This window comes from Cotesia glomerata, linkage group LG6 (genome assembly GCF_020080835.1).
Source record: "Cotesia glomerata isolate CgM1 linkage group LG6, MPM_Cglom_v2.3, whole genome shotgun sequence".
Lineage (NCBI taxonomy): Eukaryota > Metazoa > Arthropoda > Insecta > Hymenoptera > Braconidae > Cotesia > Cotesia glomerata.
This window is the reverse complement of record NC_058163.1, coordinates 6,739,063-6,806,655: the sequence shown is the minus strand read 5'-3', so window position 1 is coordinate 6,806,655 and position 67,593 is coordinate 6,739,063. Positions and strand designations below refer to the sequence as shown.

At 31.0% G+C, this 67,593-nt stretch overlaps 10 protein-coding genes and 2 long non-coding RNA genes across 12 annotated transcripts; 10 read left to right on the top strand and 2 right to left on the bottom strand.

Annotated features, from left to right (window-relative positions):
- Positions 1-8,782: 8,782 nt before the first annotated feature.
- Positions 8,783-9,988, bottom strand: LOC123267069. The gene is made up of 5 exons (XR_006509957.1): positions 9,715-9,988; positions 9,296-9,634; positions 9,147-9,215; positions 9,011-9,091; positions 8,783-8,931 (listed from the first exon to the last, which is right to left on the bottom strand). It is a non-coding gene; the product is annotated as an uncharacterized LOC123267069 (long non-coding RNA).
- A 438-nt stretch (positions 9,989-10,426) lies between these two features.
- Positions 10,427-15,068, top strand: LOC123266758. Its single transcript, XM_044731157.1, has 3 exons — positions 10,427-10,443; positions 10,887-11,751; positions 14,337-15,068. The coding sequence occupies exons 2-3, from the start codon at positions 10,934-10,936 to the stop codon at positions 14,359-14,361; spliced, it is 843 nt and encodes a 280-aa protein (XP_044587092.1). The 5' UTR covers positions 10,427-10,443; positions 10,887-10,933; the 3' UTR covers positions 14,362-15,068.
- Positions 15,069-18,465: 3,397 nt separating this feature from the next.
- Positions 18,466-20,155, top strand: LOC123267311 (CCR4-NOT transcription complex subunit 6-like). The gene is made up of 5 exons (XM_044731876.1): positions 18,466-18,553; positions 18,711-19,086; positions 19,172-19,557; positions 19,634-19,951; positions 20,036-20,155. The coding sequence occupies exons 1-5, from the start codon at positions 18,466-18,468 to the stop codon at positions 20,074-20,076; spliced, it is 1,209 nt and encodes a 402-aa protein (XP_044587811.1). The 3' UTR covers positions 20,077-20,155.
- Positions 20,156-24,342: 4,187 nt separating this feature from the next.
- Positions 24,343-25,304, top strand: LOC123267310 (CCR4-NOT transcription complex subunit 6-like). The gene is made up of 3 exons (XM_044731875.1): positions 24,343-24,430; positions 24,588-24,963; positions 25,049-25,304. The coding sequence occupies exons 1-3, from the start codon at positions 24,343-24,345 to the stop codon at positions 25,302-25,304; spliced, it is 720 nt and encodes a 239-aa protein (XP_044587810.1).
- Positions 25,305-25,520: 216 nt separating this feature from the next.
- On the top strand, positions 25,521-26,034 carry LOC123267679 (CCR4-NOT transcription complex subunit 6-like). The gene is made up of 2 exons (XM_044732439.1): positions 25,521-25,828; positions 25,915-26,034. Exons 1-2 carry the CDS (start codon positions 25,591-25,593, stop codon positions 25,953-25,955), a joined length of 279 nt encoding a protein of 92 aa, XP_044588374.1. The 5' UTR covers positions 25,521-25,590; the 3' UTR covers positions 25,956-26,034.
- A 4,386-nt stretch (positions 26,035-30,420) lies between these two features.
- On the top strand, positions 30,421-31,192 carry LOC123267308 (CCR4-NOT transcription complex subunit 6-like). The gene is made up of 2 exons (XM_044731874.1): positions 30,421-30,851; positions 30,937-31,192. Exons 1-2 carry the CDS (start codon positions 30,457-30,459, stop codon positions 31,190-31,192), a joined length of 651 nt encoding a protein of 216 aa, XP_044587809.1. The 5' UTR covers positions 30,421-30,456.
- A 9-nt stretch (positions 31,193-31,201) lies between these two features.
- On the top strand, positions 31,202-31,921 carry LOC123267612 (CCR4-NOT transcription complex subunit 6-like). The gene is made up of 3 exons (XM_044732333.1): positions 31,202-31,321; positions 31,398-31,715; positions 31,802-31,921. The coding sequence occupies exons 1-3, from the start codon at positions 31,216-31,218 to the stop codon at positions 31,840-31,842; spliced, it is 465 nt and encodes a 154-aa protein (XP_044588268.1). The 5' UTR covers positions 31,202-31,215; the 3' UTR covers positions 31,843-31,921.
- A 4,191-nt stretch (positions 31,922-36,112) lies between these two features.
- LOC123267307 (CCR4-NOT transcription complex subunit 6-like) lies at positions 36,113-37,477 on the top strand. The gene is made up of 4 exons (XM_044731873.1): positions 36,113-36,200; positions 36,358-36,733; positions 36,819-37,204; positions 37,281-37,477. The coding sequence occupies exons 1-4, from the start codon at positions 36,113-36,115 to the stop codon at positions 37,475-37,477; spliced, it is 1,047 nt and encodes a 348-aa protein (XP_044587808.1).
- A 4,829-nt stretch (positions 37,478-42,306) lies between these two features.
- On the top strand, positions 42,307-42,848 carry LOC123267305 (CCR4-NOT transcription complex subunit 6-like). Its single transcript, XM_044731871.1, has 2 exons — positions 42,307-42,570; positions 42,687-42,848. Exons 1-2 carry the CDS (start codon positions 42,307-42,309, stop codon positions 42,846-42,848), a joined length of 426 nt encoding a protein of 141 aa, XP_044587806.1.
- A 5,365-nt stretch (positions 42,849-48,213) lies between these two features.
- On the top strand, positions 48,214-50,591 carry LOC123267304 (putative ankyrin repeat protein RF_0381). The gene is made up of 2 exons (XM_044731870.1): positions 48,214-49,182; positions 50,577-50,591. Exons 1-2 carry the CDS (start codon positions 48,214-48,216, stop codon positions 50,589-50,591), a joined length of 984 nt encoding a protein of 327 aa, XP_044587805.1.
- Positions 50,592-55,390: 4,799 nt separating this feature from the next.
- On the bottom strand, positions 55,391-55,917 carry LOC123267625. The gene is made up of 3 exons (XR_006510085.1): positions 55,827-55,917; positions 55,574-55,733; positions 55,391-55,490 (listed from the first exon to the last, which is right to left on the bottom strand). It is a non-coding gene; the product is annotated as an uncharacterized LOC123267625 (long non-coding RNA).
- An 8,560-nt stretch (positions 55,918-64,477) lies between these two features.
- Positions 64,478-66,387, top strand: LOC123267218. The gene is made up of 2 exons (XM_044731771.1): positions 64,478-65,387; positions 65,856-66,387. The coding sequence occupies exons 1-2, from the start codon at positions 65,129-65,131 to the stop codon at positions 66,065-66,067; spliced, it is 471 nt and encodes a 156-aa protein (XP_044587706.1). The 5' UTR covers positions 64,478-65,128; the 3' UTR covers positions 66,068-66,387.
- The last annotated feature ends 1,206 nt before the right edge of the window (positions 66,388-67,593 follow it).

Here is a 67,593-nt window from a genome sequence, read left to right as displayed (position 1 = left end):
GATGCGAATGACCAAATTCATAACGGTTTTCAATGTGACCGTAAAATTTGCATCAATTTTCAAAAAATGCTTTATTAAAAAATTCTGTCAAAAAACGTCTATATAGATGCAAATGACGAAATTTGTGACCGATTGAAACGTGACGGTCATTCCAGCATCACAGAAATTTTTTAAAATTATGTGACGGTCACAGGACGGTCTTATGACCGTGTCCTGACCAAAAATAAAAATGACGGTCATTCCGCATCGCTAAACATCGTACTTTTTCTTGAAGTGTACCCTGATAGCCACGCTTTTTTTAAAAGTAGTTGGATTTCAGCAGTTACAGTTAACTTAACATCAAGTTTGCGGTAATTATTTACAGTACAACAGTTGTAAGCAAATTGGCGAAAATCTACGGACACAATTTGAACACAAGTTAACACCAAACTTTTAGTTGAATTTCCTTTCAACTTTACTACAATAGGGTGTTCCAAAAAAAGTCGATAATTTTTTTTTTCGATTGCATGTGAAATTCTTGTTATATATGCTGTAAAAAAAATTCTGTCAAAATTTGAGAACTTAATATCAACTTGAAGAACTCCATCACCGAATTTGAAGATTTACCATTGATTTAACATGGAAAAATGATTTTTTAACCTTCATTTCTCCTGCAAACTATGTAGAACATTATTTTTCGGAAAAACCATCACTGATCCTTATTCAGTATTAAATTCTGTAAAAAAAAGCTCTCAGGGTCCAGTTTCTAACGTCAACCCTCTCGTTTTTATTTGCGTTAAAAAATATAGATTTTTTGAAATTTCGATTTTTTCCATTTAATGTGTAAAATTTTGATCTCAGACCATTAAGTTTGAGGAAATTTTAATAGATCGTTTAGTGTTTCACAAATCTGTGCCAAGAAAATTTTTTGTATCACTTTTGGCTCGAAAATTGTGAGGTTTGCAGTATCTATTTTAATGATTATTGGCTATAATAATAAATTTTACGAAAAATTTTAAAATCTATCAACAAAATATCAAAATTTCTTTATAACAGTCAACAAAACGCTGTATTTACGCTTCAATTCTTCCAATTTTATTATTTTTTTTCATTTAATATAGGAGAGGGTGGGGCACGGCGGCCCACCTCAAAAATTAGGTGAAAATTGTTTTTTTCATTTTCTGTCAAATTATGACCTCTTTGATATTTTTATGATATTTTGGGCCAATATGTGATATGTGGGGCATAATGGACCACTCGTGAAAAAAAATTTTATCGAAAAAATTATTTTTTTTTTTTCGAATTGTTAGAAATTTAAAGAATTAATTTTTTTAAGCCTTTTCAGGTCAATGGTATTTATCTGAGGTAAAATGGATTAGGAAAAAATTTTGTTGAACTGAAAAATTTAACAAAAAATTGAATTATATAGCTTGTAAAAAATTGAAAACACAGTTTTTTGAAATTAAAAAAGTAATTTAATTATATTATAAATTATTGATCACGGTATCCTCTGCGTCAGGCAGAAACCCAATTTCAAAGTCCTATTTGAGTTTCTCCAAGGATGTCTTACTCTATGCAATTCATATATCTAATTTTGGCTTGAAAAAAATAAAAAATAAAAAAAAAAAGACCTGGTTCAAGATATTACGTACTTTAAAAACTCAGTCTGAAGACTTAACATGTGATTTTAATTAATGTAATCAATTAATTGCTGAATACCATCTCTGTTTTTTTTTCTTGTGCGTAGGTTTAAAACCTTTAAGTGCAATAAAAGAAACTAATTATTGTCTGTTTAATACTAATCAACAGCTTAACAATAAAATTTATAATAATTTTTTAAAAACGTTAACAAAAATTCAACTTTGAATAAAACATGAAATATAAATTTTTGATAATTTTGAAATCACATCGAGATAATTTAACATCGACGGTCTAATTAGCAATTGATCTGACTCCTCATTTTTTAGAGGCTGATTTATTAACATTTTGATATAGTAATAGTCCAATTATAAATTATTTGAATGATCCTGACCAAAATATTATACCTCCATTAAATGGTTTATTAAAGTGATACCTAACATTAAATGGTTTATAAGTGATAATAAATTTCGAACTAATTGTATTTCCGAACAAATGGCAGATTCTCTATGATGGAGTTATACAATTTTCTCATTAGAATGTCGATATACGATTAATCGCAATGATCACAGAAATATTTGTCAGAATAATTTTCGTCAATACTTGCGCAAAAATCATGAGACCATTTTTTATTGCAATTTTTACACTGAATCCATGACTCTATTGATGCTGAGCAAAATCAATCGCAATAAAGACAATGGCAATCATCATTTTTATATTTTAAACATTTTTTTTCAAATTTTTTGGTTTTGATTTGATTTTATTTTTTTTTGTTTTGTTGAACTGAGTTCTTTTTTTTTTTTGCTTCATTTTGATCTTTTTGTTCTTTGAGTTCTCGGCGATACCGATACTTGACTCGTAAAAATCGTGGTTTTCTCTCTACGACTTTTTCTGGGAGGAGAATCTCCAGATTTTGATGGTAATGGCTTCAGTAAAAAAATTCTTTAGGTGCTTTTTGGTGAGTGGGCCACGACGCCCCAGAAAAAAAATTTTTTTTTTTAATTTTCTGCAAAATTTCGACTGATTTATTCGAAATAGATACACGGAAAGAAATACATTGCGGATATCCCTATGTCGTTGTATTGCATTGCTATAAGCCCTATGCATATAGGATTATCTACTATACTGTATGGTACCAAAATCTTTGCGTCTATTACACGGGCGCATAGGAGGCTTGACGTGACAGCATTGCCGCCAGCCCCATAGTGCATCGCAGATGTCGCAATGCTACTAGTTTTTCCCGCGATATTACTTAGTGCGACAATCAATAATTCTATCGAATTACGGCCAATATTTCATGGGTACAACTACTGTACCGACATAAAAATTCATAAATTAGTAAAACTACTTTGAAATTAATTGTAACATTAAACTAGTTTAATACAAAATTTTTAAATATTTTTCATCGAACACACTGATAAAAGGATTTGTTTATATTTAATAAGGTTTATTAACTGTTAAAAAATGATTTTTAACATCATAGGATTTAATTAATATTTATTAACAGTTTATAAATTATTTATTAAATGTTAATAAATATTTGTTAACAGGTAACAAATATTTATTAACAGTTAATAAGTAATTTGTTTAGTACAATTTATTAATTGTTAAAAATATTTATTAATGGTTAATGAACATTTGTTAACTGTTAACGAATATTTATTTAAAATAAAAAGTAAAAATAGCAATTTCCTTTTGACACTTTTTACAACCCTATAGCTGGAATACATGATAATAATTAAATTCACTAAATAAATTAACGTTTTTAATATTTAAAAATATAAAAGATAATTATGAGCTATGATAAAATTTGGTATTTTATAATAAATGTTATTATAATGTAATATAATTAATGCAAATAATTTATAAAGATGATTTTTATTTGTAAGCAATCTTTTTCTTTATATCATATGACATTGCAAATTGAGAGCGAAACAAATTCACTCAACAAAATATTTACTAATTGTTAATAAATATTTCTTAACTATTAATAAATACTTATTAACTATTAACAAATGTACTTTCCACCCAAATAGATATTTATTTAATGTTAAAAAATATTTATTAAAATTTAATAAATTAAATAATTGTCTTCAAATAAATTAAATTATTAACAGTTAATAAATCCTTCTATCAGTGCATAACCCATTCAATTAATTAAACTAATTTTGTTACTACTCTAATATCAGCATAAGAGATATAACAATAACGGATAGACTGTTCTGCCAGGAGTATCGTAAATGTCGCCAATCACTATGGGTCTGACGCCCATTGTGACATTGGCGTATCAGCTATAACTATTGTTGATGTTACTATTCCCACCATAGCCAAATCATCTATGCTGACGATTTTTATATCGAATCAAAATCTTCTAAGCCATACAGTATAATGTTCACACCCATAGTGACATAGTGATATCCGCAATGTATTTCTTTCCGTGTAGAAGATAAACAAATTTAATGGTTAGAAACCTCAAAAGAAATAATCAGCTTAAGTGGGCTGTTGAGCCTCACCCTCCCTTAACAGTTTTTGGCCTGTTATATCCGGCGTACCGTCTCTACTACAGGGCCTCCCATTCCAGCCGAAAAGTACAGCGCTTGCATATTTAGGGAACAACACCAGGACTGCGCGACAACTCACTCGTGGCTGAAGAATACACATTACTGCGTATTTTCACCTTATCAAAGGAACCAGTTGTTTAATTAGTAGCCCCACTTATAAATCGCGACCGAAGTGATAAAAACCGTGAACACGATAATTCGTGAGCTTATTTACAAGGTAACAGTTCTGCCTTAAAGCCCGGGTGAGTCCTATACCCCGACACGTATAGGCAGACTTTAATTAATAAATTAATTAGTCGTTTTTCCCCTAATTATTCGTTTCGATTTCCTTAACGGTATTTCTGAGTTCTGTGATAGTGATTCTTCGAGCCACGATTTGTTTTGACGATAATCGAGATTCCCGCAGTTCCAGTGACCTGGTCCCACTCTCAAATTATTTTTTTCTTCTGTGAATTTATAATCGGCGAACTTTTGTTTGCCGGAGTCGTTACTCCGGTTACGAACTCATAAACTTTCAATCTTTGTTTTAAATTGTTACTAATTAATAAGTGAATAGTGTAAGTTAAGACGTGTTTGCCCATAGGGCTAATTAAACAGAATATATATACTGAAAACTTGAATCGAAGTGTATCATCATTCCTAAATTAAGAACCTTCAACCTTCGACCTTCAATCTCCAGTCAGCCGGAGGAAGGGAGAAGCCACGCAGCGGAACTCAAAGGTACAAAGTCCAATCTAAGGCCGAATCGTCGTAGAAACCAAGATTCACAAAAGTAAGTGGAGGACAATTTATTATTTCCGAGGTCGGTTGTCTTATTCAGGGGGCCCTCTCCGGGGTTTTCACCTTTCACGGACCCATAAATAAAACTTAACGACTCTTTCGTTAGGGAAATTCATCTGTTATCCGAACCTCCGTTAGCTTAGCTACCTAATTTTAAGATCATAATTTTTCGGACATAACAGGCCGTGTGTAAATTCTATGTGACAGCCAAAATCTGTTATATTAAATGAAAAAAAATAATAAAATTGAAAGAGTTAAAGCGTAAATACAGCGTTTTATTGACTGTTATAAAGAAATTTTGATATTTTGTTGATAGATTTTAAAATTTTTCGTAAAATTTATTATTATAACAAATAATCATTAAAATAGATACTGCAAACCTCACAATTTTGGAGCCAAAAGTGATAAAAAAAATTTTCTTGGCACAGATTTGTGAAATACTAAACGATCTATTAAAATTTCCTCAAACTTAATGGTCTGAGATCAAAATTTTACACATTAAATGGAAAAAATCGAAATTTCAAAAAATCTATATTTTTTAACGCAAAAAAAAACGAGAGGGTTGACGTTAGAGACTGGACCCTCCAAGTTTTTTTTACAGAATTTAATACTGAACAAGGATCAGTGATGGTTTTTCCGAAAAATAATGTTCTACATAGTTTGCAGGAGAAATGAAGGTTAAAAAATCATTTTTTCATGTTAAATCAATGGTAAATCTTCAAATTCGGTGATGGAGTTCTTCAAGTTGATATTAAGGGCTCAAATTTTGACGGAATTTTTGAAGTGAAACTTCTTTGCGCGCGTTGAGGGTAAAATTTCCATATATGCAATACTTCTATATGGACAGTTTCTATAAGTGGAAGCTGTTCCGACTAAGAAAGACAGAAGAATAACACTTTCTCTGTCCTCTGAGGTTCCAGCTCGGTTCTGCCCATTCTTTTGTGCGCAAAGGGGAAAGCAGCGGATTATTCAAAACAGGAATGTTATTATAAAATTTTTTTTTTAATTCAGTACAAATTTCTTTTAAAATACAAAATAATACTGAACAATTATTTTTTTACTGTTTAGGAGAATTTAAAAGAATAATTTTATTAAAAAGAAGAAGTATTTTTGAAATTAAAAAAAAAATAAACCTCACTCAAACTATTTTTGTTTCTTGGAAATGCTTGTAAAAAATTTTAAATTATATCTTAAGTACTTAGACGTGGAAATATTAGTGAAATATAATAAAATAAAAAAATGTAACTAATCGTTTAACTGATACAAGTTTATTTTACACAAAAATTAGCATGCAGTTAGTTAATTTCTTATTGGTTATAAAATAAAATGAGTCTATTATATTTTTGCCGAACATAATTATCTTTAACTGATAATTTTTTGGCTTCATAAAAAAATCTTGTGTTTAAATATACTTCAATAATCCATTTACATAACTGATAACGATGATTATCAGAAAAATTTTGAAGTAATACATGATCGTTCATTTCTTTATTATCAAACATTAGTCTTATTTTTAGACATATTTCATTTGTAACAATAGTTTTTATATTTTTGTTCAGTAATTCATGAGAACGTTGTCTAATTATTTTTTCTGAAGTCTTACAAAAACTAATAACATCTTTCGATGGTATTTTAAATGGTCCTCTATTTTTGATAAGAGATAAAAGAGGCATAGATTCACTTGATTCATCCGAAATTCATTGATTTTTGCTAACAGGACAGAATATTATTTTAGAGACTGTGTGAAACATAACCCGCTATATATAGAACAATATTTTCAACAAATGGAGATAAATCCCAGCAATAACGAATATCATCGTGATCCGAAATATCGGGATTTTCAGTGTTTTGAAGCAAATCTGCATGTCCAATTTGGTCGTAACAATTTCTTGTGTTTGATGATACGTGTAAAATGTCTACATTGTCAAAGGCGCAATTACCATTTTCGAATTGTTTCAATTCATGCCTTACTAACAAACGCTTATACGCATTTTTAAATTGTAAAACATTAGGATTATTATTAAAACCTCCACGACTTCTAATAGCGCTAAAAAATGTTTCAATGTAATCTTGAGACAGCTTATATGTCAATAAATAAGTCATTCCTTCTTTTTTTAATTGATCATAAAGAGGAAATATATTCCTTAGAGCTATAATCATCCCAATAAAGCCAGTTTTTCGTTTATTATAAATTAAAGGTGTTCCCTTGTCATTACATAAATTAATAGTATAATTTTCAAATTTTAAAGCATGGTCTTTCATTTTCAGATAAGTTTCATCATTAAAAGGGGTATTGAATTCACCCTTAGAAAATTTATTTTTACAATTTAACATATCACCAATATTGTTAAAATTTAAGCAAAATAAAGCTGTTTCAGAACTACCTTCGAAGTCTTTTTGGATTTCTGGATCATCAATTATTTGTAAAAACTTTAAAGCTTTTGACACACTTTCGCTAAGTGTTTGTATGGCTAATTTTACGTTCATTTTATTGTTTTGATAATTAACGTGTTTTTTGGTTAACTTATTAGCTACTCTCAAGCCTTCTTTGTATTGTAGGTCATACAATTTCTCAATGTATGACCACAAAATAGATTTATTATCAACGGTTTTGATTATTTTGTGATCTCCAAAAGTATTTCGTATTAGTTTAATCATATGACAGAAATCATAAAATATATAACATTTTTCAGATGTCGCCGGATTAGTAAAGTAAGGCTTAAAATTGGGTTCGAAGTTCAAATTAGCACCTAAAGAATTGCACATGCTTATATTTGAAGCTGCTCCGTCAAATGTTAATGAATAAACTTTGCAATTAGCTTTGTGTAGTAGCTCAAATGCCAATCTCAAGATACTTGCCCGCTCTTCACTATTCAATGATCTAACCAAAAAATAACCAATTGGGATTTTCCAATTTTCGTTCATCGAAACTGCCATTAAAACTAATGCATTTTTTGCTGTAATAGGGTTGTCATTATCAGAGTAAGCAGAATCTGAATTTTGTACTGTCCCGAAGCTTATGCCTCCATGAAATTCTTTTTTATCATAAATTATTTCTTCTTTTATTGACATTTCATCCAGAACCAAATTAACTATACCGCTCTTCTCTGCACATCGCAATTCAATAGCTTTAAAAGATTCATCTGTAAATCCAGGAGATCCATCCACTACTCTGTACCAAGATTTTATAGTTGATACAGATGGTAAATTGTTATTGAACTTTTCTCGAACGTATCTGTAAGCCTTAGGCGAATAAAAATGTAAAGATAATGCAAAAGAACGGACTTGCGGTGTGTATCCTCTTCCATCTTTAACCTTCATATTTGCAATATTTGTTAAATCTTCTGGCATCATACTCTACATAGAAAAAAATATTATGAAGAAAATTATCGATCTAAAAATTTGACATTTTTTTTTTCATTTCGCCATCTTTCCATTTAAAATAAAACAAACTTAAGTTGTAAATATTGATAAGCGAAATATTTAATATTAGTTAAAATTTTTATACCGAAATCCGCTGAGAAAAGAAAAATAAAGTAAATATGCACAATTGCTACAAATATTTGATGATAAATACCTTATCATAAAACATCAATAAACTGAATTATTAGTTAAATTCGTGATCCATAACATTTGTGTAAAATATTTACAATTTTATAATTATACAATTTATATTAGTTAGAATATACTATACCATTAGAGCATCACTACTCTCATCAGTTAACATACGGTTTTCCTTAAGATGATTTATTAAATCTTGCAAAGATGAAATTTTTTTCTCGAGGTTCCTCGTTTGCCTCTGTAGCTGCTTTTATTTTATCCGATTTTTTTTTATCAGTCTCTTTTATTAAAGAAAGGGTTCTTTTACTCCTTTTAGGCGTCGCAAAATCTGATATTGAAATTTCACTAACATGACGAGGCTCGTAAAATTTACGCTTTCGAAATTGATTTGGGGAATCAATTTCATGTGGAACTTTAAATAAGAATAAAACAGTATTAATTAGAAAAATATTTGAAAAATATTAACAATAAAATATAATATTTATTCTCACCAGTATTTTCGTCTTCGCTGATAGGATTTGATTTTGCATTTTCTATAAATTCATTTAAATCAGATTGATTACAAGGGGCTCCTGGAATTAAAATATTTAACAATATTAAAAAATTAAATTTTTCCATTAAACTTACCAAAATGAATGCTACTATTATTTGAGGTTTAACATTCAGTATTGTCTACTTTAAAACATTTTTTTGGACCTACAAATAGTAGAAATAATATATAAATAGTTTTTTTGTTACTATCCTTCTATGTTTATACATAAATTTTATTATTTTACTTTTTTTGCAAAGTATTGAGTACATTATATTGGTTGACAATATTATTCTCAGAAAAACATGACGATTGATTGCTGACTCCATTCTCATCAAATACTTCCGATAGCTGCGTGTTTGGTGGTAATTTACTAGTTTTATCAATACTGAGTGGATTTTTTAAATAAAGTGTAGGAACTGCATTACGTTTTATAGAAGATTTAACAACTCCAAAAATTCTTGATTGACAAATATCATCAGCTTTGAAATGTCTGGAACATATGCAAGTTCTTTTTACATCATTATTTTCAGTTAATCCACAAGCATTTAGCCACTTTAAACGTATCTCCAAATTTTTCGGAAATCTAAAATTGATCAAATTTAAATATTATTAATAACATAATAAAGGATTTCTTCTAAAAAATTAAAAATAATTTGCACTTACTGATGCAAAGAAATATTGTCAGCTCTCGACGCTTTTCTATCACATAAATAACACAACTTCACCATTTTTCAATAACTGATTGTTGGAAAAAGAATATTATTTAAATAAAAACAAAAGTTTTTTAAAATTTATAATTGTTTTTCTGAATTACAATAATAAATATATTTGTAAACAGAATCATAACCACAAAATTATTCCCCTCATTCTTCCCCCTCTATTAATATCATGGGGAATTCTCAAGCATGCGCAACGTGAACCAGGTATCTGGGACGAGAGAGAAAAAAGTATATGTCGGCACCTTAATAGTGGGACATTCCTTCCCATTTAAACTGTCCATATAGAAGTATTACATATATGAAAATTTCAAGGTCGCGTCACAATAATAATAATATGAGCGTCACAATAATCATAATATGAGCGTCACAATAATCATAATATGAGCGTCACATTAAAGGACGCATATATGTACGTAGTCGGAGAGAAAAAGATAAAGATATAAAGGAAAACTATACTTTTACACTATAGAAATGTTATTTTCATGTGTGCATGCGTTGTATTTTAGACTGTAGGTACACTGCTCTTAAATATTATTACTATTATGTATTTTATAACCTCGTGTTTGTTTATACTGTTTTATTCATTCAGATATTTTTATAGTAACTAGTAGTAAATATTTATTGTTCGTTGACAGTTAATAAGAAATCTTTGTTGATCAAGCAGTTGTTCGCAGTAAGTAATACTTTATTTATTTCTTTTTTCATTAATACTTATTATTAGATTTGAAATAAATGTATATCAAGTAAGGTATACATTATTTAACTGATGTAATGTTAATAATATATTTATTTTTTTATATTTAATTGAATAATTAATTATTTTAATAATTACATTTTTCTTTTTATTTTGATCACATGAATATGCGTAAAGTACCATGTATAACCTACATTCTCTATATTGCATTCTATATAATATTTATACTATCACTGTTGCCTGTCATTAATTAAGTTCATTATCTATTTTTATTGTTATTAAATTTTTTTTTAGTAATTAAAAATTTCAAAAAATGAAATTATAAATTCTTTTTATTTTAGTTTAGTGTTTAAATAAAATTACTATATAACATAACGCATATGTAGTAAATTCGAAAATTTCAAATTTTATTTTATTTTCAGAAAATTTAACTACATACATTGATCAACAATCTATTAGCTGCACTCCGATGTCACCTAGAAAAAAACGTAAAACACCAGCAGAACGTACTCGTGAATATAGAGCTCGGAAGAAGGCCCGAGAAAATCCTGCAAATCCAGAGCCAACCTGCTCTACGTCGATTGATGTTCAAGTTGAAGTACATCAAGAACATTCTGTTTCGGATCCACCAAGAAAGTCAAAAACACCAGCAGAACGTAGTCGTGAGTATAGAGCCCGGAAGAAGGCCCTAAAAAATTCTGCAATTTCAGAGTCAACCTGCTCTACGTCGATTGATGTTCAAGCTGAAATACATCAAGAAAATTCTCTTTCGGATTTACCAAAAACGTCAAGAACACCAGCCGACCGTAGTCGTCAGTATAGAGCTCGGAAAAAATCTACGATGGTCCTTAAAAACTCAGTACTAAATGCTCCATCTACTGAAACCTTTTCAACAGATAATCCGTGTACTAGGGATCAAGAGGGTGCAATTTTATCTGAAGCAGATTTTATTATTAGAGACATTCCAAATACTACAACGACGCCAAGTATCAACAACGTTACGAGAGGCTTCCAGGCTAATGATTTGCGTGTACCTTATTCTACTTTTTATCATCATAAAAAAGCTCATGAAGAGTTTAAGACTAAATTCATCAATAACCCGTTCGGACATATTTGCTCAGTCTGTGATAGGTTGTGGTTTAAAAGAGATCTCAAATCTGCATCTAATCAACATCAACAGATTTTAAATACAATTCTTCCTCTTACATCTATAGAGAAGATTGCTTTATGCACTACGTGCTTTACATCATTGAATAAAGATAAAATTCCAATGATGTCAGTGTATAACGGGTTTAAATATCCACAAATCCCCGATCATTTACCACCATTGGATATTTTATCTGAAAGACTCATTTCACCTCGTCACAATCCATTTAATCCATTTCTTTTCAATACTGTGAAGTCTAACATGGATATTCAATTTATTACGGAAGAGTATTCTTGTGCCGCTTGCGTCGCCGAGTACGCCAATAAAACCAACAGAGGAGTGAGCCATCTTCAACGTCTCATTATCGAAATTATGAATGAACATCCAGAGTTTGATATTGTTGAAGTTACTCGAAAAATCGGAGTCAATATGTTAAATAGTGTAGAGATGACAAGTCAAGAAGCTGCTTGGTATCTTTTACGAAAGCCAATGTCCAAATGTTCCACTGTTGTAACCACTATTCCCACAATGTGGCCTACTGATCGGCAGAGAATCCGAAAAACTCAAAAAGAATTAGACGCAATCGGTGTTGGAGATGATTCAACTGATATTTGGCGTGATGATTGGTTCGACAAATATGAAAAGCGACATCAAGACTTGGAAAATGTCACACTCGCTTAGTTTGTTGCAAAATATACTGTTCAGAGCAACGGAACTTATTTAAAGAGAAATAAACAACGTATTATTCGCTATCGTAACTTTGATATGGCACAAGATTTAAACGAATATAAAAGAGAACTGGTATCCTTACACTTTCCTTTCCACAACGAAGATGCAGAAATTCTGTCGGAATTGAAATTCATCCAAATATATGATGAAAACGAGGATTTGATCTTAAATCGTCGACGAGAATTTGAATCAAATCTTGACATTCAAAAGACGATTCAAATTTGTCACAATTTGTGTCGTAATGATATTAATCTTGCAAATGATGATGTTGAAGATGCAGCGACCAGATGCGCTGAACCTGATCCATATCAACATTTGTTTCAAAATGCGAATTCAGATATCAATGCTGACATTCGTTTGGCTGTACTGAACAAACTTGGACCCATTGCCAAGAAAAAAGAAAATTTGATGTCAAATGCAGACTTTTGTAAATTGATGAGAATGTCAAACAGCAAACATATTGAACTGTTACAACGTGTAATATCACATCTATTATCTCCAAATAAAAGTCCTCTTCAAATTTTCTTGACTGGCCCAGCTGGTTGTGGCAAAACATTTGTTATCCGGCTTATCATGGATATTTATAATCGTTTTACAAATACTGATGGTTTATGCAATGCATACATTGCATGTGCTTCGACTGGTAAAGCTGCTGTAGCAATTGATGGTACCACGGTGCATACAGCATTCAAGATTACTCTTTCAAAGTTACTTCCCTTAAGCATTGAAGTAGCTCATCAGTATCGAGCACTCTTTAAATTTGAAAAAATTATAATTATTGATGAAATAAGCATGATTAGTGCTGAATTACTTGGACATATTGATTCACGCTTAAAACAAATTACGGGAAACTTCGACACTAATTTTGGAGGATTGGACATGATTTTAATTAGTGATTTGCGTCAATTACCGCCAGTCAGAGCTACGCCGATTTATTAACAGCAGAAACAAACAATTGTTAGTCCAATTCTGTGGAGAAGTCTTAAATTTTACGCTTAAGTGGAAGTAATGAGGCAAGCTAATCAACTATTTTCATCAATTTTAACCAAAATTGGTAACGGTGAACAACTAGAAAGTCATGAATTGGAACTAATACAATCGCGATTCTTTACTGTCGACGAAGCCAACACACAATATCCCCGTGCAATACGTTTATACAACACAAACCACGCTGTCGAAACTTACAATAAAAAAATTTTAGATGATTCTCAGAAAAACATATTTCAATAGCTCAAGACATTTATACTGGATGCACATCAACAGAACAACAAGCTTTTGTACGACAGAAATTGCACAAAATGTCAATTATTGACACTGGAGGCTTACCATATGAAACAGTATTTGTACAAGGTATTTTTTATATGATAACAACAAATATTGATGTCTCAGATGGTTTGGCTAATGGCGCTGTCGGAAAATTAGCATGCATTGAACGAGATGATTCAGGAAAAATAACTTTTGCATGGCTTGAGTTTCCCGGTTCGCCGAAAACTGGTAAAAAAATTAGAAAAAAAGTTGCTGGTCATGTTGCGGCTAATAATATTAGTAAAACAGCTGTACCAATTGGAAGAAGATCGTCGACAATACCACTAAATAATAACAAAACGATTAATGTTAAAAGGTTACATCTGCCATTAGTTTGTGCTTGGGCGACGACAATACACAAGTCTCAAGGAAGCACATACTCTGAAATTGTTTACGAATACGATAAGAAACATTCTCAATCATTAGTATACGTTGCTTTATCACGAGTTACTAATATCGAAGGATTATTCATTACTACAAGTGGTAATGATTTGACTTTTTATCATGGAAGAAGACCATCAACGACAATGATTCATTTACAAGATGAATTCCGAAGACTTTCAATGAACTGTTTGGAAACAGTTAGATAAGCAGATAAACAGATAAACAGATAAACAGAATAGATAAGCAAATTCTCAATTTCATACGCCAAAATAATGGATTAACTGTATACACTCTTAACTGTCAAAGTCTTCGAAGTCATTCTCAGGATCTAACAAATTCTGTTATACAGGCTTCAAACATCGTACTTCTATCTGAAACTTGGTTAAATGACTCTGAAGATATAAGTATACCTAATTTCAACTGTATAGTAAAATTTAAACGACCAAATGTTCGAGCAGGAGGAGTAGGAATTTACTCTAACGAAAATAATAATACGTGTAATATTGTCACGCCAAATATTGATATGACAGCAATGCAATCATCATCACAGCAATTGGGAGCAACAGTAACTGGTGATATTTGTATTGCTAAATGTCAATCTCTTGATGGAAAAAAAATTATCTTCGCTGCAGTGTATATATCTGTCAATCAAAAGCTTAACAATATTATTTCTTTTCTTCATCAACAATTACTTGCATATAGCCATGGAGGTGCTGCTCTTACTAATACAGATTATGATAAAATACCTCTTCTTTTAGGTGGTGATTTTAACGTAAACTTTGCATCTGACGATTCGACACCATTAATTAACTTTTTACATGAAAAATTTAGTCTGCAATTAAATAATAATCCTAACATGTCGACAACTAAATACGGAACCACAATAGATCCCATTTTTACACGTTATTTAGAAAATATTGAAACAAGAACGTATGTTTCATATTTTAGTTACCATAAGGCTTTAGTGACAACCATACCATTACAAATACCATCAGATAATGTTGTACATATTGAAGAAATAAATTGGAAGAATATGTGATATAACTAGTGTAAATTTTTCTCATTTAATCTTTTCAATACTATATATGCATAAATCCTTTATGTTCCTGTCTTTGAAATCTATTAACTATTAATTAATAAATTTTAAATTGAGTTTGCCAAAGAAGTTTCACTTCTAACATGTGTACTCTGTACACACGCTCTTTTTTTTTACAGCATATATAACAAGAATTTCACATGCAATCGAAAAAAAAAATTATCGACTTTTTTTAGAACACCCTATTACTACAACTTGAATACACTGTAAAAAAAGCGGTGTTAAAATGGACTCATTTTAACACCGCTATGTAACACCTGTGTATTAATACCAGTGTAGCAGTGCTCTTTTGCGGTGTTAAAAATCGGGTGTTAAACCGGTGTAATACCGGTCTGATCTATTTCCGCGGTTTCTTTCGCATGGATTCAGATCGGGGCTCCTTTGTCATCTGCTTTGGAAGCACCTCTTTCTTCTGTCGCTTTAGCTCTTTCTTGGACTGAACTTTTTGCCAAACCGACGCTTTTTCCTGTTCGTCGCTTCGTACTGCCGCTCCTTGCGGAGGGCTTTTCTACAAATCCTTTTTCTTCACGACTTGGCTGATTGCTGGGTCAGAAGGTCGATCTTTTCTCTTACCTGACTTGCTGCTGGCTTTACTTTTGTCTTCCGCGACTGATTCACCGTCACCTTCGGCTCCGGTGTCCATTGCTTCGTCAGTCACGACAACAGCCTGACAGGCTTTCTCCGGTGTAGCATGGGAAATGCGCTGCAATGATGAGCGCCACTCCTCGTCCAGCTTCTCAAACCTTTGAAGGGCGTTAGCTACACCAATCATCTTGGCCTTTATCTCTTTGTGAATGTTGACCTTTGGTTGGACGAAATCGTTCAACTCACTAATCAGCTTTTCAAGGCGTTTGAGCGCTTGCGAATGTTTCATTTCAGTGCTTGCGTCAATCTCTGCTTGTTAGGCATGTAGCCCGTTTCCACACTTGTTTGTTTCTTGTAAATTACTTATACTTTTTTGATTTACCAGCGCATCGTACGGAGTGGAACGGGTTGTCATAACTAGGAACGGGTGTACCCTCGGAGATAATACTCCTACCCCAGTTCCCTGAGGCCTAGTCGACACTTCGCCAGTCCCGGAATACACGGACGGACTAGACTCGCTCGGAGCGGTGAAGATTCCGATCTCTAACACTCACTGCGTACTCCCTGATCAAGGCCCGAGGTGGCTAGCTCCTGATCTACTGCTGTAACTTACAACTCAGCAAAGCAAGCTCACATCAGCCGTGACCTGCGTCGTCGGAAACTACGACACAGGTTCCAAACACACCCAGTGGGTTACAACAGAAAACGATCTTCTTCTAGGTAGGTCAGTTAGTGTGACAAACCCATAAAGGAAAGTTTTGTCCAGGGGAGCGTATTTTATTTAGCTCCTACCCTCTGTACCTTGTCAACTAAGAGACTCAGAGTCATCCAAGGACAGCGAGCGTTCTCCCATCCGCTCGGGAAGATGCGCCCGGTAGCAGTATCTCTTCTGCCCCGAGTGTGTGTGTGTGTGTGTGTTTTTTTTTTTTTTTTTAGGGGGAGGAATCCTTTTTACGGATTCTAGGCATAGCTGTTTGGCCTGGATATGTGGCGACTCGACGCAGCGTCATACTAACTCGACACTAACGCCCCTACCCACTAAACCCTAAACCCCTTTTCCTTCTTTCCTCTAATCCCTCATGGAAACCGCCGTCAGGCATTACTTCGTGAAGGGAGGATCTAGCTACTGCTCTTCCTTCTGGTGGCTAAGGTGTTAACTATCTTCCTTCTATCTTCTGCTATTTGCTCTTTTTCTTTCGGTTGAACGCAAGTCTTTAAGGACTTCTGTTGCAAACGTGTTGGTAGCGTTCCAGGCAGCTTCTGATGACAACATTGCTTCTACTAGTGAATCTGGTTGCATTCTCTGGTTCAGGATCCTCTCCAGTTCTTCACGCTGTGGATCGAAACGAGGACATACAAAGAAGACGTGCTCCGCGTCTTCAGCAGCTCCTGGGCAAGACAGGCACTCCGAAGAGTCATCGTGCTTAAAGCGGTGTAGATACTCTCGAAAACACCCATGTCCCTCGAAAACACCCATGTCCCTGTGTGTGTGTGTGTGTGTGTGTGTGTGTGTGTGTGTGTGTGTGTGTGTGTGTGTGTGTGTGTGTGTGTGTGTGTGTGTGTGTATGTATGCAACCCTTTTATAACTTTTGAACGGCTTGACCGATTCCATCGCGGTCAATTTCACCGATCAATTCCAAAATCTAATCAGCTCTTAAGACCAAAAAACCACGTCGATCACTGCAAGTCCGGTCGAAATTGGTTGATTCGTTCGTGAGTTATCGTTGTCGGAAGAAAACCGAAAAAAGTGTTTTTTCGGAATTACTTCGAATTAGCTCGAAGAACTCAAAATGACACAAAGATCACATTTTTGAGCTCGAAGAGCTCAAAAACGTAATGTGTAATTTTTAGCGCTTTAGTACAAAATAAGCGGGAAGTTGCAGGGATGGCCTTCAGGGTCAACCGTCGTCCTAATTTTTTACTAAGTGCTTTCTTTATTTAGAGTTGTTCAAATTTTGATGTTTCCATTTTCCGTAATATTTCTGACTGTTACGAATCATTGAAAGGCATTGTATATAGCTATCGAAACAAAATATTTATAATTTTGCTTTAATATCTAACTAAATTAGTAATTACAGTAGAATTTACTATGAAACAGTATTTATAATAAATTATAATATAATATTTATATTTTTTATAAATTATTGTAATAAATTTTAACGAATTAATAAAAATTTCTATATATATGTAGTTAATTGATATTTTTTCCCAAAATCGGAAAAAACATTTTAAGAAATTACTAAAATTAAATTAAGTTTTAATTAGAAAAATACTTTGCTTATCATAAAATCCTTAACTTAAGTGCCTACATTGTATTAATCCATTATATTTATTATGCGGGTAGTCTCCAGGTTTAAGAAAAATAGATTGTCCTTTTGTTATTGTTTGTAGTCATCTTTGTAATACCTACCCCATATAATTAATATAAATTCTTGATACTAATGTCGAATGATAATTTAAATGACCATTACAATGTTCTGCAAATTAAAAAGCCGGCTGCCTACTACCTGACGTCTCAAGGCAGTTGATTGGAGGATCTAGTCTGGAAAAAAAGGAAATATTGCCCATTATCGTTTTAAATAGAGTTGCCCGATAGTTAGTTTTCAATTTCTTGAAGGTAAGGGAAAAAAGGGCCGATTCTGCCATATTCTGAAGTATAGTTATTCCAAGTTTTGGCTTTCAAATAATCAGTTGTGTCTCAAGACTGAAGTTCTTACCTTAATTTAAATTCAAAAGTTTATTTAAAAATAAAACAATGAATTTTGTAACGAATGGTGTTGGTACAGTTTTTACTGAAAAAAACATGAAGAGTATTAAGTGGAACGAGCAATTGACAAAAAGTGGTAAGTAATATTAACTCCAATAAAACTTTAACTTAATAAACTTATTTTTGAATGTGATGCTAAAATGAAATCAAATTTTATTATCCATTGATTATTTTTTCATTGAAGTTTTTCAAAAAAATTTCAAAATTATTAATCATGAATCTATCATTTTTAGCTTGTCCACCTCTATCCCGGCCATGGATTCCTACGGCTCCACTGAGTGAATCACGACCTTCGTGTATTTTCACGGTGATGACGTACAACGTTTTGAGTAGCTCTTATGCTACTCCAACAATGTACGGATATTGCCCAAGGGAGTACCTGGATTGGCAAGTCCGAGGACAGAATGTGATGTCCGAAATATATCAGTATAACAACGACATAATCTGCCTCCAGGAAGTCGAGATGGAGCAGTTTGATTACTTTTTCCTTCCCAACCTCCAGAACATGGGATACGAGGGAGTCTTTGTTCCGAAGTCACGAGCTTCGACGATGTCGGAGCCAAAGAGAAGGCTTGTCGATGGATGTGCCATTTTTTGGAAAATTAATAAGTGAGTACTAAATTTTTATAATTCTTATTTAATGTTTTAATTAAATCAAATTTTTTTTACAATCTAATATATTTTATCATTTTAGATTTTCTTTGGAAACGTCAAAGCTTGTAGAGTACAAAGCTCTGGCATTGCAGGGTCGTGCCGACTCCTCTGACATGATGAATCGTGTCTGGACTCGCGATAACATCGGACTGTTAGCTGTATTAAAGACTACTGCAGCCGCCTGGACTCATGGACCACCAGTTGATCCAAATAACATTGAGCAGTTGGTTGTGGTGGCTAATACACACTTACACTGGGATCCCAAATTTCCGGATGTAAAAACTATCCAATCCATGATGTTGACCAAAGAAATCATCTCCATGGTAGAGAACGTGAGGAGATCTTTTAATTGTCATGAAAGAATCCTTAAGTTCTCAGACGTCAAGGTGCTGCTCTGCGGTGATTTCAATTCACTGATGGATTCTGGTAAGTCTCTAAGCTCGGCCAATTATTATTGCCATCAACTATTATGTCCAATAATTAACATTAAATATTTTTACAGGGGTATTCCAATTCCTGTCAACGGGTCAACTGCCGCTGAGTCACCCTGAGTTCCAGGGTTTTAATTATATCAACGCGATCGTGAACATGATGGGTGGAGAATGTTGTGGCAAAATTACCCACCCGCTAAATCTGTCATCAGCCTGCAGTCCGCAGATTATGCCGTATACTAATTACACATACGGATTCAAAGCGATGATCGATTATATATTTTATTCGTCCTCCAACTTGATGTGCCTCGGAGTCTACGGCCCCATTCCGCAAGAATGGTTCGATATGTTTAGTGTAGTGGGCTGTCCGCACCCTTTTGTTCCATCTGGTATGTATAATTCTGTTTTTTGATTTTTTAATTAAAATTTTGAAAGCCTAGAAATTTTTTGCTTATGATTTTCATTTTTTTTAGATCATTTCCCAGTGATAGCGGCTTTTCAATTGACTGCTTAAATGGATTTGATGTAGGAGTTACTCGGTCGACTTTCTAGATGGGATAGTCAAGTACGAAAAAAAATAGTCTGAGATTATACAAAGATATTAATTTAATGTAATATGTCTAAATTGTTTTGTGTGAATGTTGCTATTTATAATAAGTCAATATTATATTTATTTATGATAATCAAGTAAAATAGTAAAAAGTAATATTTTTTTAAAATATACATCAAAAATTTAAAATAAAAAAATTTAATAAAATATTCAAATTTGTATTATTCTTTTAATCTTTAGGAATTTAGTATTACATAATATATTTTTTAATTATTAATTATAAATTATAATTAAAAAAAAAATCAAGACTACCATACGTTGGACTGATAATTAAAAAAGATTGTTTTGTATACTATGTTTGAATAAAAAAAATCCTTTTTTCTGGTTTTTCGCTCATACCTGCTACAACAAAAGAAATTTTATTTAAAAATTACTGTTCAATTCACGATAATCGTGAGATGGACGACCCAGCTTTATCATTTGTCGGTAAGTGATCTTTAAATTTTTTTCAACAATTTAAATTTTATTCTATAGAATAAAATATTTCTTAGATTATAATAAATATAATAGATTAAAACAATCTGTATTCTATAGATTAAAATATTCTGCAGCTATAGCCACAATTTTTAGCTAGCCTACCGTAAGTTTTATTAGTCCCGTGTAAAAAAAATCGTCTTAAAATTGTCATTTTTTTAAGATCTTAAACGTGACACAAACCAAAACTATTGTAAGACTCTTTTAAGGGGGAACATCACTGTGACGATCGAAAAGAAGAGGTGATTTTCTGTAATTTTTTTGTCAGGGAAAATAAAGGAATTTGGGAATCGGATTTTTTTTTATTATATTAAGGGTACATTAAAGATTATTACCCTAAATTTTTATTAAAAAATATTTAGTTATTACAAAATTATTAACAATCTCGTAGAGCACTAGAAAAAATTTGCTCCTCCATGGTCGGTTTGATAACTCAAAAACGGATCATCTGAAAATAAAAACCCAAATTGCTTTTTTATCAGTAAGGTAGTAGTTATCATCGCAATTACGGAATTTCGAAAATTTAAATTTTAAAAAAATGGCGACTGTTTGGAAATTTTCTCACTAATCTTACTGTTTTTTTTTTGTTTTATCCCGTTAAAAAAAATCTTTGAAATAAAAATTTTTTTAATTTCGCACGTGCGACGATAACTACATCCTTACTGATTAAAAAGTAATTTGGGTTTTTGTTTTCAGATGATTCGTTTTTGAGTTATCGAACCGACCATGGCACGCTTTTAGAATGGTTAGTTTACGATTTCTCTTCAACGCATCACTCGATTTTGATGCGGTTTGCAGCAATCACCCCCTTTTTTAAATTTAAGAGCTGATTAGATTTTGGAATTAATAGTTACATCTGTTTAAAAGTCATGGAACCAATTACTTCCTGATTTTTTAAAGCATTCTTTTGTATAGCGGGAACTTAAAAATTTAGAAAAGTCATCTTAAGTTTGAAAAAAAATTTATTATGATGCACAATGACGATAAAAATTGCTGTAAAAAAGTTAGAAAAAAAAATTTTTTTTGCTTATTCAATTAAAAATTTTTTTTCTCTCAAATTGTAAAAAATGACGTTTAAATATATTTAAAAAAAAAAACTGAAAGAGCTTTTTGGAGAAAAAATTTTTTTTTACGAAATTTTGGGGGTACCCCATTTTGCTACCCCTACCCAGTTTTGCCCCTCCCCTCCCCTGTAAATTTTGTTTAAAGACTGATAAAGGTTTATTCATCATTTTCAATATAATATTTATAACTATATACTATTTTATGTGTAACAAATGTTAAATATTAGTATTTTTAAAATAATCCTTCTATTCAATTAATTCGTATTTTACTGTTAGGATATGGTATGACTGGGATTTACTTAACAAAATCTTCTCTGACGAATAAATTCAGCTGCATTACATGATGTCAAAAATAACAATTGTCTAACCAATACAAAAAAATTGTAAGTTTTAGATTTTGAAAAAAAAAAATTTTTGTTAGTAGTGACTGAAATAGTATATTTCTTACCTAGGGCAGGAAAATAAGAAATGTCTCAGATTACATGTAATTCTTGACCGAGGTGATAATTACAATGACATAACTATAAGTAGAAAAATAAATCAACAAAATCTTTATCAGACAATCTGTAATCTAGGCGCCACACTAATACAATACGATAATGAGTTGGGAAATTTTTAAATGTATATGTCAAATAACAAACACTTTATGAAATCTTTGCGCCGGCGCTCAAAAGTAAGCAAGCATAAATTATCTTTTGTGAGTACTTGCTATTGTCACTGATCCTAGGCGATAAACTCCTGTTCAAACTCAATTCACACTTTGTCTACTTAAGTTACCTGATAAGTTTATACCTAAGACATTTGTAAAGTAGAATTTAAGTAACTCTGAGTCGAAAAATTATTGTAACCGGATTTTAAATAGACAATAGAAAAATTATACAATAGACCTAATAAATGATTTTTGTATTAAAAATCACTTATAAAAGTTTAAATACTGATATATGTCGTAGTCTTCTAGCAAAATTCGTCATTTCATGAAAAACTTAGGCATTTCCAGATACGTCGACGTTTTGTGAAAAATTATAATTTTCATCAAATGACCACTCATTATGTAACTATTTAGAGCAATAAACAAAATAAATAATAATAATAATTATTATTTTTAATATAATATTTATATAAATTTTTTACTTCCCGCTAAGAAAATCGGGAAGTTATTGGTTTTACCCCGTTTTTCGAAAATCGAGTTTACATCAGATCTCGATGGTTTGAGGTCCTAAGAAGCTTCCCTGAATGTTTTCGTGATGATGTCCGTATGTCTATATGTATGTATGTATGTATGTGTGTGTTTGTGTGTGTGTATGTATGTAACCCTTTATAACTTTTGAACGGCTTGACCGATTTCATCGCGGTTGGTGTCATTCGAAATGGGTTTGACCAAACTTAAATTTTGAATACACTTTAAATCGATTCGGACCAGTAAATTTTGAAAAATCTCAAAAAAACTATAAAAAAAGATTTTTTCAAATGTGGTTTTTTTGGAATTACTTTTAGATGGCTTTACTGATCAATTCCAAAATCTAATCAGCTCTTAAGATCAAAAAACCACGTCGATCATTGCAAGTCCGGTAAAAATTGGTTGATTCGTTCGTGAGTTATCTTTGTCGAAAGAAAACCGAAAAAAGTGTATTTTCGGAATTACTTTGAATTAGCTCGAAGAACTCAAAATAACACAAAAATCACATTTTTGAGCTTGAAGAGCTCAAAAACGTAATGTGTAATTTTGAGCGCTTAAGTACAAAATGAACGGGAAGTTGCAGGGATGGCCTTCAGGGTCAACCGTCGTCCTAATTTTTTACTTAGTGCTTTCTTTATTTAGAGTTGTTCAAATTCTGATGTTTCCATTTTCCGTAATATTACTGACTGGTACGAATCATTGAAAGGCATTGTATATAGCTATCGAAACAAAATATTTATAATTTTGCTTCAATATCTAGCTGAATTAGTAATTACTGTAGAATTTACTATGAAACAATATTTATAATAAATTATAATATAATATTTATATTTTTTATAAATTATTGTAAAAAATGTTAACGAATTAATAAAAATTCTTATTTCTATGTAGTTAACTAATATTTTTTCCCAAAATCGGAAAAAACATTTTAAGAAATTACTAAAATTAAATTAAGTTTTAATTAGAAAAATACTTTTCTTATCATAAAATCCTTAACTTAAGTGCCTACATTGTATTAATCCATTATATTTATTATGCGGGTAGTCTTCAGGTTTAAGAAAAATAGATTGTCCTTTTGTTATTGTTTGTAGTCATCTTTGTAATACCTACCCCATATAATTAGTATAAATTCTTGATACTAATGTCGAATGAGAATTTAAATGACCATTACAATGTTCTGCAAATTAAAAAGCCGGCTGCCTACTACCTGACGTCTCAAGGCAGTTGATTGGAGGATCTAGTCTGGAAAAAAGGAAAATATTGCCCATTATCGTTTTAAATAGCGTTGCCCGATAGTTAGTTTTCAATTTCTTGAAGGTAAGGGAAAAAAGGGCCGATTCTGCCATATTCTGAATTATAGTTATTCCAAGTTTTGGCTTTCAAGTGATCAGTTGTGTCTCAAGACTGAAGTTCTTACCTTAATTTAAATTCAAAAGTTTATTTAAAAATAAAACAATGAATTTTGTAACGAATGGTGTTGGTACAGTTTTTACTGAAAAAAACGTGAAGAGTGTTAAGTGGAACGAGCAATTGACAAAAAGTGGTAAGTAATATTAACTCCAATAAAACTTTAACTTAATAAACTTATTTTTGATTGTGATGCTAAAATGAAATCAAATTTTATTATAAATTGATTATTTTTTCATTGAAGTTTTTCAAAAAAATTTCAAAATTATTAATCATGAATCTATCATTTTCAGCTTGTCCACCTCTATCCCGGCCATGGATTCCTACGGCTCCACTGAGTGAATCACGACCTTCGTGTATTTTCACGGTGATGACGTACAACGTTTTGAGTAGCTCTTATGCCACTCCAACAATGTACGGATATTGCCCAAGGGAGTACCTGGATTGGCAAGTCCGAGGACAGAATGTGATGTCCGAAATATATCAGTATAACAACGACATAATCTGCCTCCAGGAAGTCGAGATGGAGAAGTATGATTACTTCTTCCTTCCCAACCTCCAGAACATGGGATACGAGGGAGTCTTTGCTCCGAATTCACGAGCTTCGACGATGTCGGAGCCAAAGAGAAGGCTTGTCGATGGATGTGCCATTTTTTGGAAAATTAATAAGTGAGTACTAAATTTTTATAATTCTTATTTAAAGTTTTAATTAAATCAAATTTTTTTTACAATCTAATATATTTTATCATTTTAGATTTTCTTTGGAAACGTCAAAGCTTGTAGAGTACAAAGCTCTGGCATTGCAGGGTCGTGCCGACTCCTCTGACATGATGAATCGTGTCTGGACTCGCGATAACATCGGACTGTTAGCTGTATTAAAGACTACTGCAGCCGCCTGGACTCATGGACCACCAGTTGATCCAAATAACATTGAGCAGTTGGTTGTGGTGGCTAATACACACTTACACTGGGACCCCAAATTTCCGGATGTAAAACTATCCAATCCATGATGTTGACCAAAAGAAATCATCTCCATGGTAGAGAACGTGAGGAGATCTTTTAATTGTCATGAAAGAATCCTTAAGTTCTCAGACGTCAAGGTGCTGCTCTGCGGTGATTTCAATTCACTGATGGATTCTGGTAAGTCTCTAAGCTCGGCCAATTATTATTGCCATCAACTATTATGTCCAATAATTAACATTAAATATTTTCACAGGGGTATTCCAATTCCTGTCTACGGGTCAACTGCCGCTGAGTCACCCTGAGTTCCAGGGTTTTAATTATATCAACGCGATCATGAACATGATGGGTGGAGAATGTTGTGGCAAAATTACCCACCCGCTAAATCTGTCATCAGCCTGCAGTCCGCAGATTATGCCGTATACTAATTACACATACGGATTCAAAGCGATGATCGATTATATATTTTATTCGTCCTCCAACTTGATGTGCCTCGGAGTCTACGGCCCCATTCCGCAAGAATGGTTCGATATGTTTAGTGTAGTGGGCTGTCCGCACCCTTTTGTTCCATCTGGTATGTATAATTCTGTTTTTTGATTTTTTAATTAAAATTTTGAAAGCCTAGAAATTTTTTGCTTATGATTTTCATTTTTTTTTTAGATCATTTCCCAGTGATAGCGGCTTTTCAATTGACTGCTTAAATGGATTTGATGTAGGAGTTACTCGGTCGACTTTCTAGATGGGATAGTCAAGTACGAAAAAAAATAGTCTGAGATTATACAAAGATATTAATTTAATGTAATATGTCTAAATTGTTTTGTGTGAATGTTGCTATTTATAATAAGTCAATATTATATTTATTTATGATAATCAAGTAAAATAGTAAAAAGTAATATTTTTTTAAAATATACATCAAAAATTTAAAATAAAAAAATTTAATAAAATATTCAAATTTGTATTATTCTTTTAATCTTTAGGAATTTAGTATTACATAATATATTTTTTAATTATTAATTATAAATTATAATTAAAAAAAAAATCAAGACTACCATACGTTGGACTGATAATTAAAAAAGATTTTTTTGTATACTATGTTTGAATAAAAAAAATCCTTTTTTCTGGTTTTTCGCTCATACCTGCTACAACAAAAGGAATTTTATTTAAAAATTACTGTTCAATTCACGATAATCGTGAGATGGACGACCCAGCTTTATCATTTGTCGGTAAGTGATCTTTAAATTTTTTTCAACAATTTAAATTTTATTCTATAGAATAAAATATTTCGTAGATTATAATAAATATAATAGATTAAAACAATCTGTATTCTATAGATTAAAATATTCTGCAGCTATAGCCACAATTTTTAGCTAGCCTACCGTAAGTTTTATTAGTCCCGTGTAAAAAAAATCGTCTGAAAATTGTCATTTTTTTAAGATCTTAAACGTCACACAAATCAAAACTATTGTAAGACTTTTTTAAGGGGGAACAACACTGTGACGATCAAAAAGAAGAGGTGATTTTCTGCAATTTTTTTGTCAGGGAAAATAAAGGAATTTGGGAATCGGATTTTTTTTTATTATATTAAGGGTACATTAAAGATTATTACCCTAAATTTTTATTAAAAAATATTTAGTTATTACAAAATTATTAACAATCTCGTAGAGCACTAGAAAAAATTTGCTCCTCCATGGTCGGTTTGATAACTCAAAAACGGATCATCTGAAAATAAAAACCCAAATTGCTTTTTTATCAGTAAGGTAGTAGTTATCATCGCAATTACGGAATTTCGAAAATTTAAATTTTAAAAAAATGGCGACTGTTTGGAAATTTTCTCACTAATCTTACTGTTTTTTTGTTTTATCCCGTTAAAAAAAATCTTTGAAATAAAAATTTTTTTAATTTCGCACGTGCGACGATAACTACATCCTTACTGATTAAAAAGTAATTTGGGTTTTTGTTTTCAGATGATTCGTTTTTGAGTTATCGAACCGACCATGGCACGCTTTTAGAATGGTTAGTTTACGATTTCTCTTCAACGCATCACTCGATTTTGATGCAGTTTGCAGCGATCACCCCTTTTTAAATTTAAGAGCTGATTAGATTTTGGAATTAATAGTTACATCTATTTAAAAGTCATGGAACCAATTACTTCCCGATTTTTTTAAAGCATTATTTGTATAGCGGGAACTTAAAAATTTAGAAAAAGTCATCTTAGGTGTGAAAAAAAATTTATTATGATGCACAATGACGATAAAAATTGCTGTAAAAAAGTTAGAAAAAAAAATTTTTTTTGCTTATTCAATTAAAAATTTTTTTTTCTCTCAAATTGTAAAAAATGACGTTTAAATATATTTAAAAAAAAAAAACTGAAAGAGCTTTTTGGAGAAAAAATTTTTTTTTACGAAATTTTGGGGGTACCCCATTTTGCTACCCCTACCCAGTTTTGCCCCTCCCTCCCTGTAAATTTTGTTTAAAGACTGATAAAGGTTTATTCATCATTTTCAATATAATATTTATAACTATATACTATTTTATGTGTAACAAATGTTAAATATTAGTATTTTTAAAATAATCCTTCTATTCAATTAATTCGTATTTTACTGTTAGGATATGGTATGACTGGGATTTACTTAACAAAATCTTCTCTGACGAATAAATTCAGCTGCATTACATGATGTCAAAAATAACAATTGTCTAACCAATACAAAAAAATTGTAAGTTTTAGATTTTGAAAAAAAAAAATTTTTGTTAGTAGTGACTGAAATAGTATATTTCTTACCTAGGGCAGGAAAATAAGAAATGTCTCAGATTACATGTAATTGTTGACCGAGGTTATAATTACAATGACATAACTATAAGTAGAAAAATGAATCAACAAAATCTTTATCAGACAATCTGTAATCTAGGCGCCACACTAATACAATACGATAATGAGTTGGGAAATTTTTAAATGTATATGTCAAATAACAAACACTTTATAAAATCTTTGCGCCGGCGCTCAAAAGTAAGCAAATATAAATTATCTTTTGTGAGTACTTGCTATTGTCACTGATCCTAGGCGATAAACTCCTGTTCAAACTCAATTCACACTTTGGCTACTTAAGTTACCTGATAAGTTTATACCTAAGACATTTGTAAAGTAGAATTTAAGTAACTCTGAGTCGAAAAATTATTGTAACCGGATTTTAAATAGACAATAGAAAAATTATACAATAGACCTAATAAATGATTTTATTATTAAAAATCACTTATAAAAGTTTAAATACTGATATATGTCGTAGTCTTCTAGCAAAATTCGTCATTTCATGAAAAACTTAGGCATTTTCAGATACGTCGACGTTTTGTGAAAAATTATAATTTTCATCAAATGACCACTCATTATGTAATTATTTAGAGCAATAAACAAAATAAATAATAATAATAATTATTATTTTTAATATCATATTTATATAAATTTTTTACTTCCCGCTCAGAAAATCGGGAAGTTATTGGTTTTACCCCGTTTTTCGAAAATCGAGTTTACATCAGATCTCGATGGTTTGAGGTCCTAGGAAGCTTCCCTGAATGTTTTCGTGATGATGTCCGTATGTCTATATGTATGTATGTATGTATGTGTGTGTTTGTGTGTGTGTATGTATGTGTGTATGTATGTAACCCTTTATAACTTTTGAACGGCTTGACCGATTTCATCGCGGTTGGTGTCATTCGAAAGGGCTTGACCAAACTTAAATTTTGAATACACTTTGAATCGATTCGGACTAGTAAATTTTGAAAAATCTCAAAAAAACTATAAAAAAAGATTTTTTCAAATGTGGTTTTTTTTGGAATTACTTTTAGATGGCTTCACCGATCAATTCCAAAATCTAACCAGCTCTTAAGATTAAAAAACCACGTCGATCATTGCAAGTCCGGTAAAAATTGGTTGATTCGTTCGTGAGTTATCTTTGTCGAAAGAAAACCGAAAAAAGTGTTTTTTTCGGAATTACTTTGAATTAGCTCGAAGAACTCAAAATGACACAAAAATCACATTTTTGAGCTCGAAGAGCTCAAAAACGTAATGTGTAATTTTGAGCGCTTAAGTACAAAATGAACGGGAAGTCGCAGGGATGGCCTTCAGGGTCAACCGTCGTCCTAATTTTTTACTTAGTGCTTTCTTTATTTAGAGTTGTTCAAATTCTGATGTTTCCATTTTCCGTAATATTACTGACTGGTACGAATCATTGAAAGGCATTGTATATAGCTATCGAAACAAAATATTTATAATTTTGCTTCAATATCTAGCTGAATTAGTAATTACTGTAGAATTTACTATGAAACAATATTTATAATAAATTATAATATAATATTTATATTTTTTATAAATTATTGTAATAAATTTTAACGAATTAATAAAAATTTCTATATATATGTAGTTAACTAATATTTTTTCCCAAAATCGGAAAAAACATTTTAAGAAATTACTAAAATTAAATTAAGTTTTAATTAGAAAAATACTTTTCTTATCATAAAATCCTTAACTTAAGTGCCTACATTGTATTAATCCATTATATTTATTATGCGGGTAGTCTTCAGGTTTAAGAAAAATAGATTGTCCTTTTGTTATTGTTTGTAGTCATCTTTGTAATACCTACCCCGTATAATTAGTATAAATTCTTGATACTAATGTCGAATGAGAATTTAAATGACCATTACAATGTTCTGCAAATTAAAAAGCCGGCTGCCTACTACCTGACGTCTCAAGGCAGTTGATTGGAGGATCTAGTCTGGAAAAAAGGAAAATATTGCCCATTATCGTTTTAAATAGCGTTGCCCGATAGTTAGTTTTCAATTTCTTGAAGGTAAGGGAAAAAAGGGCCGATTCTGCCATATTCTGAATTATAGTTATTCCAAGTTTTGGCTTTCAAGTGATCAGTTGTGTCTCAAGACTGAAGTTCTTACCTTAATTTAAATTCAAAAGTTTATTTAAAAATAAAACAATGAATTTTGTAACGAATGGTGTTGGTACAGTTTTTACTGAAAAAAACGTGAAGAGTGTTAAGTGGAACGAGCAATTGACAAAAAGTGGTAAGTAATATTAACTCCAATAAAACTTTAACTTAATAAACTTATTTTTGAATGTGATGCTAAAATGAAATCAAATTTTATTATCCATTGATTATTTTTTCATTGAAGTTTTTCAAAAAAATTTCAAAATTATTAATCATGAATTTATCATTTTCAGCTTGTCCACCTCTATCCCGGCCATGGATTCCTACGGCTCCACTGAGTGAATCACGACCTTCGTGTATTTTCACGGTGATGACGTACAACGTTTTGAGTAGCTCTTATGCTACTCCAACAATGTACGGATATTGCCCAAGGGAGTACCTGGATTGGCAAGTCCGAGGACAGAATGTGATGTCCGAAATATATCAGTATAACAACGACATAATCTGCCTCCAGGAAGTCGAGATGGAGCAGTTTGATTGCTTTTTCCTTCCCAACCTCCAGAACATGGGATACGAGGGAGTCTTTGCTCCGAAGTCACGAGCTTCGACGATGTCGGAGCCAAAGAGAAGGCTTGTCGATGGATGTGCCATTTTTTGGAAAATTAATAAGTGAGTACTAAATTTTTATGATTCTTATTTAATGTTTGAATTAAATCAAATTTTTTTTACAATCTAATATATTTTATCATTTTAGATTTTCTTTGGAAACGTCAAAGCTTGTAGAGTACAAAGCTCTGGCATTGCAGGGTCGTGCCGACTCCTCTGACATGATGAATCGTGTCTGGACTCGCGATAACATCGGACTGTTAGCTGTATTAAAGACTACTGCAGCCGCCTGGACTCATGGACCACCAGTTGATCCAAATAACATTGAGCAGTTGGTTGTGGTGGCTAATACACACTTACACTGGGATCCCAAATTTCCGGATGGAAAACTATCCAATCCATGATGTTGACCAAAGAAATCATCTCCATGGTAGAGAACGTGAGGAGATCTTTTAATTGTCATGAAAGAATCCTTAAGTTCTCAGACGTCAAGGTGCTGCTCTGCGGTGATTTCAATTCACTGATGGATTCTGGTAAGTCTCTAAGCTCGGCCAATTATTATTGCCATCAACTATTATGTCCAATAATTAACATTAAATATTTTTACAGGGGTATTCCAATTCCTGTCAACGGGTCAACTGCCGCTGAGTCACCCTGAGTTCCAGGGTTTTAATTATATCAACGCGATCGTGAACATGATGGGTGGAGAATGTTGTGGCAAAATTACCCACCCGCTAAATCTGTCATCAGCCTGCAGTCCGCAGATTATGCCGTATACTAATTACACATACGGATTCAAAGCGATGATCGATTATATATTTTATTCGTCCTCCAACTTGATGTGCCTCGGAGTCTACGGCCCCATTCCGCAAGAATGGTTCGATATGTTTAGTGTAGTGGGCTGTCCGCACCCTTTTGTTCCATCTGGTATGTATAATTCTGTTTTTTGATTTTTTAATTAAAATTTTGAAAGCCTAGAAATTTTTTGCTTATGATTTTCATTTTTTTTTTAGATCATTTCCCAGTGATAGCGGCTTTTCAATTGACTGCTTAAATGGATTTGATGTAGGAGTTACTCGGTCGACTTTCTAGATGGGATAGTCAAGTACGAAAAAAAATAGTCTGAGATTATACAAAGATATTAATTTAATGTAATATGTCTAAATTGTTTTGTTTAAATGTTGCTATTTATAATAAGTCAATATTATATTTATTTATGATAATCAAGTAAAATAGTAAAAAGTAATATTTTTTTAAAATATACATCAAAAATTTAAAATAAAAAAATTTAATAAAATATTCAAATTTGTATTATTCTTTTAATCTTTAGGAATTTAGTATTACATAATATATTTTTTAATTATTAATTATAAATTATAATTAAAAAAAAAATCAAGACTACCATACGTTGGACTGATAATTAAAAAAGATTTTTTTGTATACTATGTTTGAATAAAAAAAATCCTTTTTTCTGGTTTTTCGCTCATACCTGCTACAACAAAAGGAATTTTATTTAAAAATTACTGTTCAATTCACGATAATCGTGAGATGGACGACCCAGCTTTATCATTTGTCGGTAAGTAATCTTTAAATTTTTTTCAACAATTTAAATTTTATTCTATTGAATAAAATATTTCGTAGATTATAATAAATATAATAGATTAAAACAATCTGTATTCTATAGATTAAAATATTCTGCAGCTATAGCCACAATTTTTAGCTAGCCTACCGTAAGTTTTATTAGTCCCGTGTAAAAAAAATCGTCTGAAAATTGTCATTTTTTTAAGATCTTAAACGTCACACAAATCAAAACTATTGTAAGACTTTTTTAAGGGGGAACAACACTGTGACGATCAAAAAGAAGAGGTGATTTTCTGCAATTTTTTTGTCAGGGAAAATAAAGGAATTTGGGAATCGGATTTTTTTTTATTATATTAAGGGTACATTAAAGATTATTACCCTAAATTTTTATTAAAAAATATTTAGTTATTACAAAATTATTAACAATCTCGTAGAGCACTAGAAAAAATTTGCTCCTCCATGGTCGGTTTGATAACTCAAAAACGGATCATCTGAAAATAAAAACCCAAATTGCTTTTTTATCAGTAAGGTAGTAGTTATCATCGCAATTACGGAATTTCGAAAATTTAAATTTTAAAAAAATGGCGACTGTTTGGAAATTTTCTCACTAATCTTACTGTTTTTTTTTTGTTTTATCCCGTTAAAAAAAATCTTTGAAATAAAAATTTTTTTAATTTCGCACGTGCGACGATAACTACATCCTTACTGATTAAAAAGTAATTTGGGTTTTTGTTTTCAGATGATTCGTTTTTGAGTTATCGAACCGACCATGGCACGCTTTTAGAATGGTTAGTTTACGATTTCTCTTCAACGCATCACTCGATTTTGATGCGGTTTGCAGCAATCACCCCCTTTTTTAAATTTAAGAGCTGATTAGATTTTGGAATTAATAGTTACATCTGTTTAAAAGTCATGGAACCAATTACTTCCCGATTTTTTTTTAAAGCATTCTTTTGTATAGCGGGAACTTAAAAATTTAGAAAAAGTCATCTTAAGTGTGAAAAAAAATTTATTATGATGCACAATGACGATAAAAATTGCTGTAAAAAAGTTAGAAAAAAAAATTTTTTTTGCTTATTCAATTAAAAATTTTTTTTCTCTCAAATTGTAAAAAATGACGTTTAAATATATTTAAAAAAAAAAACTGAAAGAGCTTTTTGGAGAAAAAATTTTTTTTTACGAAATTTTGGGGGTACCCCATTTTGCTACCCCTACCCAGTTTTGCCCCTCCCCTCCCCTGTAAATTTTGTTTAAAGACTGATAAAGGTTTATTCATCATTTTCAATATAATATTTATAACTATATACTATTTTATGTGTAACAAATGTTAAATATTAGTATTTTTAAAATAATCCTTCTATTCAATTAATTCGTATTTTACTGTTAGGATATGGTATGACTGGGATTTACTTAACAAAATCTTCTCTGACGAATAAATTCAGCTGCATTACATGATGTCAAAAATAACAATTGTCTAACCAATACAAAAAAATTGTAAGTTTTAGATTTTGAAAAAAAAAAATTTTTGTTAGTAGTGACTGAAATAGTATATTTCTTACCTAGGGCAGGAAAATAAGAAATGTCTCAGATTACATGTAATTGTTGACCGAGGTTATAATTACAATGACATAACTATAAGTAGAAAAATAAATCAACAAAATCTTTATCAGACAATCTGTAATCTAGGCGCCACACTAATACAATACGATAATGAGTTGGGAAATTTTTAAATGTATATGTCAAATAACAAACACTTTATGAAATCTTTGCGCCGGCGCTCAAAAGTAAGCAAGCATAAATTATCTTTTGTGAGTACTTGCTATTGTCACTGATCCTAGGCGATAAACTCCTGTTCAAACTCAATTCACACTTTGTCTACTTAAGTTACCTGATAAGTTTATACCTAAGACATTTGTAAAGTAGAATTTAAGTAACTCTGAGTCGAAAAATTATTGTAACCGGATTTTAAATAGACAATAGAAAAATTATACAATAGACCTAATAAATGATTTTTGTATTAAAAATCACTTATAAAAGTTTAAATACTGATATATGTCGTAGTCTTCTAGCAAAATTCGTCATTTCATGAAAAACTTAGGCATTTCCAGATACGTCGACGTTTTGTGAAAAATTATAATTTTTATCAAATGACCACTCATTATGTAACTATTTAGAGCAATAAACAAAATAAATAATAATAATAATTATTATTTTTAATATAATATTTATATAAATTTTTTACTTCCCGCTAAGAAAATCGGGAAGTTATTGGTTTTACCGTTTTTCGAAAATCGAGTTTACATCAGATCTCGATGGTTTGAGGTCCTAAGAAGCTTCCCTGAATGTTTTCGTGATGATGTCCGTATGTCTATATGTATGTATGTATGTATGTGTGTGTTTGTGTGTGTGTGTATGTATGTAACCCTTTATAACTTTTGAACGGCTTGACCGATTTCATCGCGGTTGGTGTCATTCGAAATGGGTTTGACCAAACTTAAATTTTGAATACACTTTAAATCGATTCGGACCAGTAAATTTTGAAAAATCTCAAAAAAACTATAAAAAAAGATTTTTTCAAATGTGGTTTTTTTGGAATTACTTTTAGATGGCTTTACTGATCAATTCCAAAATCTAATCAGCTTTTAAGATCAAAAAACCACGTCGATCATTGCAAGTCCGGTAAAAATTGGTTGATTCGTTCGTGAGTTATCTTTGTCGAAAGAAAACCGAAAAAAGTGTATTTTCGGAATTACCTTGAATTAGCTCGAAGAACTCAAAATAACACAAAAATCACATTTTTGAGCTCGAAGAGCTCAAAAACGTAATGTGTAATTTTGAGCGCTTAAGTACAAAATGAACGGGAAGTTGCAGGGATGGCCTTCAGGGTCAACCGTCGTCCTAATTTTTTACTTAGTGCTTTCTTTATTTAGAATTGTTCAAATTCTGATGTTTCCATTTTCCGTAATATTACTGACTGGTACGAATCATTGAAAGGCATTGTATATAGCTATCGAAACAAAATATTTATAATTTTGCTTCAATATCTAGCTGAATTAGTAATTACAGTAGAATTTACTATGAAACAATATTTATAATAAATTATAATATAATATTTATATTTTTTATAAATTATTGTAATAAATTTTAACGAATTAATAAAAATTTCTATATATATGTAGTTAACTAATATTTTTTCCCAAAATCGGAAAAAACATTTTAAGAAATTACTAAAATTAAATTAAGTTTTAATTAGAAAAATACTTTTCTTATCATAAAATCCTTAACTTAAGTGCCTACATTGTATTAATCCATTATATTTATTATGCGGGTAGTCTTCAGGTTTAAGAAAAATAGATTGTCCTTTTGTTATTGTTTGTAGTCATCTTTGTAATACCTACCTCATATAATTAGTATAAATTCTTGATACTAATGTCGAATGAGAATTCAAATGACCATTACAATATTCTGCAAATTAAAAAGCCGGCTGCCTACTACCTGACGTCTCAAGGCAGTTGATTGGAGGATCTAGTCTGGAAAAAAGGAAAATATTGCCCATTATCGTTTTAAATAGCGTTGCCCGATAGTTAGTTTTCAATTTCTTGAAGGTAAGGGAAAAAAGGGCCGATTCTGCCATATTCTGAATTATAGTTATTCCAAGTTTTGGCTTTCAAGTGATCAGTTGTGTCTCAAGACTGAAGTTCTTACCTTAATTTAAATTCAAAAGTTTATTTAAAAATAAAACAATGAATTTTGTAACGAATGGTGTTGGTACAGTTTTTACTGAAAAAAACGTGAAGAGTGTTAAGTGGAACGAGCAATTGACAAAAAGTGGTAAGTAATATTAACTCCAATAAAACTTTAACTTAATAAACTTATTTTTGATTGTGATGCTAAAATGAAATCAAATTTTATTATAAATTGATTATTTTTTCATTGAAGTTTTTCAAAAAAATTTCAAAATTATTAATCATGAATCTATCATTTTCAGCTTGTCCACCTCTATCCCGGCCATGGATTCCTACGGCTCCACTGAGTGAATCACGACCTTCGTGTATTTTCACGGTGATGACGTACAACGTTTTGAGTAGCTCTTATGCTACTCCAACAATGTACGGATATTGCCCAAGGGAGTACCTGGATTGGCAAGTCCGAGGACAGAATGTGATGTCCGAAATATATCAGTATAACAACGACATAATCTGCCTCCAGGAAGTCGAGATGGAGAAGTATGATTACTTCTTCCTTCGCAACCTTCAGAACATGGGATACGAGCGAGGCTTTGCTCCGAATTCACGAGCTTCGACGATGTCGGAGCCAAAGAGAAGGCTTGTCGATGGATGTGCCATTTTTTGGAAAATTAATAAGTGAGTACTAAATTTTTATAATTCTTATTTAAAGTTTTAATTAAATCAAATTTTTTTTACAATCTAATATATTTTATCATTTTAGATTTTCTTTGGAAACGTCAAAGCTTGTAGAGTACAAAGCTCTGGCATTGCAGGGTCGTGCCGACTCCTCTGACATGATGAATCGTGTCTGGACTCGCGATAACATCGGACTGTTAGCTGTATTAAAGACTACTGCAGCCGCCTGGACTCATGGACCACCAGTTGATCCAAATAACATTGAGCAGTTGGTTGTGGTGGCTAATACACACTTACACTGGGATCCCAAATTTCCGGATGTAAAAACTATCCAATCCATGATGTTGACCAAAGAAATCATCTCCATGGTAGAGAACGTGAGGAGATCTTTTAATTGTCATGAAAGAATCCTTAAGTTCTCAGACGTCAAGGTGCTGCTCTGCGGTGATTTCAATTCACTGATGGATTCTGGTAAGTCTCTAAGCTCGGCCAATTATTATTGCCATCAACTATTATGTCCAATAATTAACATTAAATATTTTCACAGGGGTATTCCAATTCCTGTCTACGGGTCAACTGCCGCTGAGTCACCCTGAGTTCCAGGGTTTTAATTATATCAACGCGATCATGAACATGATGGGTGGAGAATGTTGTGGCAAAATTACCCACCCGCTAAATCTGTCATCAGCCTGCAGTCCGCAGATTATGCCGTATACTACTACACATACGGATTCAAAGCGATGATCGATTATATATTTTATTCGTCCTCCAACTTGATGTGCCTCGGAGTCTACGGCCCCATTCCGCAAGAATGGTTCGATATGTTTAGTGTAGTGGGCTGTCCGCACCCTTTTGTTCCATCTGGTATGTATAATTCTGTTTTTTGATTTTTTAATTAAAATTTTGAAAGCCTAGAAATTTTTTGCTTATGATTTTCATTTTTTTAGATCATTTCCCAGTGATAGCGGCTTTTCAATTGACTGCTTAAATGGATTTGATGTAGGAGTTACTGGTCGACTTTCTAGATGGGATAGTCAAGTACGAAAAAATAGTCTGAGATTATACAAAGATATTAATTTAATGTAATATGTCTAAATTGTTTTGTTTAAATGTTGCTATTTATAATAAGTCAATATTATATTTATTTATGATAATCAAGTAAAATAGTAAAAAGTAATATTTTTTTAAAATATACATCAAAAATTTAAAATAAAAAAATTTAATAAAATATTCAAATTTGTATTATTCTTTTAATCTTTAGGAATTTAGTATTACATAATATATTTTTTAATTATTAATTATAAATTATAATTAAAAAAAAAATCAAGACTACCATACGTTGGACTGATAATTAAAAAAGATTTTTTTGTATACTATGTTTGAATAAAAAAAATCCTTTTTTCTGGTTTTTCGCTCATACCTGCTACAACAAAAGGAATTTTATTTAAAAATTACTGTTCAATTCACGATAATCGTGAGATGGACGACCCAGCTTTTATCATTTGTCGGTAAGTGATCTTTAAATTTTTTCAACAATTTAAATTTTATTCTATAGAATAAAATATTTCGTAGATTATAATAAATATAATAGATTAAAACAATCTGTATTCTATAGATTAAAATATTCTGCAGCTATAGCCACAATTTTTAGCTAGCCTACCGTAAGTTTTATTAGTCCCGTGTAAAAAAAATCGTCTGAAAATTGTCATTTTTTTAAGATCTTAAACGTCACACAAATCAAAACTATTGTAAGACTTTTTAAGGGGAACAACACTGTGACGATCAAAAAGAAGAGGTGATTTTCTGCAATTTTTTTGTCAGGGAAAATAAAGGAATTTGGGAATCGGATTTTTTTTTATTATATTAAGGGTACATTAAAGATTATTACCCTAAATTTTTATTAAAAAATATTTAGTTATTACAAAATTATTAACAATCTCGTAGAGCACTAGAAAAAATTTGCTCCTCCATGGTCGGTTTGATAACTCAAAAACGGATCATCTGAAAATAAAAACCCAAATTGCTTTTTTATCAGTAAGGTAGTAGTTATCATCGCAATTACGGAATTTCGAAAATTTAAATTTTAAAAAAATGGCGACTGTTTGGAAATTTTCTCACTAATCTTACTGTTTTTTTTTTGTTTTATCCCGTTAAAAAAAATCTTTGAAATAAAAATTTTTTTAATTTCGCACGTGCGACGATAACTACATCCTTACTGATTAAAAAGTAATTTGGGTTTTTGTTTTCAGATGATTCGTTTTTGAGTTATCGAACCGACCATGGCACGCTTTTAGAATGGTTAGTTTACGATTTCTCTTCAACGCATCACTCGATTTTGATGCGGTTTGCAGCGATCACCCCTTTTTAAATTTAAGAGCTGATTAGATTTTGGAATTAATAGTTACATCTATTTAAAAGTCATGGAACCAATTACTTCCCGATTTTTTTTTAAAGCATTCTTTTGTATAGCGGGAACTTAAAAATTTAGAAAAAGTCATCTTAGGTGTGAAAAAAAATTTATTATGATGCACAATGACGATAAAAATTGCTGTAAAAAAGTTAGAAAAAAAAATTTTTTTTGCTTATTCAATTAAAAATTTTTTTTCTCTCAAATTGTAAAAAATGACGTTTAAATATATTTAAAAAAAAAAACTGAAAGAGCTTTTTGGAGAAAAAATTTTTTTTTACGAAATTTTGGGGTACCCCATTTTGCTACCCCTACCTAGTTTTGCCCCTCCCCTCCCCTGTAAATTTTGTTTAAAGACTGATAAAGGTTTATTCATCATTTTCAATATAATATTTATAACTATATACTATTTTATGTGTAAGAAATGTTAAATATTAGTATTTTTAAAATAATCCTTCTATTCAATTAATTCGTATTTTACTGTTAGGATATGGTATGACTGGGATTTACTTAACAAAATCTTCTCTGACGAATAAATTCAGCTGCATTACATGATGTCAAAAATAACAATTGTCTAACCAATACAAAAATTGTAAGTTTTAGATTTTGAAAAAAAATTTTTGTTAGTAGTGACTGAAATAGTATATTTCTTACCTAGGGCAGGAAAATAAGAAATGTCTCAGATTACATGTAATTGTTGACCGAGGTTATAATTACAATGACATAACTATAAGTAGAAAAATGAATCAACAAAATCTTTATCAGACAATCTGTAATCTAGGCGCCACACTAATACAATACGATAATGAGTTGGGAAATTTTTAAATGTATATGTCAAATAACAAACACTTTATAAAATCTTTGCGCCGGCGCTCAAAAGTAAGCAAATATAAATTATCTTTGTGAGTACTTGCTATTGTCACTGATCCTAGGCGATAAACTCCTGTTCAAACTCAATTCACACTTTGGCTACTTAAGTTACCTGATAAGTTTATACCTAAGACATTTGTAAAGTAGAATTTAAGTAACTCTGAGTCGAAAAAATTATTGTAACCGGATTTTAAATAGACAATAGAAAAATTATACAATAGACCTAATAAATGATTTTATTATTAAAAATCACTTATAAAAGTTTAAATACTGATATATGTCGTAGTCTTCTAGCAAAATTCGTCATTTCATGAAAAACTTAGGCATTTCCAGATACGTCGACGTTTTGTGAAAAATTATAATTTTCATCAAATGACCACTCATTATGTAACTATTTAGAGCAATAAACAAAATAAATAATAATAATAATTATTATTTTTAATATAATATTTATATAAATTTTTTACTTCCCGCTCAGAAAATCGGGAAGTTATTGGTTTTACCCCGTTTTTCGAAAATCGAGTTTACATCAGATCTCGATGGTTTGAGGTCCTAGGAAGCTTCCCTGAATGTTTTCGTGATGATGTCCGTATGTCTATATGTATGTATGTATGTATGTGTGTGTTTGTGTGTGTGTATGTATGTGTGTATGTATGTAACCCTTTATAACTTTTGAACGGCTTGACCGATTTCATCGCGGTTGGTGTCATTCGAAAGGGCTTGACCAAACTTAAATTTTGAATACACTTTGAATCGATTCGGACCGGTAAATTTTGAAAAATCTCAAAAAAACTATAAAAAAAGATTTTTTCAAATGTGGTTTTTTTGGAATTACTTTTAGATGGCTTTACTGATCAATTCCAAAATCTAATCAGCTCTTAAGATCAAAAAACCACGTCGATCATTGCAAGTCCGGTAAAAATTGGTTGATTCGTTCGTGAGTTATCTTTGTCGAAAGAAAACCGAAAAAAGTGTATTTTCGGAATTACTTTGAATTAGCTCGAAGAACTCAAAATAACACAAAAATCACATTTTTGAGCTTGAAGAGCTCAAAAACGTAATGTGTAATTTTGAGCGCTTAAGTACAAAATGAACGGGAAGTCGCAGGGATGGCCTTCAGGGTCAACCGTCGTCCTAATTTTTTACTTAGTGCTTCCTTTATTTAGAGTTGTTCAAATTCTGATGTTTCCATTTTCCGTAATATTACTGACTGGTACGAATCATTGAAAGGCATTGTACATAGCTATCGAAACAAAATATTTATAATTTTGCTTCAATATCTAGCTGAATTAGTAATTACTGTAGAATTTACTATGAAACAATATTTATAATAAATTATAATATAATATTTATATTTTTTATAAATTATTGTAATAAATTTTAACGAATTAATAAAAATTTCTATATATATGTAGTTAACTAATATTTTTTTCCCAAAATCGGAAAAACATTTTAAGAAATTACTAAAATTAAATTAAGTTTTAATTAGAAAAATACTTTTCTTATCATAAAATCCTTAACTTAAGTGCCTACATTGTATTAATCCATTATATTTATTATGCGGGTAGTCTTCAGGTTTAAGAAAAATAGATTGTCCTTTTGTTATTGTTTGTAGTCATCTTTGTAATACCTACCCCGTATAATTAGTATAAATTCTTGATACTAATGTCGAATGAGAATTTAAATGACCATTACAATGTTCTGCAAATTAAAAAGCCGGCTGCCTACTACCAGACGTCTCAAGGCAAATGATTGGAGGATCTAGTCTGGAAAAAGGAAAATATTGCCCATTATCGTTTTAAATAGCGTTGCCTCGATAGTTAGTTTTCAATTTCTTGAAGGTAAGGGAAAAAGGGCCGATTCTGCCATATTCTGAATTATAGTTATTCCAAGTTTTGGCTTTCAAGTGATCAGTTGTGTCTCAAAGACTGAAGTTCTTACCTTAATTTAAATTCAAAAGTTTATTTAAAAATAAAACAATGAATTTTGTAACGAATGGTGTTGGTACAGTTTTTACTGAAAAAAACGTGAAGAGTGTTAAGTGGAACGAGCAATTGACAAAAAGTGGTAAGTAATATTAACTCCAATAAAACTTTAACTTAATAAACTTATTTTTGAATGTGATGCTAAAATGAAATCAAATTTTATTATCCATTGATTATTTTTCATTGAAGTTTTTCAAAAATTTCAAAATTATTAATCATGAATTTATCATTTTCAGCTTGTCCACCTCTATCCCGGCCATGGATTCTACGGCTCCACTGAGTGAATCACGACCTTCGTGTATTTCACGGTGATGACGTACAACGTTTTGAGTAGCTCTTATGCTACTCCAACAATGTACGGATATTGCCCAAGGGAGTACCTGGATTGGCAAGTCCGAGGACAGAATGTGATGTCCGAAATATATCAGTATAACAACGACATAATCTGCCTCCAGGAAGTCGAGATGGAGCAGTTTGATTGCTTTTTCCTTCCCAACCTCCAGAACATGGGATACGAGGGAGTCTTTGCTCCGAAGTCACGAGCTTCGACGATGTCGGAGCCAAAGAGAAGGCTTGTCGATGGATGTGCCATTTTTTGGAAAATTAATAAGTGAGTACTAAATTTTATAATTCTTATTTAATGTTTTAATTAAATCAAATTTTTACAATCTAATATATTTTATCATTTTAGATTTTCTTTGAAACGTCAAAGCTTGTAGAGTACAAAGCTCTGGCATTGCAGGGTCGTGCCGACTCCTCTGACATGATGAATCGTGTCTGGACTCGCGATAACATCGGACTTTTAGCTGTATTAAAGACTTGCAGCCGCCTGGACTCATGGACCACCAGTTGATCCAAATAACATTGAGCAGTTGGTTGTGGTGGCTAATACACACACTTACTGGGATCCCAAATTTCCGGATAAAACTATCCAATCCATGATGTTGACCAAAGAAATCATCTCCATGGTAGAGAACGTGAGGAGATCTTTTAATTGTCATGAAAGAATCCTTAAGTTCTCAGACGTCAAGGTGCTGCCTCTGCGGTGATTTCAATTCACTGATGGATTCTGGTAAGTCTCTAAGCTCGGCCAATTATTATTGCCATCAACTATTATGTCCAATAATTAACATTAAATATTTTACAGGGTATTCCAATTCCTGTCAACGGGTCAACTGCCGCTGATTCACCCTGAGTTCCAGGGTTTTAATTATATCAACGCGATCGTGAACATGATGGGTGGAGAATGTTGTGGCAAAATTACCCACCCGCTAAATCTGTCATCAGCCTGCAGTCCGCAGATTATGCCGTATACTAATCACACATACGGATTCAAAGCGATGATCGATTATATATTTTATTCGTCCTCCAACTTGATGTGCCTCGGAGTTACGGCCCCATTCCGCAAGAATGGTTCGATATGTTTAGTGTAGTGGGCTGTCCGCACCCTTTTGTTCCATCTGGTATGTATAATTCTGTTTTTGATTTTTAATTAAAATTTTGAAAAGCCTAGAAATTTTTGCTTATGATTTTCATTTTTTTTAGATCATTTCCCCAGTGATAGCGGCTTTTCAATTGACTGCTTAAATGGATTTGATGTAGGAGTTACTCGGTCGACTTTCTAGATGGGATAGTCAAGTACGAAAAAAAATAGTCTGAGATTATACAAAGATATTAATTTAATGTAATATGTCTAAATTGTTTTGTTTAAATGTTGCTATTTATAATAAGTCAATATTATATTTATTTATGATAATCAAGTAAAATAGTAAAAAGTAATATTTTTTTAAAATATACATCAAAAATTTAAAATAAAAAATTTAATAAAATATTCAAATTTGTATTATTCTTTTTAATCTTTAGGAATTTAGTATTACATATTATATTTTTAATTATTAATTATAAATTATAATTAAAAAAAAATCAAGACTACCATACGTTGGACTGATAATTAAAAGACTTTCTTTGGTATACTATGTTTGAATAAAAAATCCTTTTTCTGGTTTTTCTGCTCATACCTGCCATTACAACAAAAAGGGAATTCTTATTTTAAAAATTACTGTTCAATTCACGATAATCTGGGAGATGGACGACCCAGCTTTATCATTTGTCGGTAAGTAAATTAAAATTTTTTTCAACACCCTTTAAATTTTTATTCTATAGAATAAAATATTTCGTAGATTATAATAAATGATAATAGATTAAAACAATCTGTATTCCTATAGATTAAAATATTCTTGCAAGCTATAGCCACAATTTGGGGAAGCGACTGTTTGGAAATTTTCTCACTAATCTTACTGTTTTTTTTTTGTTTTATCCCGTTAAAAAAAATCTTTGAAATAAAAATTTTTTTAATTCCGCACGTGCGACGATAACTACATCCTTACTGATTAAAAAGTAATTTGGGTTTTTGTTTTTAGATGATTCGTTTTTGAGTTATCGAACCGACCATGGCACGCTTTTAGAATGGTTAGTTTACGATTACTCTTCAACGCATCACTCGATTTTGATGTGGTTTGCAGCAATCACCCCCTTTTTTAAATTTAAGAGCTGATTAGATTTTGGAATTAATAGTTACATCTGTTTAAAAGTCATGGAACCAATTACTTCCCGATTTTTTTTTAAAGCATTCTTTTGTATAGCGGGAACTTAAAAATTTAGAAAAAGTCATCTTAGGTGTGAAAAAAAATTTATTATGATGCACAATGACGATAAAAATTGCTGTAAAAAAGTTAGAAAAAAAAATTTTTTTTGCTTATTCAATTAAAAATTTTTTTTTCTCTCAAATTGTAAAAAATGACGTTTAAATATATTTAAAAAAAAAAAACTGAAAGAGCTTTTTGGAAAAAAAATTTTTTTTTACGAAATTTTGGGTGTACCTCATTTTGCTACCCCTACCCAGTTTTGCCCCTCCCCTCCCCCGTGAATTTTGTTTAAAGACTGATAAAGGTTTATTCATCATTTTCAATATAATATTTATAACTATATACTATTTTATGTGTAAGAAATGTTAAATATTAGTATTTTTAAAATAATCCTTCTATTCAATTAATTCGTATTTTTACTGTTAGGATATGGTATGACTGGGATTTACTTAACAAAATCTTCTCCTGACGAATAAATTCAGCTGCATTACATGATGTCAAAAATAACAATTGTCTAACCAATACAAAAAATTGTAAGTTTTAGATTTTGAAAAAAATTTTTGTTAGTAGTGACTGAAATAGTATATTTCTTACCTAGGGCAGGAAAATAAGAAATGTCTCAGATTACATGTAATTGTTGACCGAGGTTATAAATTACAATGACATAACTATAAGTAGAAAAATAAATCAACAAAATCTTTATCAGACAATCTGTAATCTAGGCGCCACACTAATACAATACGATAATGAGTTGGGAAATTTTTAAATGTATATGTCAAATAACAAACACTTTATAAAATCTTTGCGCCGGCGCTCAAAAGTAAGCAAGCATAAATTATCTTTTGTGAGTACTTGCTATTGTCACTGATCCTAGGCGATAAACTCCTGTTCAAACTCAATTCACACTTTGGCTACTTAAGTTACCTGATAAGTTTATACCTAAGACATTTGTAAAGTAGAATTTAAGTAACTCTGAGTCGAAAAATTATTGTAACCGGATTTTAAGTAGACAATAGAAAAATTATACAATAGACTTAATAAATAATTTTTGTATTGAAAATCACTTATAAAAGTTTAAATACTGATATATGTCGTAGTCTTCTAGCAAAATTCGTCATTTCATGAAAAACTTAGGCATTTCCAGATACGTCGACGTTTTGTGAAAAATTATAATTTTCATCAAATGACCACATATTATGTGATATCATACTGTTCAATTCACGATAATCGTGAGATGGACGACTCAGCTTTATCATTTGTCGGTAAGTGATCTTTAAATTTTTTTCAACAATTTAAATTTTATTCTATAGAATAAAATATTTCGTAGATTATAATAAATATAATAGATTAAAACAATCTGTATTCTATAGATTAAAATATTCTGCAGCTATAGCTACAATTTTTAGCTAGCCTACCGTAAGTTTTATTAGTCCCGTGTAAAAAAAATCGTCTTAAAATTATCATTTTTTTAAGATCTTAAACGTGACACAAACCAAAACTATTGTAAGACTCTTTTAAGGGGCAACATCACTGTGACGATCAAAAAGAAGAGTAACTCCAGCATGAGCTTAGATCGTTAAAAATGTCATTAGTAGACAAAATTAAACGACATTTTTTAGTTATTGACATTTTTCAAGATATGAGCTCATCCTAATATTACGCTCGTCGAGACCTTTCATTTAAGTATACAAACGATTTTTTTCATATATTTCATATACTTATGGGATATTTCTCATATTTGTGGAATATATAATATATATAAAAAATTCATGTGGGCTATATAAATATTGCTATAATATATAATATAGTTATAAACTTAATTCATTTAAGTTTAGAGAAAAATAAATCTGAACAAAAACAGTTTCACTGTAAAAAAATCGCGCCAAGTCCACGTTCATAAGACTAATAAGAAAAACAAATTTGTTTTTTTTCTTTACAAAAAGATATAAAATAAAAAAAATTAAAAAATCCAAGTCCGAATACACCAAGAAATATTCACTACAAATAATAAGCAGACTTTACTATCAAATAATTATGAAGACTTCATTTAGTCAAATAAAATAAAACGAATTAATTTTTACACAAAAATAAGCTAGTTTATCAACAGAAGACGAATGTTTGAATTATTTCAAATATTCGAATTATTCGAACTATTCTAGTTATTTGAACTATTCGTATCATTCGAATATTTGATTCGAAATTTAAATCGAATAATTCGATTCGAATTCGAGGCGAATAAGTCGTAAACTCGAATATTCGCACACCCCTAATAATTATCATCAAATATTATGTTATCAAAATTATATTGTTCATTGATCTATTCTGCAGGCGCCTGAATTTTTTCAATTTTTAATTTTCATATTTAATAAGTTTAAATAAAATTTATTCATTATAATATTTTCAGGGTAAAGGCGGGTATAAGTAAGCCTGTGCTCATTTTTCCTTCTCTTACTTCCAGCCAATCTCTATCTTTCACCGGCATGCCTGGAAAATCATAGAAGTCCCCAACTGCACGGAAAGAACAATAATCAACTGCACATACTCGTATAGTATACTCCGTGATATCTATAGTGAAAAAAAATTTCAAACTATAGTCAATATTTTTCAAAGTATACTAAATTATTTTTGGACTGTACTCAGTGAATTCTTCGATTTAATCGATTAATATTTCTGGTTATATCGCGTAAAATTTCACGGAATGTAATCTGAAAAATTATTTCGTGTAAATTAAATTATACTCGGTTGAAATTTGGATTATGCCCACGGTGACTCCGCCAATTTTTTTTCTAGCGCCTGCGCACTTAGCATTATCATATCTATTATGTATTTTGAATATTAGGTTAGTCAAATATTGTTTTAAATAATTATTACATACATTAAAAACATTTAAGGAGCATTAAAGCACAATTTTTTCGATAATTTGGGGTTAAAAAATTTTTTTTTCTTTTCTTAGACTTTTCGAACTTAAAAATGTTAGGCTAAGAAAAAAATATTTTTACATATCAAAATATATAAATAGTCACACACTCATATAATTCACTGATTATATTTTAATTAATGTCCAATATGCTGATTGACTATAACTCACAAATTATAAACAGCACTTTACGTGCAGGCGCTAGAAAAAAAATTGGCGGAGTCACCGTGGGCATAATCCAAATTTCAACCGAGTATAATTTAATTTACACGAAATAATTTTTCAGATTATATCCCGTGAAATTTTACGCGATATAACCAGAAAAATTAATCGATTAAATCGAAGACTTCACTGAGTACAGTCCAAAAATAATTTAGTATACTTTGAAGGATATTGACTATAGTCTGAAATTTTTTTTCACTATAGATATCACGGAGTATACTATACGAGTATGTGCAGTTGGTTAATGTTCTTTCCGTGTGCACTAAGAGTAGGGGTGAGAATATATATTGAGCACTTTCACCTGACAACATTCAAAGTCGCTCAAGCCTTTACAGAGTTAAGTTCATCACTAAAAGTGGACAGTCCTGTGTATTAATTCGTACTTTGTACAATTCTTTTTACATCTCTATTTTTAAATAGTGCAAGACTTAGCCATGGATCTTTCAATCGACTTATTGGAGTTCCTGAATGCAAACAGCTACGAACAATCTATGTTTCGCAAGGCCATTTACAACTCTGATAAAAAGTTAATGTCTAAACTGATAAAAACCCACAGCAGCTTAAAGGATCAAGTTCTTCACGTTGCTGCTCACCTGGGAAACATTAATATCCTGAAAGAATACATCCACGCCGGAGCTGATGTCAACAAAATTGGAGCAGAAGAAGAGAATTGTTTTACACCACTCCAAAGAGCTGTCTCTGAAAATCAATTTCATGCGGTCAAGTGGTTGGTACAAACAGGAGCGAACGTGAACGCTGATTATCAAGGAAGATGCCACGGAAATTGTTTAACCCTGAACATTGCCATCAACAATTACCCGGAAAATTTGGAGATGATTGATTTCCTGCTGAATAATGGAGCTGATGTCAATAAATCCTGCGACAGGTGCTACACACCGTTAATAAAAGCTATCCAAGACCATCAGCAAGAAATTATTCAAGTTCTGCTAAAGTTCGATGCAGATGTCAATTTATCGTGCAATTACTTTGGTGATAAAGTGACTCCTCTGTATATGGCAGCGAAGCAGAATCAACTTGAAACAGTCAAGGTCTTGTTGAGCAGAAACGCTAATGTGCAGGCTATAACGGCAAACAGGAATCAATCCGTACTCCATGGAGCGATTCCGTTGGCTAGTCAAGAAGTCGTCGAATGTCTTCTGAGTGCTGGTGTTGATCTCAATATTGTGGATTCGAGTGACAAGACTGTGGTGGACTTGGGAAGACATACAAATTACCGATTAATTCCAACTATCAAGGAGCATTTAGTGAAGATGAAAGCCGCTGGTTTACATTTGAGTGAACGCAATTTGGAAGTAATTAATCATCAAGAGTTTGATAAAGTTTTAGATTCTTGTTCAAAGGAAGTTGAATTAATGAAGAAGTTCAGAATTGCGCATACCCGAGTTTTTTTTCATGATTTGTTGAATACTAGCGCACAAAGTGTAGCTTTAAAATTCAAATGTGTAAAAGAAGAAAATATTGTGAACTATCGTGAAAAATTCCCTTTATATGCGAACTTAATCGATTACCGTTTGAAACAAGTTTTAATTAGACAGGATAGGTTAAGAAATGTGAATTTATTTTTTGATGATGTATTTTGGGGTATACTTCCAGACATTTTTGTAAGGAATATCTCTTGTTATTTAGATGAAAATTATGTTGAACAACTTAATAAAAATTTGTAAAAATTACACTATGTTTTTTTTTTCTTTTTTTTTTTTTTCAGTCTAATTTTAATTTATTTCAAGTTTCTTATTAATACATCAAATAATTAATCTTAATTTATAAATTAGTAATACTGTTTTAAAAATATCTTCTATGGACGACGACCCGACTAGAAATTGTAGTGAGGAATGCCGAAGAATTAGTGAGGGGCAAGTTTGGCTTGCCTAACTTAGGCAAGCCTAATTTGCGCCTTCTTAAATCCACGTTAGGCAAAACGAAGATTGGCATGCCAAATTTGCATGTAATTTGGGACATCTATGGCAAGCCGAACTTCGGCGAACCTTTGGAATGCCTGACTAGCTGGAAGTAACGATAACCAAAAATTTGCCAAAGTTTGGCTTGCCATAAATGTCCCTAATTACCTTTAAGTTTGGTAAATCGAACTTCCGTAGACCTTTGGATTTTATAATTTCCTGCAAGTTAGGCATTCCAAACGTTTGACGAACTTCGGCGTTTCTTGCCAAAGTACTCTAAAACGGAGTGGGAGAAGATATTTGGCTTTAAGTCTTTCCAGGGTTAAGCCTTTTAGTTCTATACATATAAAAGTGTGTATTTATGAGAGTATTTGTGTATTGTACATATAAACATGGTGTCTCATGTACCCGACTAGAAATTTCAGTGAGGCATATGCCAAAGAACCAATTCGGGGCAAGTTTGGCTTGCCTAACTTAGGCTTGCCTAGGTTGTAGCTCATAAAAACCAAGGTAGGCAGAACGAAATGTTTAGCTTGCCATATTTGAACGTAACTAGGAAAGTTTCATGGATTCCTTGTCTGATATATCATGGGAACGACGAACTGGTTTCAAGTAACGATAACCTGAGTTTTGCTAGTTTGGAGCGAACTTGGCTTTTCGAACTTAGGCTAGCCCAATTCGAATCTTATTTGTTTTAAATTAGGCAAGCCGAACATTGGTTGTGCTTATAAGTATCTTAAAGTAAGAGGTCGCTCATCATCGGCGTAGCGTCGCGGTATGGTATAGGGCCCTCGTGCGTCGGGTACCGTGTTCGAGTCTCGCGTTCGACATATGCGATTTTTATTAATTAATAATTACTAATTATAATTACTATTAAGGCGAGTGTGAAGTAAAGTTAAGTGTTATGTCTGATTAGTGTATCTAACTCCTCCATCATCTTCTTCCCCCTCGACTTATCAAATCTACCAATCAAAAAAACCTCTTCACATTAAAAAACGCTCCAAAAAACAAAAAAAAAAAATTACAGAAAAAATAAAATTAAATAATAAAAATAATATTAAATAAAAGCAACAAAGAATTTGTTTTTTTTTATTCATGAAATATTTAAAAAATTCAGTCCTAAATTTAATATTTATACTTAAAATAGTAAAAGAAGATAAAAAAATAAGCATTTGTTATTATTAATTTTCGCTTGATAATACTAGAGCTAGAAATCAAGAAAGAATTAGATTTGGATTCTTCGTTGCGAATTTGGTTTCCAAACTGCAACCTAATCAGGAAGCCAAGTTAGGCTGAGCCTCGCAACTGCGTTATATCCCAAACTTCGGCCTAGTTTGGATGCCTCACTAACTGCAAGTTTGGAATTGGGCATGCCTTACTTGCGCCAAATCACTGCCTCACTGAAATTTCTAGTCGGAGAGTTCTCCAGTTTTAAATGGGCATAGGTTAACCCATTGAATATATATAATCTATGTCGACTTATACATCTTTATTCAATTATTGTTATTTTTTTTTTAAGTTTATCCACGAAAAAAAAAAAAACTTATTTAAAATTACTATGGGAACATCGTTATAAGGTGAAAGCACTTATTAATGACACTATGAGAGACATGGTTAAGATTTAATTTTTTTTAACATCTCGGTAAAAAAAGTTTAGATCTGCTCTGATCAAATTTGATCTGAGCAGATCAGATTTGATCTAAATTTAGATCTAAGTAGATATGGACAGATATAATTTGATCTGCTTAGATCAACCCAGATCAAGTTTGTTTTCAAAATAAAATTGAAAAGTAAATATGAATAGATCTGTTCTGATCAAACTAGATCCACTCTGATCAAATTAGATCAATCCTGATCAAATTTGATCAATCCTGATCAAATTTGATCAAAATGAAATTAAAAAGTAGATATGAATAGATCTAATCTGATTAAACTAGATCCGGTCAAATCAAATTAGACTAATCCAGATCAAGTTTGATCAAAATTTTGTTGCAAATTTAAAAATTAAAAAAAAATTTTGTAACGTATTTAGTGTGCGCGGTTGCAAAATATTTTACTTTTAATGAAATTCGTAAAATTTATTTACTAGCCTTAAAAAAAAATTGAAATACACAATGACGCACACCAAGTACGTTCCAAAATTTTTTTTTTAATTTTTAAATTTACAACAAAATTTTTTTTAATTACCGAAAATCATAAATAATTATATCGGCTACTTGGCTTTTTTAATTTTTTTATTTTATATCTTTTTGTAAAGAAAAAAATAAATTTTTTTTTCTTAATAGTCTTATGAACGTGGACGGCGCAATTTTTTTACAGTGAAACTGTTTTTGTTCAGATTATAGTATTTTTTGTAATAATAATAAAAATTTACAATTGGTACCAACTTAAATCTCGCGTTGGCTGCATTTTTTATAGCAAACTATCCTCTTGAAGCTACAGTTTATGTAAAAATAATTCCAGCGCACCCTGGTGGGTGTAGATGCAAGCAAAATTTTTCAATTGAAAAAAAAAATAGAAATCGAAAAAATACCTTTCTGAAAATTTCAGGATATTTGTAGAAAATGTCAAAGTTTCATATGAAAGAAGAAAAAAGAAATTAAAAATGGTAATCATCGAGAAATTCGGAGATTTTTCGGAAAATTTAAAAAATAACGATGAAGATAGGTTTGAATAATTTTTTTCTATTTTTTTCCAAAAAGAACATTTGATAACAAAAATTTTGAAAAAAAAAAAACGTCTCGATAAGTCAATTTTTGAAAAAATTATGACAATTTAAAAATAAAAAAACGGTTTTTTTGAAAAATTCATAACTTTTTTTTTGGTTAGGTAAAAAAAATTTGAAAAAATTATGAGAGACGTTTTTGATAGGGTAAAAAAGAATGGTAAACTTTCAGCCAAATCAAAAGTGTCCGATTTGGCGTGGAATGCCCTATACATAATAGCCCGAGGAATCGGATCGCTAATCTATAGTAAATGACAATTGCTCAAACCTCGAAATATTTGACACTTCAATCACATCGTTTGTATCATCAGTTAAATGACTGCTTCTAATAACCACTAGCCTCTTAAAAAGTGCAATTTCATTTTATCTGGTAATAGTTACCCTTAGAGATATTTTTCTATAATGCTAATAATTTAAACTTATAAAATAAATGAAATTGATTTAATTTAATTTAATTCAAATTTAATTTTAATTAATTTCTAATGAAATGTTAATAATTTCTTTCTTTATTTTCATTTTTTTTTTTTTTACCTAAAACTAAATTTAATTGATGTAAATCTAATGTATAAAGCCGATTGGCGTTGGAATAAATAAATAAAAATTACATTATATAATGTAACGTAGCGCTTCATATAAGAAACTGGAAAAATTACAGTTTCAGATTGTAATTATTACAGATTTTTTAAGAATTACATTGTAAAATGTAAATATTACATTGAAAGCTCTGAAAATTAATATACAAAATTTGAATTAATAAAAATGTTATTTCGAACTGCAATTTTTCTAGTCTTTCATATATATAAAGCGACGCTTATTACTATTTATAATGTAATTTTTTTCTTTTTCTTTTTTCCGTGTGTACGGTATAATAAAAAACTTATAGAGATATAATAATAATAATAATTCGGACATGACACACTGATATATAAAAATTAAGTTAATTCATGAAAAAAATTTTTCAATTAATAACGTCCCCTACGGAAAAATTATATATCCTAGAATATATGCTGGAATTTACGAAAATTCGCCGAAAAAATATATACTAGGATATATGTGCTAGTATATATCCCAGTATATATCCCGGATATATCCATGGATATATATTTGCGCTCATATGTGTCCCGTTGTACGTAAAATTTTTTTGAGATCTATAGTCTGGTTTGTCGTTGAATCTACAGTCTGGTTCATAATTAATGCACGTAACACATGCATATACACTACCGACAGAAAGTTTCCGGACAAGATGAAAATTCATTAAAAAGATTATTGAAAGTAAAATAAATCAAGAAGAAAGTCAATGACACGATCGTACACTCTTTGTAAAATAAAATAGCATTTTCTTCATAGATCAAGTTAATTTGTTTATATATCATATTTAAATTAAAAAGTAAACAAGAAGGTTGTCCAGAAATTTTCTGTTGGTACTGTATCTTAGAATATATCCTAGGATATATTCTAGGATACATTGTAGGATATATTCTAGAATATATCCTACAATATATTCTAGGATATATCCTACAATATATTCTAGGATATATGGTAAGATATATTCTAGAATATATCCTAAGATATATTTTTCGGCGAATTTTCTTATACTCAGCATATATTCCAGAATATATACTAGGATATATTCCCAGCATATATTCTAGGATACATAATTTTTCCGTGGGGGAGATCATTTTATTGCACGACTCATGATGCGAAGCATCAGAGAGTGCTTTACGATCGATTATAGCCTTGTTAGTTCACGGAATCAAGATATTTTGCATACTATTGTCGAGATAATTTAATGGAGATTAATTTCATACTTTTTAAAAATTGATTTACTGCAATAAAATTGGAAAAAAACACCAAAATAGGTCAAAAAATTTTCCTGTCCGTCATGTGTGAAACCCGGAAACACTGTAACTTGTGAAAAAATCCATTATTTGAGGTAAATTTTTTTTTTTTAATTCTAATCGACGATTGTAGGTCACTGAATGCGAATGATTAATTAATTCAGTGTCGTTTAATTGCAATTAATAAAAAACGAAAACTACAAGACTGTATATTTATATATATCCATGTAAAATTAACATGGATGATGATGTATCTATATCTATAGATATTATGTACATTTTATTCCACCAGGGGCGCTTGTGCAGTACCTTCCTACTACAGCTGTTTTTTCGGCAATTTATTTTGAACGACTTAGGTTTTTTTTTTTTTTTTTATATTTCATAATTAAATGAGCATTATGAGTCGTGCACTTTTGGATTTTCCAAACTTTTTTTTAAAAGTTTAATCATATTGAATCGAGCAGAAAAATGATTGAATTAAGTAAAGTTTATTTGGACCAATAACTTTCCAGATCAAGAATTTTTCCACTTGATTCAAAATAATCAAATCATCAAAAATTACATTCTTGGTTCCAGAATGTTTCTCTTGAATCAAGTTAATTTTTTTGTCAGAATAGAAATATTCTTAATTTATTTTACTAATAAAATTTTTTACTACAAGATAAAATATTTGCAAGTTGAAGGAATAATTTATTTATTTCCTTTAAAAATTGTAAAACATAGTTGAATACAAAAAAGATATTTTATAAATAAATAAATATCAATAATTGAGAATTAATAATAATGTTCTTTTCTGCCCTCCAGGCGGAAAGTGGCAACTTTCGGCCCGCTGCGCTAAACGAAATTGCCGCTTTCCGCCTCTGTCGGACAGAAAAATAGTATACAAACCTATGGCAGGAAAATAATAAATATCTCAGATCACATATATGTCGACCTCGGCTTCGCCTCGGGCAACATATATGTGTTCTGAGACATTTCTCATTTTCTTGCCACAGGTGTGTAATATACTATTTAACGACATACCTCAAAATCAGATGATGAAGAGGCTTCTCCTTTCCAAATATACTTGCAAGTATTTGAGTGGAACAATGCCTTCACTACTTTACCTAGTACTGTCACACCATTTTTATTAACACGACACACGTATTCAACAGGTCCTAGAGGAAATTTGTAAGCTTCAAGTGCATACCGTCTGTTACTAATTGTACCCGGAACCCAACATACTGTCTCTGATGAAACAAAAAATCATCAATTAGATGCTGCTTTGATTAAAAAAAAAAAAAAAAAAAAAAAAAAAAGAAATGAAACTTACTGTCATATTTAGCAGAGCACTCAACACCCTTGAGTGTAGCATTCCGCGCTTCTTGACAAATTCCTGATCGGCACTCGTAGGCTGTGGAGAGACACTCAGATGAATCAATACAATTAGCTCCCTTGTAACCATAGCACTTGTCATGTTGATAATAATTTTCCTTAAAGAAATTAAAAGTTTAGTAAATCAGAAATGCACAATTTTATTAAATTTAAGCACTCGTTACTTTTTCATATTCAATAATAAGACTTACTTGTAACTTTTCCGTACAACATATGATGTTCGATGCAGTTGAACATCTGATGTAAGCAAAATAAAGAAGACCAAGTAACAAAAACGACTTCTTTTTGATTACTTTGAATTAGAATAAATTTTTTTTTTAATTATAATTATGTCACGTCGGATGAGCCTATCATCAATTTCTTGCACTTCATTCAAAGGGTTTATCAATGTGCTCTGTCTTGAAACGGGGATCCACCGCTCTCTTGGTCGCCTCTTAATTTATTTAAGGCGCCACTGGATTTTTCCCACAGTATCCAGAAACTGGCCCAGAACATGGAGTGAACACTCAGGGTCGTAAGAGATTGTCAGGAAGGGAACAGAAATTATAACAAGAAATTCATTTTTACAATCCATTTTATTTAACCAACCCTTAATACACAATAAAACCCCTTACAAAATAATTAAATGAAACTAATACCGATGATATCCTCTTATGGAGCGTCCTATCCCGGTTTCTATCATAGTGTCTATTCCCGAACAGTACCCTCATATGGAGCGTCTATACCGCGGTTTCTATCTTACTACCGTTGTACCCCAAATCCGGCGTCTATACAACGGCTTCTAAGTGCGCCCAGGAAGCAGAGGAGGATACCATGAATCCCTAGGCTACACTGCAATAATATTTTCTATTCCACACACACCCACAATATTTATTTAAAATACTTATGCCTATTGCAGCCCCACCTGGGCGTCTATGCAAAGGACTCTAAGTGTGCCCAGGAAGCAGAGGAGGATACCATGAATCCCTAGGCAACACTACAATACTTAACACTAACCCACCCACACTATTAATTAAATTTCCAAACACACTAAATATTTCCCCGGACTTTACAGATTAAAACTTATATATTTATTTTCCAATTTAACAAAAATTAATTTCCCAAAATTAAATGAAATCCGATTTAATACCTAGATCCATTTATTCCATTCATTAATTTGCTAAATCCGAGTTCCCTACTTGTTTCATAAATCCTAATCCAATTCCAAATTTCAAATTAAAATTATTAACTAATTTATTGCCGTGGTCTTAATAATACAACAATAAATATTTAATTACAAGAGGTCTTCGTATCTTGAATTAATAGATTAAAATCTAATGACAGAGGTCTTAATAATCTGCCAACAATGTTGGTTAAATCCGAGATTTACGAAATTTTATTCTTATTGAACTTACTTAATTTATTTTATAAGTTGTTGTGTTAAATTATTTTACTTTGGATAATTTATTTTACCAGAATTTGTCAATTATTTATTTGGTTGTTCTCCGAATATTTCTAATTTGTGTCCAGATTATTTTATTTAATTAAGAACTTAATTTGTTATCAACTAAAATTCATCAATTGATTTTATGTAATTAATTTTTACTAAACTGTTTTACTTGTCATTCAATAATCAAGTTTTATTTTCTCTACATTATTTTATTTTACGTTCTATTGTGTTGCACGAAAAACTTAGCATTTATTTTATTTTATTTTATTCGAGGATTATTTTCTGCCTAGCAACACAGTACGATTTTAGTCTCGACCTTGAGTGTCCTCTACCCAGCGCTTCACGTGGGACAAGATGGCTGACGCTCTCGCTCGGTCTTGCGTCTCTGTCGCAAGTTTTTGGTGTAATTTTTTTTCTCTGACGAATTTTTACAAGTTTTATTTTCTACTTTTAATTAACAAATTTACACGAACAATATTCTAGCAATTTTGACTGATTCTAAATTTATTGCAAATGATTTTATTTTAAACAATTAAATTTTATTATAAATTACTTTCCCGAATTTAATAAATTTTACTTCAAATGATTTTTACTAAAGTTCCTCTAAAACATTTTACTGATTTTATTTTAAGCAATTAATTAAATAAATCCGACCAACTCGATTATCAACGACATTTTGTTCTACATGGCACCGAAGTCATGAAATGACCAACCGAAATTATTCCTGGTAAAGTCAGTCCAAACTCTGTCTACGTAGTTAATTAACAATCCGAAATAATTCCTGGTTTTGTTAATTAACTATTTAGTAATTATTCCTGGCTTGCTTCATTTTTAATTTTATTCTGGACTTTTCTTAATTTCATTCTGAATTTTATTTTTAATAAATTCTTACTAACCTCCTAAAGAATATTCTAAACAATATTTTAAATAATTCTTTAAATAATATCCCAAATAATATTCCAAGTAAATTCTAATAGATAAATTTCAATATAATAATTAAGTAAATTCTACGACATAATACTTAAACTAATAATTGTGACCGAACGTGAAATGGCGATGACCTTCAGCCGACTTCAATGCCTGGCTGATACCGCATCACCAAAAGATTATTGAGACATTTTATTTGTACCTGGAGTTTTTCTTTACGACGCTAATGAACTCCCTCGAGGAGATACAACTTCTTGTCGTCGTTGCTGGTACAAGTCCCTCCTTGGTGGATGAATCTACTTAACGGCGAGACCCAGGTCACCGTCACTCGTTCCTCGAATACTTTACAAAATCTGTAACCGCAAATAAGCATTAGAAATGATCACTAATTAAAATCAATTTACGCAAGCTGGCAGAAGGCCTAGCAAGCAATAAATTAATTGATTTGTATCGCTTCGTTCCACTGTATCTTGAGCGAAATAAAAATAATTACCTGTGCTTTGTTTTGGAAAAATTTGCGTCTCGTCCATTTGAGCTACTCAGTCACAATGATTCTTACCAAATTTAGTTCTACACTTATTGCTCCCTCTGCTCTCCCCACTACCACTACGCCGGCTTCTCCACCTTGGGGCCTTTCTTACTAGCTCTAAACGAGCTTTAGATCACAGCGCATTGTGAGCAGTCGATAAATAACTGGGTACCGAAATAGGGGAATTTACCGAGTAACGATCACTCCGTTACAGTCTGCACCCATAGATGATCAGGATGATGCCCACTATTCCTAATGAAGCGCACTGCAATAATTTCTGTTCCTGTACTATCATTACTCCAATCTTCTTCGGCAGTATTTCCGGAAAATAAACCATGTAACAGTAATCAACATAAGCTAAGCCAAGGCTGTAGAGTACGTTCCAATAGGTTCCTAGAAGTGATGTGGAAAATCCGTAATTGTAATAGTGAAGAGCAGGGTTCCATTTGAATATCTTCATGTAATTAAAGTGCCATGGAAGCAATCCTATAGATTTGAACAAGATGAAGTACAGTAGCCCTAAAAATCCAATGCTCATATTTGATAAACTTTTAGTCAATGCACTTCGATTGATGAAACCTTGCGCCATCCTGAATTGTTTTTAGAGGACGGTAAAAAGCTAGTTGTTTTTATTATCGCTGAGCAATGAAGACTGACAACTAGTGAAGTTTAGTGTGAAAATATCGATTTCAACATGGTATTGCGTGTGTTGAATAAATTTTTGTAATTTACTTAGCTTCGTAATGGAAAATGTTACACGTTAATGCACGAAGTTGTGTGTGGTAGAACATTTATGTGCAGGAATGAATTTGTGGTGGATTTTATGACTGCTTATGAAGGCTGAATACATATTTATATTTTTTTTATGTTCGCAAAGCATATTTTAAGGCAAGAATTTTATTGACGGGTGGTAAAATCGATTATGATGCTACTGTCTGTTTAAAGTAGCTAATGTATCTCATATTTGATTGGAATTTTAGCGTGATAAAATTTTATAAAAATACAGTACTTACACTAATGAAAACGATTTTGCTAAAAAACAAAAGACAGGATAACTTAAAATATGTTGTAGTATCAAACAAACACGCTTTTAGCAACAAATTCATTAGTTCTGTTAACAAAATTAGTCAACGTAACAATATGATTTTATTGTCTTAGCAAAATTATTTTGCTGCCAAAAATAAAATGCTTAGAATCTCCTCTTCATATTAAGGTTTTAATTTGCAGTTTTTTTATTATTGTAACAATTAAAAAATCATGGATATAGTTCACTCTGCAGGCTAAAAAATTTATTATTGACTATTTTAATGGTTGATTTCAAATATTTACCGTAAAATAAATTGTTTGAAAAAAAAAAAGTCAAAATGTTAATGTTTTATTTTTTAAGATCTAACGTCAAGTGTTGACCGTGAAAGTAAATACACGGAAAAAAGTAAACTGTAAAATTCACTCGGATTCCGGTTACTTTTTACAGTTTCAAACTGTACAGCGGACATCGGGGTGGCAAAAATGTAAATATTACAAATCTCAATGTAGAAAGTATAAAAGCCACAATTTATAATTTAATATCCAAAATAAGTGATTAGTAGCGGTCACTATAGTAAATAACAACTCTCTCATGTTGGAAAATTACAGTTTCAAACAGTAAAAATTGCCGTTTCAATGTGTAGTCTATACTATCGTACCCAGTAAATTGTGACTATGACTATAGTAAATAACAACAGTGGGGTTTATAAATTTTACAGTTTCAAACAGTAAAAATCGCCATTTTAATATGTATTTTATAATATCACGCCAAGTAATTTTTAACAATAATAATAGTAAATAACAACTCTGACTATTTAAATTTTATAGTTTTAAATATTATTTTCGGATATAATTTATTAAATTTGCTATCGGGATTAACAAAAAAATTAACAATAAAAAAAAACTATTGATAAAAAATTTTTTTTTTTATTTTGTCTTTTTCCTGTTTTTGTTTTTTTTTTTTAATTCTATTAAGACTATCACTTATTAAATCCGAGACATATTTGAATTCACTGACAAAATAAATTTATAAAGTACATGTACGTAGATATTAATAAATATATTAATGAGGATAATTTAGCTCTTGAAAAAATTTCATCTTGAATAGAAAAACTAATCCTTAGCTAACTAGATTTAATTTACAAAGATAAACCTTAAAAAAAAATAAAAGATGAAGAGGTTACAATATAAACTTTAAAGTTTAATAAATTAAAAAGTAAATACATTCACACAACTTAATCCCGACTAGAAATTTTGTGAGGCATAGCCGAACAATCAATTCGGGGCAAGTTTGGCTTTCCGAACTTTGGCAAACCTAATTTACGCCATATTAATTGCACTATAGGCAAGCCGAAGTTCGGCACTGCCGTAGTTTTTTCAAGTTCCGCCCAAGTTTAGCAACCCAAACTTCGGCAAATCTTCGGTAACCTTGAGTTCATGCAAGTTAGGAATACCAATAGTATGTCAAACTTTGGTCTGCCGTAGTTGTTCCAAACTACGCCCAAGTTTGGCAACCCAAACTTAGGCAAATCTTTGGTAACCGTGACTTCATGCAAGTTAGGCATACCAATAGTATGTCAAACTTTGGTCTGCCGTAGTTGTTCCAAGCTACGCCCAAGTTTGGCAACCCAAACTTAGGCAAATCTTTGGTAACCGTGACTTCATGCAAGTTAGGCATACCAATAGTATGTCAAACTTTGGTCTGCCGTAGTTGTTCCAAGCTACGCCCAAGTTTGGCAACCCAAACTTCGGCAAATCTTCGGTAACCGTGACTTTATGCAAGTTAGGCATACCAATAGTATGTCAAACTTTGGTCTGCCGTAGTTGTTCCAAGCTACGTCCAAGTTTGGCAACCCAAACTTCGGCAAATCTTCGGTAACCGTGACTTTATGCAAGTCAGGAATACCAATCGTATTTTAGAAGTAAATGTGTATGGTGAATAGCACTCAAAAACGCCGATCGTCTTTTGCTGCGGCGCTGTCAGCATGCATGAGTAGGTTAAATTAAATTTTATTTTTATTATATCTTTACAGTGAATATCTTGAGTTATTTAATCTGTTATTATTGTTATTAATAATACTATCGGAAAGTTTTTATCTTATAAATAAGTTTAGTGATAATTAATAAAGTAATTATTAGTGTTTATTTTATTACCATTTAAATTATTTCTTACGCTAAAATGTTTATCGTGAATGATAAATCCTTTTGAAAACGTGAGCTCGGTCGTTTAAGAGTCGAAAAATTGCGTAAAGCACGACGTGAATTATCTAAAGTAGAACAATGTGTTTTAATTAATGATGAAAACAATGCATATATGAATTCTAGTGACATCGAGATGCCTGGTAATTTATTATCAATGAATAATGATGATTATGAAACTGGTTCTGATTCCATTTGTGAACAAGTGAGTGAAGAAGTGCGTATTGAAAATTCAGAATTTAATATTTCGATGAGTGATAATTCAGAAGAAAATAATGAAAGTAGTTTCGAATGTAGCATTGATGAACAATTTAGAAATGTTACGGTGACCTCTGGCTCTGATAGTGATAGTGAAATAGTTAATGTTATGGACAATTTAAATGTTATTGAAAAAATTAAACAGTGGGCATTAATAAGTCCCCCTATTCCCCATACTAGGTTAGAACAACTGATGGATATCTTGCGAGAACAATATCCTGACTTACCTAAAAGTGCTAAGACATTTTTAGGTACTAATACTACTGAGCACAAAATTGAAAATTTTGGCCAAGACGAAGAGTTCGTTTATTTTGGAATTCAGACAAATCTGGAAAAATGTATTAACATTAAGTTACATGAGACCCGAGACATCGAATTCTTAATTAATGTCGATGGTTTGCCGTTATTTAAATCAAGCAGGAAACAACTATGGCCAATTCTCTGTCAAGTTTTTAGTCTTCACAATTACTATAGACCATTTCCGGTTGCTATTTATTGCGGTAATAGTAAGCCTAGCGACGTGGATCGTTTTTTTGCCAAATTTATCGAGGAAGTAAATGAATTACAGGATACTGGAATCATGATAAGTAATAATTTATTCAATATAACCATCAAAGGATTTGTGTGTGATAGACCGGCACGATCATTGCTGAAATGCATGAAAAATCACGGAGGGTACTATGCTTGCGAGAGGTGTACAGTGAAAGGCCAGCGGTGTAAAAAACGAACTGTTTATCCCCTTACGAATAATTGTCAACCGAGAAGTGATGAATCATTCAGGAATCAGTCGAATTCGAAACATCATACTGGGACATCACCATTGCTTCTTATTGAACCAAAAATCGACTTAGTTAATCAATTTGTACTTGATCCGATGCATTTATTATTTCTAGGAGCTATGAAAAAGTTACTGGAGTGTTGGGTAGATGGTACTATCAATAAAAAATTAAAAATAAGTAACGCCAATAAAAATCTATTGTCTAGTTTATTGACAAAGATTAAAGTTCCTGCAGAGTTCCAAAGAAGTACTCGTTCGTTAGCTGATTTCCACAAGTTTAAATCCACAGAATTTCAATTTTTATTATTATATGCAGGGCCTATTGTATTTAAAAATTTTATCTGAAACAGTGTACAAACATTTTTACTTCTGCATGTTGGCTGCAGAATATTATGTTCCAGTCAAATTGCTGTAGAAAAAACCGAGCATGCCAAATTTTTTCTGACATCATTTGTCCGGATTGCACCTTTCATATACACTCTGCAATTTCTTGTTGGAAATATTCATAGTATTTACCATCTTGCTGATGATGTGACATATATGCAGTGTCCTTTATCTTTTATATCAAGTTACGCCTTTGAAAATTTATTAGGTATAATTAAAAAATTGTTGAGAAGTGGTAACAAACCCCTGGCTCAATTATGTCATCGATTTAATGAAATATCTATGAGTATTTCTTCTAAACCTCAATTAACAGAGACAATTAAAATATTAAAAGAATATATAGACGATGGTATCGATGAAATAATTATAAAACGCATAAAATTCAAAAATGTTTTATTGACAACTAAATCACCGAATAACACTGTGTTGTTAAAAAATAATGAAGTTCTCGAAATCAATAAAATTTTCCGACTTTCAACGGATAATTGCATGTTAATAAAAATTAATGGCAAAATATTAAAGAAACAAAAAGCACTTTTCACCTATCCATGCAACTCGGAAGATTTAGAAATGTGGAAAGTGAGTGCAAAAAATGAGACAATGGGTACATATAAAATTACTGATGTTGCGAAAAAAATGGTGAGCATTGATTTAAGTTGTGATGATCGTGAAAAATTGTATGTAATGCCATTACTCCATATGTAAATACGACTTTTAGTGACAATTCAAAAAACGTTGGAAAATTTTTTATTTAACAAATTTTAAAATGAGCAAATTAAACTTTTATTATTTAGAACTATTTAGTATGTTGTAAACATTTGATCTTTGTGATATTAAAGTGAATAAGTGTCTGAAAATGTTAAGGTCTAATAAAAAAAAAAAATAATGAATGAAAAATTTGCGCGAGTTTTTTTTTTAACAAATACAAAAATTAAATTTTTTTTTTAGTTTCTTTTGAAAAATTGAACCACAAAATTTATAATATTGATAGTTGTGAGACAGGTAACAATTTTTGAGATTTTTACAACAATTAAATTACTGTGAAAAAAAAATTACGTAAAAAATTCCATATGTAGAAATGAAAAAAAATTAAAAGTGTAAATTTTTTAAAATATTATTTTTGTTGTAATTAATTTTTTATTAGATTAAAAAAATTTGTCAAGATGTCTTTTAATTTCAATATCGTCAAAATTTAATATTTTTTTTTTTAATTTTATTACGTCAAAAATTAAATACTGAAATTCTTTACATGTATTGTTTTGTGAAAAAAAAAGTGAATAAGTGATCAGAGAGTGATACTTCAGAGAGTTAAACAAAGATATATTCATATACAGTCCGCTTGTTATGAGTCCATAGCTAGGAGTTTCCCATACTCCCTCCGCACTTCTCTTCACCTCTCATCCACGCGGGACCGGACTCATAGCGCGTCTTGATTGTACATATATTTCAATCGGCACTTGTAGTATAGCGTCTATATTTCTTTATGTGCACCTAATTAAGTTTGACGGATTGCGTTTAAGCCAAATTGAAAAGAGGATCTGTCATACAGTGAAAAACTATTTAAGATTTAACTATAAATTTTATATGTGTTGATTTTTAACATAATAAACCTGTAAGCAATCGACTACAGTGAGCTTGCTTATGTGAAATCGGGCGGGAAAAACGCAGCATGCTGCTATTATGAAGTATAACATTGACTTGAAACGTGACACCGAAAAAATCGATATTTGTGGTGGTGGGAAAACAACTGAATATTTAAGGTTATTATGTATCGAGTCAGCATCAATAAATGGACAACGGGCTTGTGTACAATTAAGTGAAAAAGGATTAAACATTTCTGTCGAATATTTTATATTTTTTATTTTCAAGTCAAGTGAATACCGTGTGCTCAGGGTTAATTATTTAAATTAATAATTACATTAATTATTTAACAGAAATTGCTGCATTTTTTTTTTGTAAAAAAATGGCTAACAGTCCCTCAGTCTATAAATATAAATTAGTGGTTTTTTTAAGTGAAAAAAAATCTGCAAAAGAAATCATTGACATAGTTCCGAATGATTGGATTTATGCGGATGGTGAATCCGATTATTTAATGTGTAAGTTTATGCCGGAAGAAATATATAATGAAGATAATTTGAAATTACTCAATGACATGGTCAGAGAATGTGCTAAGCCCTGTGATGACTGGCCGTCTTATCCTATTGACATCCGTGGACGAGCACGTAAGTTTAATTTTCGAAATCATATAGAAATTAGCAGACATCCGATTTATGTTTAATTGGTTCCAAGAAATTATTCGCTAAATTCGTAGTCCTATTTTTTGTTTCTGCTTGTGCCGTGCGATTGTTTCTCTTTTTAAATTTATTATCTACTATAATTTTTCATCTTTCACATTGAGTAGTATACCATAAAATGTATGGTAACAGTAGTAAGCGACTAATGACGAGATATAAATCATTACAGTTTTCCTTTTTTAAAACCGATTATTATAAAAATTAGAAATAAAAATAGTCTCAATCTAAGATTTTAAAAATTTGTACAGATGATTCTCATAAATACTTGATTTTTAAATTTATTGTCATAATACAAAAAGTTCGATAAAGTCTGCTAATTTCCAAATAAAATTTATCTTTAATATTTTGACGAATTAAATGTGATTTTCAATTAATAACTAATCAACTGTTTCTTAGGTTCGTATGAAGAAGCTGAAAAACTCATGGACAAATTACAATACCAAACTTACGCATATTCAACAGATAACGAAAAGAGAGCTAAAAAGAAAGCTGAAAAAGACAAAGAACTTTTTAAATTAAAAAAATTATCTCCTAATAAAATGAATAGACTGCTTAATGATGCGACCTTGAATTTGAGTGATGGGCACCGATCCAACTCAGGTAAATAACAAATAAATTTTTTTGTACTTATAGTGAATGTACTTTTTGAATAAATTGCATGATTTTCCAATTACTATACGTTAATCTGTATACTTTTATCAAGTAGAAGTTAATCTACAACTTTTTGAGAATAAGTTTGGAAAAAAGCAGTGAGAGTGAATATTCGCCCGATGGCACGGGGCAGCACGGGGCACGGTGGCACGGTGGCACGGGGTAAATGGTCATTTTTGCCATTTCTTCGCGCATGCGCACGGGTAAATTACCGTTTGCTCCGAAATCTGACCGTACCCGTGCTGTCATATTTGACGGACTTGGCGGCCCTTTTACGCATGCGCACGGCTCGTTTATTTAAAAACTCCAACTAATCATTAATTTCAAATATTTTACTAAAATTAATTTAAAATATTTATTTATATTAATTCATGTGATTTTATAGTAATAATCAATAATTATAATAATCAATTAGTAATAATCATCAATAATAATAATAATAATAAATATGAAGTTAGCCGACATTTCAAAGTTTTTAGATTTTTTATTGAAAAAATTTCAATGAAACAATTAAAAAAAAAATTTCACATGTAAAAAACTTGAAAAACTATAAGTGCAATCGTTAAAAAATATCTTTTTAGTTGTAATTTAATTAATAAAAAAAATCAAAAATTTTTAGACGTCTGCTCACTTCATCAGTGTCATTAATAATAATAATTGATTAGAAATAATAATTTATAGTAATAATCAATTGGTAAAAAAATAGTTAATTGAGAATAATAATTCGCGTGCCTAAAGGTGCGTAAATTTTTTTTTTTTTGCCAATCGAGTAGTAGACCCATTCTACGCTTACAATTGAAAAAAAAATTATAAAGATAAAATGGCATATGCCTTTAATTATACGCCCTTTTACTTTTAAGAATTCCAAATTTTGGTGATCTAAAGGTAAAAGGGTGCATAATTTTTTTTTCGGCCAGTTTACAAAAGAACATATTCGTAGTTTAAAAATGTGAAAAAAAAACTTTCTGTGGTAGTAGCGGCGTAAAATCTCAACTATACAATTTTTTAAAGTCATAAAAGGAAATATATTCAAAAAAAATTAAAGTACGCGTGATTTTATTATTTATGTAGTTTTTACTTTAAACTAATCACTTAATTTTTACGTTATTTGTTTTTGATTGATTTGTTTTCTATTTGTTTTTATCAAACTTAATATATGAGGCTGTTATTTTAGTATAACTTGTCATGTGAAACTATAATTCAACATTTGGAATCAAAATTACAATTTTTTTTTTGCGCCCTTTTACCTTTAAGTAGTACTTTTCTTAAAGCTGAAAGGGCATATGTCTTGAGATATACGCCCTTTCAGCTTAAGGATACCAAATTTTTAACTTCCCGCTAAGAAAATTGAAAATTTTCAAAAATCGGGAAGTTTTTGTTTTTACCCCGTTTTTCGAAAATCGAGTTTTCATCAGATCTCGACGTTTTTGAGGTCCTAGGAAGCTTCCCTGACTATTCCCGCGATGGTGTCCGTGCGGCTGTA

What these genes read in the sequence shown, in the direction of transcription:
- LOC123267311 (XM_044731876.1), top strand. Translation starts at nt 18,466, where the DNA reads ATGAATTTTGTAACGAATGGTGTTGGTACAGTTTTTACTGAAAAAAAC. An exon ending in CGAGCAATTGACAAAAAGTG is followed by an intron (nt 18,554 to 18,710) that starts GTAAGTAATATT and finishes TATCATTTTTAG; the next exon opens with CTTGTCCACCTCTATCCCGG. An exon ending in CAATTCACTGATGGATTCTG is followed by an intron (nt 19,558 to 19,633) that starts GTAAGTCTCTAA and finishes ATATTTTTACAG; the next exon opens with GGGTATTCCAATTCCTGTCA.
- LOC123267218 (XM_044731771.1), top strand. Translation starts at nt 65,129, where the DNA reads ATGGCTAACAGTCCCTCAGTCTATAAATATAAATTAGTGGTTTTTTTA. An exon ending in TGACATCCGTGGACGAGCAC is followed by an intron (nt 65,388 to 65,855) that starts GTAAGTTTAATT and finishes ACTGTTTCTTAG; the next exon opens with GTTCGTATGAAGAAGCTGAA.
- LOC123267305 (XM_044731871.1), top strand. Translation starts at nt 42,307, where the DNA reads ATGACGTACAACGTTTTGAGTAGCTCTTATGCTACTCCAACAATGTAC. An exon ending in CGGAGCCAAAGAGAAGGCTT is followed by an intron (nt 42,571 to 42,686) that starts GTCGATGGATGT and finishes TTATCATTTTAG; the next exon opens with ATTTTCTTTGAAACGTCAAA.
- LOC123267679 (XM_044732439.1), top strand. Translation starts at nt 25,591, where the DNA reads ATGAACATGATGGGTGGAGAATGTTGTGGCAAAATTACCCACCCGCTA. An exon ending in GCACCCTTTTGTTCCATCTG is followed by an intron (nt 25,829 to 25,914) that starts GTATGTATAATT and finishes TTTTTTTTTTAG; the next exon opens with ATCATTTCCCAGTGATAGCG.
- LOC123267310 (XM_044731875.1), top strand. Translation starts at nt 24,343, where the DNA reads ATGAATTTTGTAACGAATGGTGTTGGTACAGTTTTTACTGAAAAAAAC. An exon ending in CGAGCAATTGACAAAAAGTG is followed by an intron (nt 24,431 to 24,587) that starts GTAAGTAATATT and finishes TATCATTTTCAG; the next exon opens with CTTGTCCACCTCTATCCCGG. An exon ending in ATTTTTTGGAAAATTAATAA is followed by an intron (nt 24,964 to 25,048) that starts GTGAGTACTAAA and finishes TTATCATTTTAG; the next exon opens with ATTTTCTTTGGAAACGTCAA.
- LOC123267307 (XM_044731873.1), top strand. Translation starts at nt 36,113, where the DNA reads ATGAATTTTGTAACGAATGGTGTTGGTACAGTTTTTACTGAAAAAAAC. An exon ending in ATTTTTTGGAAAATTAATAA is followed by an intron (nt 36,734 to 36,818) that starts GTGAGTACTAAA and finishes TTATCATTTTAG; the next exon opens with ATTTTCTTTGGAAACGTCAA. An exon ending in CAATTCACTGATGGATTCTG is followed by an intron (nt 37,205 to 37,280) that starts GTAAGTCTCTAA and finishes ATATTTTCACAG; the next exon opens with GGGTATTCCAATTCCTGTCT.
- LOC123266758 (XM_044731157.1), top strand. Translation starts at nt 10,934, where the DNA reads ATGTCACCTAGAAAAAAACGTAAAACACCAGCAGAACGTACTCGTGAA. An exon ending in CCAATGATGTCAGTGTATAA is followed by an intron (nt 11,752 to 14,336) that starts CGGGTTTAAATA and finishes AACTGTCAAAGT; the next exon opens with CTTCGAAGTCATTCTCAGGA.
- LOC123267304 (XM_044731870.1), top strand. Translation starts at nt 48,214, where the DNA reads ATGGATCTTTCAATCGACTTATTGGAGTTCCTGAATGCAAACAGCTAC.
- LOC123267612 (XM_044732333.1), top strand. Translation starts at nt 31,216, where the DNA reads ATGGTAGAGAACGTGAGGAGATCTTTTAATTGTCATGAAAGAATCCTT. An exon ending in CAATTCACTGATGGATTCTG is followed by an intron (nt 31,322 to 31,397) that starts GTAAGTCTCTAA and finishes ATATTTTTACAG; the next exon opens with GGGTATTCCAATTCCTGTCA. An exon ending in GCACCCTTTTGTTCCATCTG is followed by an intron (nt 31,716 to 31,801) that starts GTATGTATAATT and finishes TTTTTTTTTTAG; the next exon opens with ATCATTTCCCAGTGATAGCG.
- LOC123267308 (XM_044731874.1), top strand. Translation starts at nt 30,457, where the DNA reads ATGAATTTATCATTTTCAGCTTGTCCACCTCTATCCCGGCCATGGATT. An exon ending in ATTTTTTGGAAAATTAATAA is followed by an intron (nt 30,852 to 30,936) that starts GTGAGTACTAAA and finishes TTATCATTTTAG; the next exon opens with ATTTTCTTTGGAAACGTCAA.